Source organism: Olea europaea, chromosome 3, assembly GCF_002742605.1.
Source record: "Olea europaea var. sylvestris chromosome 3, O_europaea_v1, whole genome shotgun sequence".
In the NCBI taxonomy this organism is placed as follows: domain Eukaryota; kingdom Viridiplantae; phylum Streptophyta; class Magnoliopsida; order Lamiales; family Oleaceae; genus Olea; species Olea europaea.
In genome coordinates, this window is record NC_036239.1 from 19473304 (window position 1) to 19540035 (window position 66732).

At 34.7% G+C, this 66732-nt stretch overlaps 8 protein-coding genes across 9 annotated transcripts; all 8 read right to left on the reverse strand.

Annotated features, from left to right (window-relative positions):
* Nucleotides 1-1392: 1392 nt before the first annotated feature.
* LOC111379523 lies at nucleotides 1393-2105 on the reverse strand. The gene is made up of 3 exons (XM_023002918.1): nucleotides 1943-2105; nucleotides 1643-1861; nucleotides 1393-1571 (listed from the first exon to the last, which is right to left on the reverse strand). The coding sequence occupies exons 1-3, from the start codon at nucleotides 2103-2105 to the stop codon at nucleotides 1393-1395; spliced, it is 561 nt and encodes a 186-aa protein (XP_022858686.1).
* Nucleotides 2106-9963: 7858 nt separating this feature from the next.
* On the reverse strand, nucleotides 9964-13843 carry LOC111379533 (uncharacterized protein At3g49720-like). The gene is made up of 3 exons (XM_023002929.1): nucleotides 13708-13843; nucleotides 10689-10744; nucleotides 9964-10367 (listed from the first exon to the last, which is right to left on the reverse strand). Exons 1-3 carry the CDS (start codon nucleotides 13841-13843, stop codon nucleotides 10215-10217), a joined length of 345 nt encoding a protein of 114 aa, XP_022858697.1. The 3' UTR covers nucleotides 9964-10214.
* A 70-nt stretch (nucleotides 13844-13913) lies between these two features.
* On the reverse strand, nucleotides 13914-14835 carry LOC111379543 (uncharacterized protein At3g49720-like). Its single transcript, XM_023002938.1, has 2 exons — nucleotides 14716-14835; nucleotides 13914-14273 (listed from the first exon to the last, which is right to left on the reverse strand). Exons 1-2 carry the CDS (start codon nucleotides 14833-14835, stop codon nucleotides 13914-13916), a joined length of 480 nt encoding a protein of 159 aa, XP_022858706.1.
* A 4367-nt stretch (nucleotides 14836-19202) lies between these two features.
* Nucleotides 19203-21419, reverse strand: LOC111379552 (non-functional pseudokinase ZED1-like). The gene is made up of 2 exons (XM_023002947.1): nucleotides 20344-21419; nucleotides 19203-19269 (listed from the first exon to the last, which is right to left on the reverse strand). The coding sequence occupies exons 1-2, from the start codon at nucleotides 21417-21419 to the stop codon at nucleotides 19203-19205; spliced, it is 1143 nt and encodes a 380-aa protein (XP_022858715.1).
* Nucleotides 21420-24748: 3329 nt separating this feature from the next.
* On the reverse strand, nucleotides 24749-25828 carry LOC111379559 (non-functional pseudokinase ZED1-like). Its single transcript, XM_023002957.1, has one exon. The coding sequence runs from the start codon at nucleotides 25826-25828 to the stop codon at nucleotides 24749-24751; it is 1080 nt and encodes a 359-aa protein (XP_022858725.1).
* Nucleotides 25829-32079: 6251 nt separating this feature from the next.
* Nucleotides 32080-35817, reverse strand: LOC111388905 (uncharacterized protein C11orf57-like). Of its 2 annotated transcripts, XM_023013737.1 has the most exons (5): nucleotides 35668-35817; nucleotides 34628-34821; nucleotides 33120-33390; nucleotides 32675-32994; nucleotides 32080-32542 (listed from the first exon to the last, which is right to left on the reverse strand). In XM_023013737.1, exons 2-4 carry the CDS (start codon nucleotides 34794-34796, stop codon nucleotides 32685-32687), a joined length of 750 nt encoding a protein of 249 aa, XP_022869505.1. In that variant the 5' UTR covers nucleotides 34797-34821; nucleotides 35668-35817; the 3' UTR covers nucleotides 32080-32542; nucleotides 32675-32684. The 2 variants fall into 2 exon arrangements, with proteins under 2 accessions (XP_022869505.1, XP_022869498.1); XM_023013730.1 differs by having other exon boundaries at nucleotides 32396-32994.
* Nucleotides 35818-38423: 2606 nt separating this feature from the next.
* On the reverse strand, nucleotides 38424-43416 carry LOC111388896 (squalene monooxygenase-like). Its single transcript, XM_023013723.1, has 8 exons — nucleotides 43057-43416; nucleotides 41717-41828; nucleotides 41449-41623; nucleotides 40214-40382; nucleotides 39718-39936; nucleotides 39331-39606; nucleotides 38919-39197; nucleotides 38424-38748 (listed from the first exon to the last, which is right to left on the reverse strand). The coding sequence occupies exons 1-8, from the start codon at nucleotides 43297-43299 to the stop codon at nucleotides 38644-38646; spliced, it is 1578 nt and encodes a 525-aa protein (XP_022869491.1). The 5' UTR covers nucleotides 43300-43416; the 3' UTR covers nucleotides 38424-38643.
* Nucleotides 43417-52488: 9072 nt separating this feature from the next.
* LOC111388919 (receptor-like protein kinase HAIKU2) lies at nucleotides 52489-56099 on the reverse strand. The gene is made up of 2 exons (XM_023013749.1): nucleotides 53396-56099; nucleotides 52489-53228 (listed from the first exon to the last, which is right to left on the reverse strand). Exons 1-2 carry the CDS (start codon nucleotides 56001-56003, stop codon nucleotides 52849-52851), a joined length of 2988 nt encoding a protein of 995 aa, XP_022869517.1. The 5' UTR covers nucleotides 56004-56099; the 3' UTR covers nucleotides 52489-52848.
* Between the last annotated feature and the right edge of the window lie 10633 nt (nucleotides 56100-66732).

The window sequence follows — 66732 nt, forward strand, 5'->3', positions numbered from 1 at the left end:
ATTTGTCAAATGCAAACACCACAGCCAACATCTCCTTTTCAGTGGTTGCATAATTTAGTTGTGCATCATTTAGAGTTCTGCTAGCATAGTAGATCACATGAAAAATCTTGTTCCTCCACTGTCCAAATACTGCACTTGCATCACACATCAACTCAAAAGGTAATTCCCAGTCTGGAGCTACAATCACTGGTGTTGCCGTAAGCTTTTCCTTTAAAGTGTTGAAAGCTGTGAGACAATCCTCATTGAACTCAAAAGTTGCATCTTTCATTAGTAAGTTGCATAAAGGTTTAGTGATCTTCGAGAAATATTTTATAAACCTCCGGTAGAACCTAGCGTGCCCCAAAAAACTACCAACTCCTTTAACTGATGTAGGTGGTGGTAATTTCTCAATCACTTGAATTTTTACCTTGTCTACCTCAATTTTTTTGCCGATATCCTATGCCCAAGTACAATGCCTTCTTGCACCATAAAGTGGCATTTTTCCCAATTTAAAACTAAGTTAGTCTCCTTGCATCTCTGTAAGACCAAATTAGAGTGGTTTAGACATTCATCAAATGAAGATCTAAATACTGAGAAGTCATCCATGAAAACCTCGATAAACCTTTCAATCATGTCAGAGAATATTGCCATCATGCACCTCTGAAATGTGGCTGGAGCGATACAAATACCAAAAGGCATCCTACGATAAGCAAAAGTACCGTAGGGACAAGTGAAAGTGGTCTTCTCCTGATCCTCTGGCGCGACAGGTATATGATTATAGCCCGAGTATCCATCAAGAAAGCAGTAGTGTGAATGTCCAGCCAACCTCTCCAACATCTGATCAATGAATTGGAGTGGGAAGTGATCCTTACATATAGCTGTATTGAGTTTGCGATAGTCAATGCAAACTCTCCAACCCGTAACTGTTCTGGTGGGAATTAGTTCATTCTTCTCATTTTTCACCACTGTGATTCCTCCTTTTTTCGGTACCACTTGAACAGGGTTGATCCATGCACTATCTGAAATTGGGTAAATAATTCCTGCATCCAATAACTTCAGTATCTCTGCCCTGACTACTTCCTTCATGTTCGGGTTCAATCTTCTCTGACTTTCCATGCTAGGCTTGCAATTTTCCTCCATTAAAATTTTATGCATGCACAGGGAAGGACTGATTCCTTTAATGTCAGCTATTGTCCAACCAATCGCCATTTTGTTCTCTTTAAGTACCTTGAGCAGTTTTTCCTCCTCCATTTCACTGACTGTATTCGAAATGATTACTGGAAGTGTATCTGATTCTCCTAAATAAGCATATCTGAGATGTGGCGGCAGTTGTTTGAGTTCTAAAACTAGCGGTTGCTGAACTGAAGGTAGTGGCTTTGTGTTTCTCGTCCCCAGTTCCTCGAAGTGCCTCTTTCATGTATATGGCGGGTTGGTCTCCAAAAATCTTGCACATGTTTCAACTTCAACAGACTCTGACTGGATTGATTGGGATTGTGCAATACATGCCTCATAGGCGTCAGATGGACCGTGAAGTAAAAATGTTTCTTGTACTGCCTTGTCAATAATGTCATTTTGATAACAGCTGTCAGATTCTGCTAGTAACTTCATTACTTGAATACATTGAATGATATCTGCTCCTCTCCCAATCTTAAAATCAACTGACCTCTTTGAACATCTATTAATGCTCTCCCTGTTGCCAGAAATGGTCTGCCAAGTATCAAGGGAATGCCCTTGTCCTCTTCCATGTCCAGGATAAGAAAGTCTGCTGGAAATATGAACTTCTCAACCTTGATAAGTGCATCTTCAATTATGCCTCTGGGATGTGTCAGTGACCTGTCAGCCAGTTGAAGTGTCACAGTGGTTGCTTTAGCTTCTCCCAATCCTAGTTTCCTGAAAATAGAGAAAGGCATTAAATTAATACTGGCATCGAGGTTACATAATGCTTTATCGAAATATACTTCACCGATTGTGCAAGGAACAGTAAAACTCCCTGGATCTTTTAGTTTTGATGGAAGCTTATTCTGAATTCTGGCACTACATTCCTCAGTAAACATGACTGTCTCATGATCTTCCAGCTTGCGTTTATTTGATATGATATCCTTCAGAAACTTCACGTAGCTAGGCATTTGGAATAGTGCATCTGCTAGCGGGATGTTGATATGGAGCTTTTTGAAGATTTCTAGAAATTTTTTGTATTGTTACTCCACTTTTTGTTTCTTCAAGCGCTATGGAAAGAGAATCGGAGGTTCGTAGGGGTTGACTGTGACTTTGGCATTATTTTGTGATTCTTGTGAATTTTCCTTTGAACTTGATTCCTTTACAACTGTCTCCTCTTCAGCGGAGGAAGATGTTTCTCCAATCACTCCTGATCTCTTGACATGAATTTCAGGTAATTGAACTCCACTTCGAGTTGTAATGGCCTTTGCTTGCTCTTTAGGATTGGTTTATGTATTACTTGGTAAGTTACCTAGTGTTCTGCCAGTCAATGCGATGGCTAGCTGCCCTATCTGAGTTTCCAAATTTTTGATGGCTGCATTTTGATTTTGAAGTGTAGCTTCGGCCTTCTCCATGAACTTTCCTATCATATCTTCCAATTAAGGCCTCTTCTCCTGTTGTTGAAACTGCCCCTGTGGCTTATTCTGATTTTGGTTGCTCCAGGAGAAGTTGGGATGTTTCTTCGAGCTGGGATTGAAAGTCTCACCATATTGATTATGCTACTGGCGTTGTCCCCACTGTGCGTAGTCTGCTTGCTTAATTCCTTGCATGAGTATAGGACAATCTGATGTTTTGTGTTCGGCTCCACATTCCTTACAATTGCTCTTCTTAGCTTGTGATGCTTGTGATATGCTCTCCACCTTGTGATACAGAGAATCAATTTTTGCAGAGATTGCTGAATAAGCGTCCACCTCATAGGCACCTGGAGTTTTCTTTGGAGTTGCCCTCTCAGAAGACCACATGGCTGATGTGGTAACCATTCGCTCAAATAATTCCAATGCCCCATCAACTGTTCTTGTGGATATTGAGCCATCTGATGCTGAATCTACCATACTCTTATGGTATGAAAGTAATCTTGTGTAGAAGAATCGGATCTGGGTCTTTTTATCGAACCCATGCTGAGGGCATTTTCGGAGCATGTTTTTAAATCTGTTACGGCTTCATCAAATGATTCAGTTTCTCCTTGATTGAATATTGATATATCATGTCTCAGCTTTGCTATCTTGGCTGGGGAGAAGAACTTTGTGCAAAACTTGTGTGCCAGTTCATTCCATGTAGTGATACTTGCAACCAGGAGTGAATCCAACCATTCAAGTGCTCTGTCTCGTAATGTATGTGGAAAGAGCCTCAACCTAATAACATCATCCGAAACCCCTTGGTATCTGAAATGTTGACACATATCCAGAAATCGAGATACGTGTGTGTGTGGGTTCTCCTCAGCCTTGCCATAGAATTGGTGTCCATTTTGAAACAGCTGTATCACATTGGTCTTCAACTGAAAATTAGGTTGCCCAAACGGTGGATACACTATGCTGGACTGGCTTTGAATCACTTGAGGAGTCAAGAAATCCCCCATAATCTTATTCCCTTCGTCCATTGCCTCTCCTTCGTTAGCATGAATCATGGGATTGTTTAACTCGTTGGTCATTTGTACTTGTGCTTCGCGGTGATTTCTTTGTCGTCGATGAAAGGTGCGCTCAATTTCAGGATCAGCTGGAATCAATTCTCCTCCAGCCAATCGTGACATGCAAATCTGAGAATTAAAACCAGTACGAGCACTTCGATTCAAACAATTTAATTAACTAAAATACAAATAGAGAATAATAAACTAAAATAAAAATAAAAATAAAAACAAAATTATGCTAAATAAAAATTAAGTTCGAATTAGTGCCTCGAGAAATAAAATTAAACCAAACTCGATCCCCGGCAACGGCGCCAAAAACTTGTTCGTGAAATATTTCTTTCGATTTAAATTACCGCAAGTGTATGGGTCGTGACAAGTAATAAAATGGACTTTAGAAGTCCGAGTATCGTCCCACAGAGAAAGAGTAGTTCAATTTTTACTTATTTTAGCCTTAACCGAAACTAATTGAGTTAAAATGAATTTTGGAATCAAAAATCCTAATTTTGGGGGAAATCCCCAGATTGAAAAACCCTAATTTCAAATCAAACCCTAAATTGGGGGAAATCCCCAATTGAAAAATCCTAACTTCAAATCAAACCCTAATTACTTAAATTCACTTAACTAATGACTCAATTACGAAGTGTTATGAAAAATAAATGAAATATATTGTCAATTTAAGAAAATCTATGTAAAACGAATGCACTAGGATCACGAATCCCCAAATAATTACCAATTAAACCCTAATTTCACAATTTTGACAATTCAATAAGAATTTGATAAATCAATGCTCATAAATCTATTCAATACTCTCTCTCGAGATGTATTGAACCTATTCTCATAAATCATCAGCCTATATCTCTACGACGGATGCAATTATACAAGAACGCATATAATCTTTTTGTGAGCAATTAAAGATTTACATAAGGTATAGGGGTATATTTCTATCCCCCATCGGACCCTATGATGAATTATATATGTCGAGTTTAATCTAATTTTCTCAAATTCAGAATTAAACCACCAAATTCACACAAATCAAGTGCACATTAATCGTGGAAATAAATAAACCAATATAATCCATTCAAATATCCCATCAAACTAATAATTCAAAATCATGAAATAGTATGTTTAATAATAATTACATGGTTCATCGATCACCTAGTTGCAAAAATCTAGCCTATCATGAAAAAAATAACGAAATCTAACAAAATATGAATAAAATACATCACTGGGTTATCAAAGATTGAATAAAATCTTGTAAATCTCGCATCAATTCTTGTTCTTGCCTTCAATTCCACTCCAAGATGAACGTTTTTGCCTCCAAGTTGTTCGTGCGGCTTCTGGACGTCTTGTTGCTATTTAAACCCATCCAAATTATGTTATCAAAGGAGTTGCAATCATATAGGGAAACTGCGAAATTCGGGAAAAATTATACATATGCGACCGCATAGGCATAACCTATGCGACCGCACGCCATTTTTAATCCCTGGAGGTTCACTCGCGGTCGCATAGGTTTTATACTATGCGACCGCATAGTAGAGCTACTTTCTTGTTTGAGTCATTTTGGTTCTCAAGTTTCATTCCTTCACTCCTTGACCTCCTCTCTTGTTTCTAGTTGCTCCAATGTTCCCTTATAACTTCCAATTGGTGCTTGGCTTGATCAATTGCTTGATGTGTTCATCGGGTCAACTTTCAAATAATTGCAATTTGGTCCCTGAATTTTCATTTTGCTCCGATTTGGTCCTTTTTCGGCTCTTTTATCCTGAATTCCACTATTTCCATTGAATTTCCTACATTGCATGAATTTGACAAAGTTAAGTAATAATTCAATCATTTTACTTGTATTTAAGTCATGTTTGTGATGTAAATAAGTGTGCAAAAACACACTTATCAGGTACATCTAACCGCCACGCAGGACGAAGGGACGCGACCTACCACACGTGCGCCACCTAGAATGCCAACTCACCGAGCCTTGCATTGCCACGTCATCGAACCACGAGTCCATTTTCGAAAACTATAAGGCTCCCCAGCTCCTCAAGACGATGCGTACGTGCCAAGTGCGCCTCTAAAGCCCCCAATGCGTACTTTGCGACGTGTGCGTGCACGTGTCAGGACCTGGTTCGGGTCCGGGGAGCGGCGCGAGTGGTGCGAAGCACCACTCCAGTGGTGACTAGCCTTTGGCTAGCTAAAGTTAGCCCAGTGGTAGGTAACTTATTAAATTATATATTATTCACACAACCTACTATATAAATAAGACTATTTTCTTGTAAACTTTCGATGTGGGATTCCTTCCCATATATAAAATACTTAAAATGGGTTTATCAATATATAGGCCTATATTGGAGACTTTTCCAATTCACCCAAATTAATTGCAATGGCCCACATCATTAAATATTACATTTCATGTTTTAACCCAATTACATTTAATTAATTCCAACAAAAACCAATATTTTTCTGGACCTCAATTTGTCGACAATAAGGCTTATTTGGGTTTTTAGTTCATACAATTTGTCTTCATTCTGTATCATCATCTTGAGGCAGAAAAGAGAACATTGAAAAATATACAAGTAATCATTTTGTCCTTTGCACCAAGATAAGGTATTTTTGTGTTCTAATATTTGTCCATGGCAGCCTATTCATGGCTAACAAAAATTCATCTAGGCATTCTGAAGTACTAAGCATAGTAAGGGGTATCAGGTAATTTTTTGTTTTGAAGCATAATGTTTGAAATACATCGCACTTTTGTTAATCTTTTTGCTTAATTTTAGTGCTTTCTAGGGAAACAACTGATTTTGCTTTATTCTATTATATAGTAGTTATTGAAATTGGACTGGGACATCGAAGAGGAAGAAAGATCAGGGACATGATATGAGAAGCACTTGCCATCATTCGATATATGCACTTTTGTCTTGTGCTCAATTTACTTGCATAATAATTTGTTTAGCCAATCTTGATTGTTATTTTTTGGTTTCTAATCGCCCGCAGGTATATACTGACTTCTCATATGATTCTCATTATGAAAATAACTTCCTTTTCATTTCAAACTACAGACTGGTTTTTTTGTTTAATTGTTTTTTTTTCCCTAGATTTCTTAGTTCTTTATTTAATCGACCAAAATGGTTTGTGTGATAAAAAATAAAGTACCGCATCAAGTTTCTATCCTTCTTACTTCTGCCTTCATATCACTGACCTTGATATGAAAAATTTTCCTTGCCTCTCTTCTTCTGCTTTCAGGGATGATTTCCTCTTTGAGGGATTCAAATTGGTGCTGTGGACAACAATGAAAAAGAAAAAAGGGAGAAACAGAATGGGTGAAAGGGATAGGTCAATCATTCTTCTTAGAACAAATAGACGTCAATAGAAATGCTTGGATTTTGATTCGTCATTCCTTTGATTAGTTTTCTCTCTTCTCAATAGAATTTTATTTATTTATTGTATTTTAGATTCCTTTCCAAAGTTTGAATGTTGGGCATGTTTTTATTTAAAGCTTTGAAATTATAAAATTTAACAACCCGATTTTCGTAGCTTGTCTAACTAGACCTGCATCCTACTATTGTTATCAATTAAATATGCATTACAATCATCTACTAAGTAAGTTGCCAATATAAATGAGCTATTGATATTTAAGTCTTTATTACATAGATTCTGAAACATGATGTTCTACTACCATAGCTGGAAATTTGGCATACTGCCTTTCCATCTGATTTGTCCATATGTTGCATTGGTTAACATGGCATATTATTACCATAGTTGATGAGAATCTTATACGAACTTCTTAAATCATTTGTATATATGAACTTTCATTCTGTATTCGCTCCCTCGTGAATTTCAGCACTTGAGACTACTTAAATTCGTTTCAGCACATCGTAATGATCATTAGCTACCTCATTAAGGTCCCTATCCGATAAACTAAAAGCAAAAGAGCCCCAGTCTGAGAGAGAGAGGAAGAAGACTACAGAATACGAGAAAGGAAGACAAATCTAATGCAGATGTACGCTACATCGCTGATCCATAACTCAAAATCCCAACCGAGCAAGTTTTTACTATTAGCTTTATGTTCGAATAGCTACAAGGTTATGAGCTTAGCCCATGTATGTTTATGTGTATGCCCACAGTCCAACGCACCTCACTCCCAACATCTCTACTTGTCGTACTACATTTTGTTCATTGTACATATTAACATGTTAATACCTCTATTACCAAGTATGGCTTATAACTGCTGCATATTACTACCCCAATGTAAGTACTGTGAACAAATATTTCATATAATTCAATGTAATCATCATTCGAAACAAGTTTCACTCTTCATTCAAATACTACATGACCAAATTCTAGCACTATTACTCACACTATATCGCCCACTAACACGTGCAACGCACGTGTCTTCACTAGTAGTAGTAGTAGTAATAATAATAATAATAATAATAATAATAATAATAATAATAATAATAATAATAATAATAATAATACTCACTGTTACATAGATTGGTAAATGATAATAATTTTTATTAATGATGAATAGCATTAGTCTTATAAAAATAATTGCATGTTTAACTGGAAATTTTTTTTTTCTAGTACTCCCTGTAACTTTCTAATTGACATGTGTATTAAATGCTGGAACATAGAATGAATAGATGACGTGAATTAGATAATGGTAGCCTCCACTATTAATTGGGACCCAAAATGAATAAGCAATATACATATTAATTAGTTATAAAGAGAATCGACATTTTTTATTTGAGGAATATTAATTTTTTTTTCTTCTAATTGAAATATTGTCTTCGTACAATAATGGATATAATAAATCTCGAGTCCAATTTCCCAATAAAATTATTTACATTGTCCTACTATCTATACAGTATATACATGTAACAATAGCAATTAAGCTATATGTAGCCCCTCGGGGCATGGTCCAGTAATGCAAAGGATAGGAGTGAGATTATCTTACGCCTTGCTGGCAGTCGCAGGGTGGAGGTTCGATACCTGAAATATGAAATTGGACTCCTTGTAGGCGCAGTGTACAGGCAGCTCTTGTTCCCTAGGTTGTTGGGGGCACATCTCGCGATTTACCTTCCTCACAAAGCTTTAGAGTCGGGACGATGGGGGCTCTCAAGATTGGGGTTCAACTTTTTTTTTTTTTTTTTTATTAAGCTATATGTACATTGTCCTTGAAAATGTGGTTGAAATTAGTAATGTAAACGAGTCAAATCGAGTTGGCTTGATTTTTTCTATCACACATAGGCAGCAGTGTGCTGCCTTTAAAAAGGCAACAGTGTCACAATTGCCTCTTTACGATTCTTTTTTTTTTTCTTTTTATTTTAAGAGCCGACCCAACGAGCCACAAGGGCCAACCTAGGCTCGACCTAACACCCCAAAATGGGCTTGGCCCACGCCTCGAATCAGGTCAAGTCGACCTTTTTTTGAGCTGAGCCACAAGCAATCTGAGCTGACGAGCCAAATTGTCATCCATAGTTGAAATCATCCCTTCTATGGAAGAAGGATTATTCTTCTTGGCTAGGGTTACATAGGGTTGAGCAGGGCCGGTCCTGTAATTGTCGAGGCCCAAGGCGAATTCCACAAATTAGGTCTCGACGAAATTAACGTAAATGTAAAATTTCAACAATATATTATGAAATAACAAAATCAAAGATTTAATTATAGACTTAAGGAACCTGTGCCAAATGTGGAAGTGCATATTAAGAAATCGGCATAATTGACTAAAGATTTATTATCAACTAAAATTAAATAAAAATATACATATAGATTAAAATACGACTTTCTATCCCTTTTAAAGAGATTTAAAATGAAAGAAATGTAAAATATAGTAATATTTTCGCAAAGTTTTTGTACAAAAATAAGACGATGACATGGATTTAACAAATACAATCACATAAATATCTATCTTCGCAAAGTTTTAGTACAAAAATAAAACAATGACATGAATATTTACAGACACCGATTTATAAAATTTATCAAATTCCACATCATTTTCAAAAAAATAAACCCCAAATTTAACCATTTTAGATCTTGTCTTTAATAAATTTACATCAAATCCCACACCATTGGATCTGGGCTATTTTGTCTTGTTTTGAAAGAGAAAATAATAATAATAATAATATAAAAAATAAAAAATTTTGGGGCTCAAATGAGGCCCCTAAGTCTTGGGCCTCATTTGCCTCGCCTCAGGACCGGCCATGGGACCGAGGTGTCTATTAAGGCCCATGTGACCCTGGCCAAGTAGCACAACCTATGGAAGAAATATATGCAGTGATGGGATGAACATGTTCAAAATCAAGAGTTCAGATTTTATCATATGAAAGAGTGTAAAAGTTCATGTAAAGACAAATGTAAATGTAGCAAGATTATAATGGTAATGTGTACTAACTTTTTCTTCAATTTCACATGTGAATTCCCCACTTTTAAGTGTCTTATTTGAAAAAAATACATTTTGGCGGATGCTAACTTGTACAAACAAAAATTTCAATCAAACAATACTTGTGTCTCGTTAAAATAAATCAAGGAAACAAAAAAGTCCACCTTTATAATTTAAAGCTTGTAAGAACTAAAGATGCTCTTTTGCATCATTTTCACAAAGAGGCTATATATGTTGAGTGGATAATTAATGCAAAGGTTTGAGGTGGAAAACTTGGCAAGTCGACTTGTACGACTTCTTGGCTGCTGCTTGCTCGAACTTTTTAGTAGCAGCTTCGTTCTCTTCTAAGCTGGTTTGAATGAAAAATCTTATCCACCAAGACGAGCTTCGCAGTTTAGCCTACAGAAGACAGAGATCAGTGTTCAATGTTTTGGAAATAAACCTTAGAAAGTTGAGTTATAAGAAGACTACGAGATATCTAACAAGAATTAGTTGTTCACTATTTTTTGGAGTTTAACCTTAGAGCATTGCATTATCAACCATTTTTAACCCAGCATCATAGTGAAAAGCAAAAAATTCGCTATTCACTATAATTTTTCTGTTTGTATCCAATTATTTTATGCAGAAAGAAGGAAGGTAATCAAAAGGTTAAAAATTTCGATCAACGACATAAAATCTGGTCCAGGTATTAACTTAAAATTCTTGTAAACTGACACTTACAGGGCGACCAAACTTCGATAGCTCTGCCACTTTAGCTCTTTGATGACCTGGAAAACCTATATAAAAATTTGAAAATGAGTAGATATAGCTTTATTATAAATTAGATAGCCAGCAAGAGAATGACCATAACACTTCATCCCATATCGGTTGGTTGAAAATTATGAGAATAGTTCGTCAAGAATATGAATAGCAACTTCCTTGCAACACAGCCTTCAGAATTTTCGATTTGTATCGAGCTCCCAAGTATTCAAAAGATTAGGGATTTGGCCAGAGAGTTGCGAGTGGAATAAGAGCCACCCTCATGGGATGTCCATATGGGTGAGATTCAGTTTGTAGTGTATGCCATGAAATTACATGAGGTAAATCCAATATTAAGGAGTTGGGAAGTATATACATGATCTATAAAACTCAAAATATTCGCTACTTAGCAATATGCTTGGTTTCTAACATGTTGCCAATATCAGTGCCTAAATTGGTTGCTTATAAGTTAATAGGGGGAAAAAATCACGGGCTTTCAAGGGTCACCATCCAAGCTGAAGGAAGGGTTTTATTGCCTTCGCCTTATTCCGAGGAGGAAGGTAGAGAAAACTAAAACAAAAGACAGAGAACATTACTATACTCTTATAATTTTAGTTATTTATAAGCGGTATCAAAGTGATGCTCCTGATATGGTACACCTTAGGATGAGTCTGAGCTAAGGGTATAAAGTGGGGTCACAACAGCAGCATGATCCACAATTTGGAGGTTTGTGATAGGTTTCCTTACAGGCTTCACATGAACTAGAATTTGTGTGGCTAGCCAAGCCTGATGCAGTGAAACTTTATATGGCACGGCATAGTCCATGTCAAGCTAACCCACATGGGCCAATAATTTTTCTAATAAAGGATAAAGAAAACAAATCCCCTCCAAGGGCTCCAACTGGAGATTCACCATACTGCCAAAAAGTTTGGTCCATGTGGATCAGAGACCATAGATGTTTGGCACAAAACCAACCTATATGAAACACCATGACGAGCCATGCCAACCCAACCCACTTTACACCTCTAGTACAAATAGAGGTGTAAAGTTGGTTGAGCTAGTATGACTAGACACAAGTTTCATATTGGCGCAAACCGTGGCCTGATGAGGAAGCCAGGTTAGACATCCTAAGCCCACAACTTACATCAACTGTTTTTCAACAAAATGGTGATCGGTTTCCAATTTTGGCTGTCGGGAAAGTGGGGGATTTCAGTTCTTTTTCTAAATTTTGTTATAAAAAAACCCTCAGCACAGGCTGGTGGGGATTTCCATCGTGTGTAGCTTGGTCAGGCACGCAACACAAAATGTTAGGTCATGCAAGGCCTGACACAGGCCCCCTCCAAAATGTAGGTCGTAGCACCAGCAAGAAAAACACTTTACACCCCTAAGCCTACTTTGTAGAATAGGCCATAATTCGGAACGAAGGATATTTCAGTATGTACCTTACAAATTTTTTGAGTGGTTTAGAAATTATGCCCCTGTTTGTTTGCTATTATTTCCTAATTAAAATGAAAAATATGACCGTTATCTATCACATCAAGTCACCAAATTTAAATTTCTATCTCTTATGTGGGGCTTATAACGGCTATATTTTTCATTCTCATTTTTACAAAAATGAGAAACAAACGCCCCCTATAAATACTAAGTGTCACTACCTTGCAATATGCATTCAAGTCAAAATAACATGTTGCCAAGACCATTGGCCTAAACAGATTATTGATACGTGGAAATGTCCTCACAGTACCATTTACTTGGAAAAGCGTGAGGATAGTGCAGTCCAGGGATGATACAACCAGATATGTCGATAAATATGCTGTTAAACTATGACGGCAAGTCAAGCTCTAACATGTTGCCTACACCACTGGCCTAAACTGGTTCCTTATAAGCTAAATGGAAGGTGAAAGAAGATTTTCCAGGTGTCACCATCCCAGTATTCTTCTCACCCAAGCACATTCAAATTCAAAACTCTGATGGCATTTGGGATTGGTGCACTAAGTTCCATATGGGCCCATTTTAACAATAAGCCTCAGGTAATTCTCAAAATCTCCGTCATATATTTGAACCTTGATCACTTGGAACCAAGATGAGCACGTTTGAACCAGCTTATTTGCCACACAAATGTGTGGGATGGTCCTGCACATAAGTATGCCAAATATGTGGGTTGGCAAGTGGGTATGCAAGTCCATACTTGTTGCTTTCAAGAAAGCAAATAAGTGGTGAAGTGTTCAAAGATGGTATTGGTTCTTGAGAATAATACTGTACTTAATAAACCTATATGGTTAAGCGCATTTTATTTTATTTATTTATTTATTTATTTTTGGTTTACAAACAATATCTACTAGTAAGGGTTTTTTGCTTTTAAAATATTTGGTTAAGAGTTGAAACTCAAACCATTTTAATATTAAACTTGACATTTTCCTTACCTGATAATCTAATTAACATAATAAGGACTTCAGTCATTTACAAACTGCCTAGGCAAACATAATTGTGCATAAACCATCACAAAATGCTTTTAAGAACATGTTATCAAGGGTATTGAGTCAACTATTTAGAAACTATTCACATAACTTCCACATAAACAATGTTAGACAAGATATTAAAAATCTCTCACTAGATACAAGAAGTGCTTGTTGAGTCAAAAATATTGCCAGCTGGCCCAGTTCCAAAAATCCAGGTTCACCCAAATGGACATAACCAAGAAGAAGACTCTAACACCAGTAAATAAACTCGAGTAAGGTCACTGGCCTCGAAACAATAATTAGACAATAGCCGAAAATGTTTAAATCCATGTTGGTAAAAGGCACCATTCATGAGTCTCACCTAACTACTATGGCATAGGATGTTTAAGTGAGACCTTCCAAAAGTAAACATGAAAACATAATAAAAGGCCTGTATCAATTCCTAGCTATAAAGAAACAAACATGGTAAGTTTCCACTTGCTATATGTAACATGTGCAGAACTGTTAATAAATATATTATGCCATGGTTTCTAAAGAATTACCAGATAATATAACTAAACCATCAGCCGATACCCTTGCTGGTAACCAATTAATGTAAAGGTTAATGCTTTTATAGCTTGAAAATATACCATCCAGTCTACTTAAAGCCGCGATGTCACCATTCCTTGAACCTATCATGAAAAAATTCAAAAATTATGATTACATCAACTGATATAAACTCTACAACTCACATAAAATAAATAGTAATCTAAATGACAAGCGACAAGTAATCCAATGCATCAGACACTATGACAAGAGAAAATGACTTTGCCCTGTAGGGAAGAGGAAACTTGATATCAGCTACACGCACAATGCTCTTCCGTACAAGATTTTTGCAGGTAGCATCAGCATCATCTAACTCATATGGCTCTACACCCCAAGCTTCAATATCTTCTTCTTTTAATAGTTGAGAGATTACTGAACAGGTATCAGGGCCTACGTGCAACACTTTCCTCATGCTGTCACCATATGTTTTCTTAAGAATAGGAATTAATTTCTGAAGTTCTAGAGTGCATGAAACACCACCTGCACATGCATGGTTAAATTTCTCAAACAAAGATATTCCATCCTATTAGTAGCATTTATTTATTTTTCAACCAATGAAACCAAAAAGAAGTCAGATAGAAGAACTACAGGCACCTATGTTGTAATATCAGCCAATCATCTTCTTCAGCATTTTAGTAATCAAAGGAAGATCATAGCTAGATTAGAATCTAATATATTAGAATTAAGCAAGCAAGCACACTAGTACTTTTCCACCCAAATAAGATTATTTTTCAAACCATAAAAGATTATATAGATTAAAAATCATGCCCTATGCATATGAATTTCTAGTGCACGAATGTATGTATTTCAGAGGGAAAAAAATGATTTCAATAGGGATCACTAACGTAGACACTTGATGATAAAGGAATCCTAGATCATTATTTTCAATATTTATGCATACATGTCTTTATGATTATCTATGTCCTTGTGTGCGAAGAACTTGAAGAGAAGGATATTAGACTTACCACAACAAGAAGCCCTACAGATAATAGTGGAGATGGACGTGATTTGGGGTGCAATGAACCCACAAATGGAATGCTCCCACTGTCTGCAAGGCGACGAGTGGAATTGGGCCTTCTAGACATTGTTTTGCCGTTGTGATGAGCCTGCAAGATATGGAATTGATGCAGTAGAAAATAAGATCACCTTTTCGAAACAAAAATGCTCCATTTATACATATAATAAAAGACACCATTCAAAGAAAAATTACTTCTCAATCACCACTTGCATAGAAAAGTTATTAACATAGATTCAAAACATTATCATGCCATTAAACATTCCAAAAATAGAGTAAGAACAGAGTATTTTAGTTTACTATAAGCCCAGTCATACAGAACACCCCAAGTTGGAAATCCTAATACCAAGAGGGCCTCAGCCCTCAGATCTATTAGTAGCAGTACATTACACTGACTAAAACAATTGAACTAGAAGACATTCCTGATCAGTTAGTGAATGTGAAATACATCATCCTACATGCAAGCCTAGAAAGAAGCCATGAGTTGATTGCTACACACAGACACGCGATAATTCCACAATTTGAATTATTCATTGCCTCAATTGAGGAGATCAAAAAGAAAAGAAATTGTAGGCATGAGAATATTTGGCTATGATATTAAGCTGCTTTTCTCCGTTTCATTTCAGCAGTAAACTAAGCAGCAGCTACTCAAAAGCGGGACCAAACATGCTTATATAATTTCACCAATAGTTTCTTTCTCAATCTGAAACAGCCTAAATCAAGGAACCGAGCTAAACCCACATCACAAAAGATTTAAATCGAATTAATCTGTAGTGAACAGAAAAACTAAACATATTCAAATTATTCCCCGTGAACAACTTCACTGTATAACAGTTGGGACTTCATTAAGTCATCAGAAATCTCACTAAATCATCCGAAATATATCCAACTACAGATCCACACAGTATTTACTACTCAATGAAAAAACCAACAAATGTGGAAAAGTTAACAAATTAAGAAAAAAATCTAACGAACTTAATTACCAGAAATGTACAACCAACGAGAGTAGACAGAGATAAGTGGAAGTGGGATCTAGATCTGCTGGAATTAGTTTACTCCGGGAGCTCCATTCACATAAAAAAGCTATGAGATTCGGTGGATTCTTTCCATTTATTTATTAGCTCTGTCCCAGTCACTTTCTATGAATGAATTAGGACCAATTGGTGGATAATTAATTGATTTATAATTAGTCAGTCAGATTGCTGGATTTATCAGCCGTCTATTATTTAACAGAAAATCAAACGTAGACAAAGGGCTGCTGATGTGATCAGTTAGTATATATCAAAGTGTAAATATAGTAGTCAGGCATAAAATCTTGTCTAGTTTTGTATTTAAAAAATTTTAAATTTTTTTTTCAACTTCATGTTTGTCATTTTTACCATATAATTACATTTTCAACTCACCTCATATGTAGCGATATTGACGATCGACTACGTTTTTTCCCCACCTCAAGACACTCAACCCACGATTTGAACCACAACTAAATTGTAGATTCAACTATTAAATGATATTTTAATTGTGTATAATATTTGATAGTATTACTAACGACGTAATTAAAGTATGAAAAAATTTGTAGTAATGTATTGAATTACTCTCAATAATGTCACGTTACTTGAAAAATAAATAAATTGTACCTTAATTTGATCCTATAATGAAGAATATCGAGCTTTGTCACTTGTTTCTGATAGTTGTGGCCAATGATTTGATCCGTAAGTGCTAGCGAGACAAAGGGAATTAAATCTTATTCCTTAGCAAACCAAACAATTTTGAATTGGAAAATGTCGAGCTGAAAAATCTGTGTACGAATTGGAGGAAAAGCTAACTGATAAGTTGAAAGAATTTTTTGTATTTACTCCATCATCATCAACGCAAAAGACTAGATAAGCATCCGGCCAAATAGGCTAATTATTAAAAATAAGCATCACTGGTGGTCGACAATAAAAGGCAAAAATAAATAAATAAATAAATAAATAATAAAAATGAAAGAAAGAAAGAAAAAAGACCAGGTTATTTGTTCTTGTTAAGCCAGTCAACCCATATAAACAATTTAAACTAAAACCTAGTGCTAAATTTTGTTTTGTTTTGATTTAAAGAAACATCTAATGTAGATTTTTGCTAAGCTTATGAAGTTTCTAAAATATATATAGCCCCTAACCCCCTTTTTTTTCAAGAATACATTTTTTCAAATCTCATTTTCAACAACATATTCTCCCATATACACGTATTTCAAAAACTTTTCTTACTTTTTAACTACATATTCTGTAAAAAATCATAATTCTATAATATATTTAGATAAACGCTACAAAAAAGGGTTCGGGACATGATTTAATTCATTCAGACACATGTCATTCACTGATTGGATAGTTAGGAAAAAAAAAGAAGGATAACGAAACAGGTGCTAACATGTTTCCAAAATTTGTCAGTCAGCTACCCCTGTTAGGATAACTTTACTGATACATTTTACCCCAAAGATGGGGATCAAACTGGAGCAAATACTATAAATTTTATGTAAGTTAAAAATAAATTATTTAATTTTAAAGGGCTCTTTTCATTTTTTAAACGCTATAGAGAAATTGGGTTTGAACTGATCATGATTGATACCTAAAAGATTTTCATGCTTGTAAAAAACTTATATTTAAGACCTCATAATAATTTGTCATCTACGGTCTCAAAATTTTTAAAAATCGACCTTGCATATATCCCTTCCTTACCATCTTAATAGTCTGTTCTTTCACTAATTCTTTTGCCTAAGGTTTGTTTTCTTTCTCCCCCTCTTGACTGTAACCCAATTAGGTCGTTCGGCAGTTAGTGCCCTAGGATAATGTACGACATGCTAAAGTCCTATTTTTCATGTCGACCACAAACTGTCTCTTTATAAATTCCACTTGTTACAGGGAAGAACCACACCAATCAACAGCCAATCTAAAGAACATCCTTCTACTTCTCGAGTTTCTTCTCTATCTTTGGACGGTGCAGAGCTCCCCATAGAGTTTTTTCATCAAATTTCTTCGTTGTTGAAGCCTTTTAATTAATTTACACTGCATTCTTAGAAACAACAAAAAGAATATTACACATTCTAGCATCTAAGATGTAGTTGTTGAAGCATTTGCATAGATTATTCAATAATAAATCACACACTGAAAAAAGTGGAGAAATGTGATTTACTCCATTCAGAAAATTAGTCCTTTTCAGCTAGACAATTGCCATCCAAATTTCCTTTCAAAAGAAACCATCGAAAATAATGAGACTCGTAATTTAGGCTAGAAACCCCTTCTTTAGAGCACTCAAGCATAAGTAGATTGCTTTGAAAACATTGTGCCAATGCATTGAAATTGTAGAACCTGGGTTCATCCTTAGTACCTTAGTCGCATAAGCCCCAAGTTTTCCAAACTCTGCACTCGTCGGACCTCATGTCCCTAAAGCAACTTCTTTGCACGTCTCCTAGTCCTCCATGACACGGTCCTATTACTTTCCACTACTTTTCCAAATAACTCAGCCTTCATATCAATGTTAATCTTAAAGTGATGCAAAAAACTATGTGCTAGACTCCCGTCCTTTATGACATGCTGAACTCCACATATTCAGATAAAAAAGGGGGATCGATTCTGTAAAAGATGGGATCAATAAATGAAAATTCATTGAGATTTCATTTCTGTGAGATCTCCAGTAGTGTACAGAGGGTGACCTTGGAGTATATCGAATCAGTAAAGCTATCCTTCTTCTGACACAGAAACGTAGTTTCAACCAGTATAGAAAAGAAGTAAGACAACAGTTTACTTCGATGAAACATATCTGTAAGATTTTATCATCATAGTAACAGCAAGTCATCTAAGTATAGTTTATTACATTTACCTTGACATCTATGCTTTTTGTTCGGCTTAAACTTAATGTCGTTGCACACTATTTTTTATAGAGTAGTATCAAACTGCCATCCTGAATTCAACTATCGAACGAAAATTTATGCCGACAATAATGTCAAACAGTAATGTACCATTGTTCCTGCGTTCATAGATAATCACAGGCACTTTCAAATCTAAGCAGCGACTAGAGACCTTCGAAACATTTTGAGGCAGCTCAACTTGACAACCATGATAGTATAGGATGGCCCTCTTTTCTCCAGTGGAATATACCAAAAAACTACTTCACCAGAATTGACTGCTGCTGAAAAATGCCGCTGGTGACAATTTGATAAGGAAACAGGACCACGGACTTCAGAAAAATAGTAAAACACAACAATTTGATGCATGATTCCATTCATACCACTCTAAGCGCATCAAATTTTCTTAACAAGACCACACAATCATGAAGATTACTGGGAAAATCGAACTAAACTACGATAAAATAACATATCTTCTTGCTTTCTTTAACCAAAAATGAAAAAAAAATATGAGAGAGAGAGAGAGAGAGAGAGAGAGAGAGAGCGCATATATAACCAACTTATGAATAAATATGATAAATAGCTTCTGTTTCTTGTGCAGTTGCACTTGGATTTGGAAGATTGATTCTGAAACCACACAAAAAGTATAGAAAATCTTGAAGAAGATTGCAATTTTTTGATATGCAAATCTGATAGTTTGACAGTCTTCCATGCTGTTCCAAATAGTTCCCACTAAGACTTTGTTTCAATCATACAGACAAAGTGGAAATATTGTTTTTGGGAAGAATAGACGAATTGTAAAAAAGGATTATAAAAATTTGTAACAAATGAACACAAAACACCACAGTTGAGTTTTTTTGGCAATCCCAGTGAATTTTTTGTTGAGTTGGCTATCTCATTGAATTTTTTCAATAATTTATTGCCACCAGGTAAAGGAGTTCTCAAGACATGAGCTGGCCAACGAGCAAGGTGAATTTTACTCTGTTAAGGCTGATGCCATAAACCCTTGTGAAGGAGGACAGATTGTCATAATTATGGGAGTCGTTTAGTACAGTACATTAGTGTCACCTTAAACTATTTCGTGGTGAGGACTAATCGCAAATTCGAATAGTAAATCAATTAACCCTACAATTTTCAAGTATAAGGTATCAATCCTTATTTATTTTTTGTGTACAAATTATATATAATAATAATAATAAAAACTTGTGTCATACAGTAATTCCTAATGCGAATATCCAACGTATATTATCGCTAATGGTCATAGACACTTACATGCTCCATATATAAATGCAATAAATAAACAAAATCATAAATTTATTATAAAATATTATTATGTCATGAAAAATATAGTATATGAAACAATTGTGCTACATGTACACCGAGCCTTACAGCTCCGTGTACAGTCCCTCACATGGGGGGCAACCCTCGCGTTAATTGGGCGTTCTCCCCTCATATGAGGGGAGTGTGCATGGGGAATTTTCATATATGGATGGACAATCCACACATTTGCTACAACAAACATCAAATTAGCAATTCAATGACGATTATGACTGGAACCTTTCACACAAGCACTTTCATGGTGGCTATGCAACTGTTATTATAAGTTGCAATAATCGGTAGCAAACTTATTACTTAGCGATTCCTACAGGAAGGAACAAACTTTATACAAATTTTTGAATGCGCTAAAATTGATTAACGGACCTCTGAATCCTCACTAGTTCTTTTGCCACTTCGATTATCTCCGGCCTATCTGCTCCTTCGTCACGAGTACATCTCAAAGCAAGTTTCGAGAAAGCTTGCAATTGATGCTCCTGCTCTATTTCACCTTTCTCCCCTAAAATTGTTGGGTCCAATATTTTACTCAACTCATTCTTGTCAATGTGATTTTTTACATATTCCGGTAAAGGAATAGGTTGATCATCTACATGGTAAAGCCTCTGGCCCATAAGACCAGTTAAGAGTTCGAGGAGAATAATTCCAAATGCGTAGACATCACACTTCTCTGTTATAATGCCCGATGTCATGTACTCGGGATCAATATATCCTTTCCTCATAGAAACAATATCTAGTTCCATTTCCACCTGTGATTCTCCGGGAGGCAGTGCTATGCAGAGTGAGAAATCGACAAGCTTAGCAATGCCATGATCGTCTATGACGATGTTTTGTTTGCTTAGATCTCTATGTATGATAGGTGTTGGAAATGCAGTATGAAGATAAACGACGGCATTTGCAACATCTGTTGCAATTTTTAGTCGATTACTCCAAGAAAGTGATCTACCAATATTATTCTTGAAGTTCCATTCGTTCCTTCTAAAAAGAAGGTCGTGCAGAAGTCCATAATTGTTCCCGATTTCATAGATAATAGCAGGTATTTCCAAATCTAAGCAGCAACCCAATACCTTCAAAACATTTTTGTGGCGGTTCATCAACACCGTGATTACTATGTCGTTGACAGCATAGGACGCCCCTTTGTCTCCGGTAGCGTAACCATAGAACTTCTTTACCAGAATTGACCGTTGTTGAAAAATGCCGTTGATGTAATAACCCGTTCCATCCACCATAACCAACCTGGAATCATCACTACTTACACCGGTGAAATCGTAGTTTGCTGCTTTATTAAGTTCGTCAACAGTGAAGACACGATAAGGAATATTATACCTGCCATTTGAGGCAGCAATAAGCCCTTCTAACAACTTGCCTCCATTTTCAATGTACCAAGGCGATAATTTGTCATTCCTCCTTTTTGAGAGCCTAATCTTTCTTTTCACCCACTCCATGAATATTTGCGGATGAGGAAACAAGCCAAGTCTTCAAAAAATTTTAGACTTCTCTTTCCCGGAATCATCCAGTCTTTGGTTTAACACTTCTCTTTCTCGGGTCTACAAAAGAAAATCATTCGGATCTTTGGTTTCACACTTCTCTTTCCCGTGTCATGCACGCAGACCAGGGATTTGTTTTGACGTATTCAAACATAGGAGTTGCTCAGGCTTGATTTGGACATTTGGTACTGCTGTAATTCGAAAAAATCCATTTTTTCCTGTTGCAAGAAGAATTGTTATAAGATTAGCATTATAAAGTTTGGTAAAAAAATGATTTATTGAATATTTATTATAATAATGTATTTTTGTATTATTATTATTGCTGATAGTATTGTAAAATTTATTTTAGCATTTATAACAAGTAATAATATTATCAATATTTTTATAAGATAATAGATTTTCATCCTCTATTCTTATATATCTATCCAATTTTAAATCTATTCCTATAAAAAAATTAAAATTTTATAAAAAAATATTATATCATCCACACATTACATTCTAACGTTATCCTTATTAAATTTATTCATTGTGCCCCTGATTGGTGAGTGTTAAAATCAAAATTAAAATTTTGGTGAAGGTCGATTGCATGACTTGGACATATTCAACGGAGACTAGCATTTACTAGTAAATATAGCAAAGAGATTGACCTAAAATCACATGGATTGAGGTAACACCAAATACACCAGCACACCCAACAAGTCAACGTCTTCTTCATATATAATATGTCTGTATATTTTCTTTAATTTTATATCTTTCATTGTTTGCTTTGGCTTTAGTTGAATAAGATATTTTTTGAATATTAAGAATTTAGGCAAACGCAATGTCTAAAAGAATATAAAAGGTCCCAAAAACATTTAATGGGAATAAATATTAATGGATGAATTTAGAGCAATATATTTTATTTGATTTTATTCTTGTCTATTGAAGTAAAGAATAATTCTATCTACCACTAGTTTATGTGGTTTCACTATATATGTTCAATTAAATGAATCATTTGACTTTGAATTTAAATGAATATATAATTTTAATGTCATGTAATTGTCACCCAAACTGGTATTTAACAATATTGATGATGAATAGCATTACTTGTTAGTAAGTTTACATAAGGTTAAAATGCAATATATATATATTGCATTATTATTATTTTTTTTTTGTTCATTTGTTGTGTGTGCGCGTGCGCGCACGTGTGAATAGATATATAAGAAATTGTTCTCTTACCAACAGTGGATAGAATAAGGCTATGTTTGATTGCACCCCAATTTCAGGGAAAATGGAAATCAAATTCTATCTTTTCAATTTTTTGTTATTTGATTGGCAAAATTTTCTCTAGAATTTGAATTCCACATTTTATGCCACCTGAGTTAATTTCCATGTTTTCCTTAAATTCCAATTCTCACCAAAATGGTGAGAATTGAAATTCTCGGTTACTGTAGTATTTTATTTTTATTTTCTTCGATTTTTTTTGTTGGAAATGGAAACAAATTTTAAGAATTATTGTAAAAAAATATTTCCCTTTAAATGACAATTTTCATGTAAAATAAAGTCAAACGAACGCCAAAAGATAGATAATTTTTTTGAATTTTTTTTTTTTGGCAATGAAAACAAATTTTATCTTCAATACGAGTAAAATCTATCTCTTTAATTGACAATTTTCATATAAAACAATGCGAAATGTAGATAAAAAAACACTTTTATTTCAGCATTTTTCACATGAAAAATTATCCCAATCAAACATAATAATTTACAATTCTCAGGCAAACAATTTCTAGGCGATTCAATTCCCTGAAATTCGTTTTCAACTCAATTCCATCTTTGTAATCAAATGGACCCTAAGATTGCTTATTTGTTGAGGTGGTAAGAGAATTTTACTTACGGTTCTCTCCAAATGAGAATCATAAGTTATCTTCAAAATGGACAAGATAAAACTTTCCACCATGGGTAGAAAAATATGAGTGATATAAGAATACAATATCAGTAATTTTATCATAAAGTTACAAATGTAATATACAAATCTTTGATAATCCTTTTTCAGTAGGACTATTTTAGAATTTGGACTGACGTGCAAGTACAGATTTAACCAAGAAATATAATGTTACACCCTGATGCATTGCACCAGATGATTGGTTCCATGTGCAGAACGCTTGTTTTCGAGTTTACACAAGGTATAAATTATACTATGCATTCTGCCTTTTTTCTTGTATAGTAATTGTACTATGTCAAGGTATTTGATGATCAACAGAATTTTCTTGATCATGATCTCATTTTTAGGCTATTTCCATTCATCAATCAATCCATGATATGTACAAAGTTAAGATTTACTCTGCTGCCCAAAATTAGGCTTTCTATGACATTCAAAACTAAAAATGGTTATTTATTATTAATTCATGTATTGTTCACCCCCCACACTTATTTAACTAGTTGGTTGATGTCAAGAAAATTGCAGTTTTGTGACAATTGACATTCTAATAGTAAATTTGTATATACATCCTATGTTGTTACTGATCATGGATAGCATTTTATAGGAGTTAATTGTTCAAATGATCACTGAACTTAGGTATATATCTTTGGTTGGTCACAGAATTTTAAATTATCGAGTTTTGATCATTGAACTTAGGTCAATGTTTTCAATTTTCTCATTGAAGTTAGGTCCATGTCTTAGATTACTCACTGAAGTTTAAAATGTAGAGTTTTGGTCACCGAATTTTGGAATATGTCGTACGTCACTCACTAGCATAACTGTTGAACTTTGAAAAATATTGAGTTTACAGTGAGTAATATACAGCATTTTTCAAAATTGTGAGTAATGTACAATATTTTTCAAAATTCAATGAAAAATGTACAACATTTTTCAAAGTTCAGTGGTCAAAATTTGACATTTTAAACTTTAGTGAGAAATTGAAAACATGAACCTAATTTCAGTGATCAAAACTCGATATTTTAAACTTTAATGACCAATTAAAAATATGGACCTAAATTCAGTGACCATTGGAACAATTAACTCCATTCTATAGTGGCCTTTAACTGTTTACAAAAAGCTTTAACTCATGTTACAGGCAAAGATCATCATGCAACTTTTCAAAGCTTTCCGGTGAAGTTATGCAAACAATTGGAGACAATGAATGCAGATAAGAAGAATTACACTTGTGGCGTCAAATAGGAAATTTCTCACATAACCACAATGACGATGGCTAAGTTGTAACAAATCAATAGGAAACTTATTACATAACTATGATCCACCAGCAAATGCCTAAACGCAGGAAAAACCTTTATGTTAATTTTTGAGTGCGCTAAACTGGATGAATAGACCTCTGAATCCTTACCAGTTCTTTAGCCACATCGATTATTTCTGGCCTATCCGCCCCTTTGTCACGAGTACATCTCAAAGCAAGTTTTGAGAAAGCCTGCAATTGATGCTCTTGCTCTATTTCGCCGCTTTCCCCTACAATTCTCGGGTCCAAAACCTTACTCAACTCATTCTCGTCAATGTGGTTTTTTACATACTCCTGTAAAGGAATAAATTTATGATCTCCAAAGTCAGGTCTACGACAAGTTAAGAGTTCAAGGAGAATCATTCCAAACGCGTAGACATCACCCTTCTCTGTTATAATGCCTGTTGTGATGCACTCGGGGTCAACATGTCCATTACTCACAAAAATAAAATCTACTTCCAACTGTGATTCTCCGGGAGGCAGTGCTATGCAGAGTGAGAAATCGACAAGCTTAGCAACACCATGATGGTCTATGACAATGTTTTTTGTGTTTAAATCACTATGGATGATAGGTGTGGGAAATGCAGTATGAAGATAAACGACAGCATTTGCAACGTCTGTCGCAATTTTTAGTCGATTACTCCAAGAGAGTGATCTACCAATATTATTCTCAAAATTCCCTTCTTTCCTTTTAAAAAGAAGGTCATACAGAAGTCCATAATTTTTCTCGATTTCATAGATAATAGCGGGTATTTCTATATCTAAGCAGCAACCCAAGATCTTCAAAACATTTTTGTGGTGGTTCATCTGCACCGTGATTACTATGTCTTTGACAGCATAGGGCGCCCCTTTGACTTCGGGAGCATAAACATAAAACTTCTTAACCAGAATTGACCTTTGCTGAAAAATGCCACTGATGTAATAACCCGTTTCATCCACCATAGCCGATCTGGAAATATCATTTCCTATACAAGTGAAATCTATGTCTGTTGCTTTATTAAGTTCTTCGACGGTGAAGACGCGATAAGGAATATTATACTTACCATTAGAAGAAGCGATTAGCCCTTCTAACAATTTGCCTCCATTTTCAATATACCAAGGCGATAATCTGTCGTTCCTCCTTTTCCAGAACCTTATCTTTCTTTTCACCCACTCCATGAGTAATTGCGAACGAGGAAACAAGGCAACAAGCCAAGTCTTCAAAAATCTTCAGAGAAAAACAGTGAAAATATTAATTAGATGTTGGAACTTGAAGAGTATATCAACTTCGAGGGTCCCAATAAAGAGTTCATTCCAAGAATATACAGACAAAGTGACAATAGATTATATCTCCGACAAAATCATCCAGGTGATTGGTTTCAGTCTTCTCTTGACCCGGTCATATACCCAAATTAAAAAAATAGAAAAAAAAAAATGATCTTTGGTTTCACACTTCTCTTTCCTGGGTCATGAACGCAGACCAAGAGCATGTTTGGGAGTGATTTTAAAAATTGATTTTTTGACCTTTAGAAGAAAAGTGGAGTCAATCTATGAGATAAAAAGTCAAATATAATGGCTGAAATAATGAAATAACAATTAAAAAATTAATTTTTTGAGAGGAAAAAACGCTTCCAAACATGCCCTAAAGATTTATTTGATAGTATAAGTTTTGTGAAATTTGATTGAAGTTGATGGAATACGTAATCAAAAAATTAATAAAAATTATATGTTATTATTAAAATTAGTCGTTGGCTATAATCTAAACGTTTTATTAATTATTTTTTTTTTACCTAATTCAGTGTTAGGAAATTTTTATTCAGATTTGCAATAGGATTAGCATTATTCTTTTATATTCCCATTATGATATTATAACCGGTTGTAAAATTTATTTTAGGTTTTATAACAAGAAATAATATTATCAAAACATTTTATTTAAGACAATATTTGCACTATAGTTGTTTTAAAATTAAAAATAATAATAATATTTATCAAATATCAAAGTTTATAATATTCCAAAATAAAAGCATAATTCATATATTACTAAAATAATCAAATAAATTTAATCTGGAAAGATGAGTTACTTTTGGCATATCAATAAAATTTTAAGAGAAAAATTGAATTAATTAGGTCTAAACTTATTATTTCAATTATAGACAATTTGATGGTATAGATTTTTTTATGATCAGTTCTTCTTTAGTTTACCAAACTCCTAAAATAATTTCAAATTGTTTGTCAGAAGTTGAGCTTTAGCCCCCGTTTGGCCCTCATTATTTCAATTTATAATTTTTGAAATAGTATTTTTTTTTTTTTGGAGAATGTATGGCCGAAAAAAAAAAGTTTTCGATTTACGTGTAATATAATTTTATAAAAAATTGTTAGGTTGAAAATAAGAGAGAAAATTATAATTGGAAATAATAGGGGCAAACAGATCCTTAATTATCAATCCCAAACAGGACCTATTTGTAAAATTCTAGGAAAGTATGATTGTGTGAATTACTTTCATGAAGTTATACAAGGGCATCCTGGAAAATTAAGCATGGAATAACCAACCTTTGAAATTGTGTATCACTTGAATCCCAGTAGTATTCCCAACTAATTTTCTTAAAATTTGAAATTGCCAATTTTTATTATTTCAACTAATGTGTAGTTGAAATAATGTCAAAATACTGTTTAAAAATGTATTTTTTTTTCAAAGAATAAGACTCAAATAGGGACTAAATGTATATCAAATTTTCAATTGATCAAACTTAAAACTAGGAAACTTCTCTCACGAGGACGATTCACTAGCAATGCCCATATGCAGGATGATTCTAAAAACTGAATAATTATGAGTTCTTTTGTCAGATGGGTCATGTCCAACCTATCTACTCCATCGTCATGAGTGCATCTCAAAGCAATTCCAGAAAGCCTACAATTGATGCACCTATCTCACACTGAGATGGAAAATTAACAAGCAATAAATCTAGTAAGTAGGATCAAGAAGTTATCGAAAATTTTTCTCTCTCAAAGCAAGTTCGAGAAAGCCTACAATTGATGTTCCTACTCTATTTTGCTTCTCTACCCCAAAATTGTCGAGTCCAATTGTTGACGTGGTCTTCTGCATAGGCCTACGGCCAATAAGACCCGTCAAGAGTTCAAGCAGAATCATTCGGAATATATAGATATCACAATTCTCTGTGATGATGCCCGTTATCATGTAATCATATTCAAGATATCTCGTCGTCCCAATGACTGCATCTTCTCCCTGTGATTCTCCAGGAGGCGACGACTTATAGAGTGAGAAATCTACAATCTTCACAACACCATAATGGTTGATGACAATGGCGTATGTTGTTAAATCTCAATGGATGATAGGTGTGTGAAATGCAGTAGAGAGGTAAGCAAGAGCATTTGCAATTAGTCTATAATTAATAATGCGTTTATCGATACTAGTAAAAGTTGAACGTGCATTGCACATTATTCTAAAATACTTTATAAGTGATATAAAAGTAATATTTGGTACCAATTTATTAAAGAATTTGATGAGTTTGAATGAATTAAAGAAAATAAAATTTAGTATAGAAATTTAAGAGAAGAAAATTGTACTCTCAAAATTAGGGGTGGGCGCGGGTTGATTCGGTTCGGTTCTCTTTAAAACCGAACCAAACCAAACTTTTCGGGTATCTTGTAAATGGAACCGTCGGGTCCAATTATAATTATGGAACCGTTCGGGTTCGGTTCCATTCGGTTCGATTCGGATCGGTTCCGTTCCGTTCGGTTCTGTACTATAATTAAATTTTTTAACATTTATAACAATGTTATATAAATAAGACTAATGATACATTCAATAGTTTTGGAATGTCAGAGATTAGTAAACTATCTTGTTCAAATGATCGCTACGATCAAAGCTTCAGTCGGGGAAAGTCACGGCTTCGATCGGAGGTCAAAGTGTCGGCTGACGATTGTATAGGTTTCGGAATATTAGATAGGCTGCGAGAGTGAGTGCGAGAGTCGAGACAACGTTATGCACTTTATTGTAGGTGTTTAGGGTTATTTAGTGGATTTGATTTGTTTGGCTAAGAAATGAAACAATAAAATGGGTAATTGGGCCAAAAATTAAAAATTAGAAATGAAACAAATTATTGGGCCAAAAATTTGGATTTAGAAATTATTAATTTGTTAATTTGTTTAGAAAAAATTAAAATGAAAATAATTTGATTTACTTAATATAAAAAAAAATTAGAAAGATTCGGTTCTTATTCGGTTCTTCGGTTCTTGGTCTAGAACCGAGAACCGAACCGTACCCGTCGGTTCTCAATTCAGATACCCGTTCGGGTATTTAATTTGACAAGAACCGTCGAGTTCGGATCGGTTCGGTTCGATCGGTTCGGTTCGGTTCGGGAGATTTGCCCAGCCCTACTCAAAATTCAATTTGTATGATTCAAATTCTCTGTAATGATAAAATATTGTAAATGAGCAATTTTTTTATATTATATTTGATACATAAAAATTAATTGTTAATACATAAATTTAAACACCTATTAAAATTTCTAGATACATGAATATGAATAAATTCATTTATAACAACTCTAGATTTATGTAATTCAAGATTTATCAAATGAAAATTCATTGAATCAAAGTTAATGTGAATGAAATTAATTGAGAATTAACAATACAAATTTCATAAATGATAATAATTATGTGGTATTTATTACATTTCGAAAAAGAAAAGTAAGGTATTATTGAAATAATTAAATTTTAAAGAGGTTAGAAGTATCCAAAAAATTATTCTGCCTTAATGTGATATTTTAATATATTATAGATTTGCAGGTATTTTCAAGTATAGAAAGCTACTCAACATCTTCAAAACATTTTTGTAGTGGTTCTGCTGAAACAAGACCACAATGTCATTGACAACATAGGACGACCCTTGTATTAAGTACCATTATAACGAAACATCTTTACCGGAATTGACAGTGAATGTGTTTCAGCTCTTGTTCAAGACCCAGCTTCTATTGAATCAACGTAAAGAGATGTCAATGAGGCATATTGATGTTGACACATCAGTATACCTATCCTAGAATTTTGAATTCAAATAGTTGGTTAGACCGTCTATTAAAGACATTCTTGCAAAAGGGCAAGAATCAGACTAGAATTGAGCATTGCTGAAAAGTGCCGCTGATATAATGTCTCATCCCATCCGACAGAACCCACCTCAAAAAATTACTTGTTGCACCAGTGAGTTCTGAGTTTGTTACTTTATTATGTTCTTCAACAGTGAGACACTAAGGAATATCATACTCACCATTAGACGAAGCAATTAGCAATACCTCCGTTCTGAAGATATAAAGGTGACATTTCATCTTTTCTCCTTTTTGAGATCCTTATGATGCGAACCCGTGAGCAACGAACACTCACGAACCGACAACGAGATTGCAACAGTTTCCAAGAACGCCAATAATCGCCGATTTTGGATTTAATCCCTAAACAATGAACTAGGCAACCGTAGATATATTAAATTTACGACCTCCTAATCACAAGACTTACGAATCTCACCTGCATAATTGTGAACGACACAAGATTTGTTAAATCTTGATAAGTTTTGTAAAGTGAAGCATCACACCTCAAACGAGAGAACTCTCAATTTTCATTCATCATAAAACTTGTTACAATATGAAAAAAAGGAACTATTTATACTAAAACTAAAACCCTAAAAATTAATATAAAAAAAAGGAATAAATTCTAAAATCCTAATTTAATAAGGTAAAACACGTCTCCTAATATGGCAAAAATATCAAAGATAAGTCTTCTAATTAAACTTGGAAACTCGCGAATTTCTGGCTCGGAATTAATTGTGCGACCACATGGGCAAATTCGGTGCAGTCGCATGGTTCAACTGCTTGACGCCCAATTTTTCCCTGTTGGCTTCTGTGCGACCGCATGAAGGTAATGCCTTGCAGTTGCATTGCTATTTAGTGCCTATTTGAGCTACATTGTTTAAAAAAAAAAATGTATTCTTAAACAGTGATTTGACATCATTTCAACCACATTTTTCAATAAAATAATATTACACGCAAATCAAAAACTTTTTCTTATTTTTTAACCACACATTTTCCATCAATACACTATTCAAGAATGCATTATTACCAAAATAATGTGGCTCAAACACCCCCTTAGTTTGGCTCCGACTTCAGCTTCATTCACAAGCTGTTCCACATTGATTTAGACATTGGCCCTAACATCAAACTTGCACTTTGGATCATATCGACTTCGACCTCATGTACTCCATGGCTCAGGCTATTGATTGTATTGCTTGAATCAACCTCATTTGGCTTGCAATTAAGCTTGAATTTTGATTTTAACCCTTTGACCACAATCAACAAATTCTCAATCGATTCAGGCCTTCTCCAGATCATATCACATTAACTTTGTTTTTCCCCCACTCCATGTATTACTGTAAAAGAGGAAACAAGCCAAGTCTTCCACAAACCACAAAAACTGTAAATATAATAAGTTAGATGCATTATTTCGTTTCTTTAGCAAAGCTCGTAGTACAGGTATTTTGCTGGCCAATTGGTATCACAATAATGCTACTCCTACACACTTGGGTTACAAAGTCAGATAACAAAGTGACGTGGACGGCCAGGATTAAAACTCAAGCGACGGCTGGGATTGAATTCTAAAACATTTGCAAACCAATTAGGTGCTATACATAAAAATCCCGTCCGGTCTGATTTCTCTCTCCCCCATTTCTCTCTGTAACCTTCGTTCTCACTCTCCCCCATTATTCTTCATCCATTACTCTCTCCCAGAATGGAACTGTCCCCGAAGCAGTAACATCCGGCATTTACCGCACCTCCCTCTGGCGTCCTTTCTCCATTGTTTTGATTGAGATTGACGGCCGGAAGAAGAGAGATTTTATGACGCCGGAGGGAGGTGAGGTAAATGCCGGTGCCGACTGCCAGATGTTACTGCTTCGGGGATGGCTCCTTTCTGGGATAGAGTAATGGATGAAGAATAATGGAGGAGAGTGAGAACGAAGGTTGCAGAGAGAAATGGGGGGAGAGAAATCAGACCGGACAGGATTTTCATGTATGGCGCCTAATTGGTTTGCAAATGTTTTAGAATTCAATCCCAGCCGTCGCTTGCGTTTTAATCCTGGCCGTCCACGTCACTTTGTTATCTGACTTTGTAACCCAAGTGTGTAGGACTATCATTATTGTTGGTATCAAATATCATTGCCAGTTCTTTTTCTTTCTTAGATCAGTCATTCCCTACTGGCAAGCAAGCAATCAATCATTCCATCGAAGCAAAGGAAAGGGGACAAAGCAGTTTCTTGATACCAATATGAGCACAACAAATTATCTTGACAAGCATACACTCCTAAAGAAACTGAATAAAATGTAAATCCAAAGGAAAAATCTAAAGTAAACTATGATAAAATCATCAAATAAGGCCGCCCGTTTAATTTCTTTGACAAGAAATGAAAGTGATAACCAAGTTACAATTAAATAACTGATAACTTTATTCTGTTTCTTGTGCAGTTGCACTTGAAGTTGGTTGTTTGATTCTGAAACCACCAAAATTACTGAAAGTCTTGATTCTTGAAGAGCATAGCAACTTTAATGGTCCACATAAATACTTCATTTCAAGCATACAAAGTGGGAATAGCTCTGATAGCGAGTTATCCTTCCCATGTCATACATACGGACTAAATCATTATTTCGCAGCAGCCTCTCAAGCTTCAAATCGTTTTATTGCAGCTCATCTTCAATATGATTACTTGTTCATTAATAACACAGGTGGGCCAACATTAGAATTTGACACACAAAATAACAATCGGTGGATAAGCCCATTCATTTCTGGTTCCACATCTCTCTTGTAAAGCCAAAGACAGCCCAACACAAGGTCAAGCTGTTAGAAAGGGGACACGTTCAATAGAATTGTTTAAAACATTCTTTCATACAGTGTACAAACAAGAATTATAATTTGAAATAACACAGCTGATACATGTTAGAACTATCTAGCTGAAAAACAGTAATATACCATAAAACCATCATTTGTCATGCCTGCTCTTTCTTTCATCCCTCCTCTTTCTCTTCTTATGCTTCGACTTTTCTTTGGATTTATGTTTCTTAGAGTGATGTTTGCTTGAGCCTGACATCTTTGCCCTTTTTTTCTTATCTACAGAAGATTCGTCATCTGACTCCAATGAAAAAGACTTTTCAGGGCCTAGCAAAATATGGTTTTTCCTAAGCTCCGCATCGTGGTATTCTGACTCTTTTTGCTTGGAATTTGAACTAGACGGAAGGTATGGACCATTTTCATCCATCCTTGATCCAACAGCACCCCTGCCTCTCTTGATCCTATCATCCAGAAGATAGTCCAATAAGACTTAAATATATAATGGAGTCGAGCAGAGCGAGTGCACAAGTTGACAGGCACAGACGCACACAAGCAGACGACAAGAAAGTGCTTGGGGGAGGGATACCTTGCATGTAGAAATTCCTCTATCTCATCATCCCTTAGACCATCATCCTTGATTGGATGACTCTCCCGTGTAGCTCTTTTCTTTGTTGAACATGAAGCACTTGCATGAGACTCATTGTTATAGCATTCCCTACTTGTACTTCCGGAAGGGTTAGAAACACCCCTGCCACTTCCCCCCTTACTTTCATTTCTTGTTCCTCTAAGCCTATTATCCAGCTCTAGCTCTTTCTGCCTTAATTGCCACATCTCGTTTACCTCAACAGCACGATTTGCTGGGAGAGTGACATTTGGAGAGGCACAATATAAAGAAAAAATAATATCAATTATGACAGAAGAAGATAACATAACAGGAAAAATCCAACAAGAACTTCATTATCAATGAAACCCTACAAAACACAAAAAACTGCTTCTGATGCTAAATGACAAATAGTACCTTCACTTATTTGATATTTCATGCACGCACAAACCCTCACAGTTTTATCAATGTTAAAACTACAGACGAAAAGAGACGTACTTTCAGCTACTGAAAATCCCCAGAATCTCTAATTAACGCAATGGATCTACTCCACAATAAATTTTGGCTTCTCTTCAGTACAGTTATCGCATATGAATTTCCTATCTTCATCATTAATCTATACATTCCTGGTTACACAATATAAAAAATTTAGCCCTTGTTGGACACACATTATTTGAAAAATTAAAGAGTTTTGAATAGTATTTTTTAGAGAATGTGCGGTTAAAAAGTAAAGAAACTTTGTTGGCTTATATGTAGAATATTTTATTGTGTGAATGTGTGATGGATAATGATACTGTAGCAAACAAATTAAAATTTTAAAAGGGGCCAAGCAGGGGCGTAAAGAATCGTGCTAGGTCCAAAAGATAGGGCCACATGTGTCATTACTTCCAGCTACTCTACCCAACAAAATCAACCAAACGATAAATAAAGGGACCAAATACATGCCATGACAGAATGAAACTCAAATGGTTGATCTTCCTCAATCCACTCTAGCAGAACCCTCACATTCTCTCTTAAGAAGCAAAGGAAGATCTAGTCAATGAAATAAAGAAGTGGGAGAAGGGCAGAGGGCGGAGTGTGAGTTTAGCGTTGTTGTTGGTGACTAGTGAATGTTATTAATTCAAGGAGGATGCTTCTTTTTTTTCCCAGATTTGGCTAGCATGTAGAATAACTAATGAATTACAACTCTATTGTACCCAAATAAACGCATTTAATGCTTCGATGACGTAAAATGTGCAGCAAATCGTGGAGAAGAAATCGAAGCCAGAATTTTCACACAGTAGTTTTCAGATTTGGATAAATAGTTAGGTTATAATTGCAAGGTGGGCTGTTTTGCAAAATATGAAATAAAACCACATATTCTAGTACAAATCTAAATTTAAATTTGTTCATGTTTTCCATATAAAAATAAGTTCCCCGATATTTAGGCTAACAAGGTAAAATATTTGAACAAAAACAAAAAAGAAACCATTTTCATAGCAATGGAAACTAACCTTGTTGCACACCAAGAACAGTTGCACTTAAGAAACGTGAATTGGGACGACTCCTAACAGTTGGGTTTTCAACATAAGCATGCACACCCTCCTTCTCAGCTTGTCTACGCAGCTCTGCTGCCTCTTTCAATAGAATAGCAGCTATTCTATTCTCTGTCTCCAAATCCATCTCTAACCTCCTCTAGACCAGGTTCCTGGAGAAAACAAGTAAAGAATTTCCTGATTACAAAATCCATGTTCTGCTCAACGATATCTTGCCAGCCTGAGCCATCTACTAACCCGTGTAAAAAAAAAAAAAATGCAAGCAAACACATTTGGTGTTCAAAAATTTACAAGTCTTAAATCAAGAATTTCCTGAAAAATAATATCCACTTTCCACGTACATTTCAGCCCAAAGAAAAGAAAAATAAGTTCCTTTAGTCAATTGGTATTCAAAATTTTGAAGTTTGCATTCATCATTCCACGCACTTGTTTGGGCTCCACTAAACCAAAAATATATATTTTTCAAAACTAATTTTCAAAAAAATAATATTACACTTGTAAACCAAAAATTTTTCCTTAAAAAAAACGAAGAAAAAACCTATTCCAAAATATTTTTCCCAAAATCTCATTAAAATGGAGCCCAAACTTGCACTTGTAAACTCTAAAAGTACAAACTTTTTTAGTTTCCTTTTCTCCCAAAATCAAATATTTAAATAGAACTCCTTGACTATTATTTCATAAATTATTTTTCATTAAGCCAAAAGATAAATGACTTGGTATGCACAAAAAGAAATCTTTTTCTAAGATTTCCGTATTTTTACACACTAATCAAGTTCATAAACAAAAAAAAAAAAATACAAAATCCATATGCAGAATGATGTTTCGAATTCAGGGATTTAACAACAAAATCTGGAACAAAAATTAAATCACATGGGATTGTGTTCTAATTCTAAAATATAAATAAAGATACCAATTATCTGGTAACATTAAGTAGAACGGATTTAAATTAAACGCTATTCAAATTGAAAGGGTTTTACAAAGGAAGAAAAGAAGGTTACCTTAATGCCTGAATCTATTGCAATAATCAATCTTCAAAACAATCGAATTATAATTTCGATTCTATCAAGAAACTGCAGAATGGAATTTGATTCCTGAGGAACTATAGAAGCGTCCGGAACTTTCAGAGTCCGTAATGGCCGATGGGCTAATTTGAAGTCAATGAATATGTCATATATGGGCTTACCAAAAAAGCCTATGCCAATGTTTTAGAATTAGAGCCTTCGTAATTTTGGCAAGGAAGGAAATTAATACAATATGACATTAAAACCGGGCATATAATAAGTGGAAATTGGATTAAGAGGGTGTTTGGGAGATATTTTTATGTAAAAATATATTTTTAAATAGTAAATTGATGGAAAATGTGTGGTTATAAATAAGAAAAAGTTTTTTATTTACATGAAATATTATTTTAATAAAGAATATGTAGTTGAAAAGAAGAGAGAGAAAAATACATTTTGAAAAAAATAGGTACCGAACGAGACCTAATATTAACCATGGGATCCATAATTTTTTAATTATGCGTTTTATTAATTTTTATCAAAATATACTGAAAATATGATTTTAATCATTATCAAATAAAAGCTTAAAAGTTTGGAAGTTCGAAAACAGGTATTTTGAAAAGGGAAAATGAAAATAATTCTACAAATCAAGTACTACTTAAACTAATTCTAAAATAACACATTTTCTAGGCGCAGTGTATAGACAGCTCTTGTTCTCTGGCCTGTCGGGACACATCCTGCTATTTACCTCCTTCACAAAGTTTTAGGGGCGGGCCGTTGGGACTCTCAAGATTGGGGTTCAACCTTTTTTTTTTTTTTTTTTTAATAACACCTTCCCTCCCTCCCTCTCTCTCATGTTTACATCTATTTGTGTCAAAACCATAAGTAAATTCAACTTTGTATCGTAATCATAGATAGACTTGCAAATATGTAGCCTATTGATGCATGACCTAACTTACGTGTGTCAAAACAAACAACGTACCCAAAAAAACTAAGTTTCATGTATTATCTGAGATACACCATAGAACAACGTTTTGATAATTGAATAATTCAAAAACAAAAAACACTTGGTGCTAACGATACATAACTTATAAATATATTTTAAGATGTTATAACACCGTTACAACATGTTAGCTTGAAAAGAAAAAAAATTCTTGATATCAATGAAACATAAATCATGAATATATTGTAAGTTGTAATAATAACATTAGTAAGCTAAGTTGTAATTATAACATTACTAATCATATGCTTGAAAGACAAAAATTACTTGGTATCAATGAATCATATATCCCAAGTGTATTTTAGGCTAAAAAAATTTAGACATCAAGATACAAAAATTACTTCGGAGTTGGGACCAATGAAACATAAATCATGGACATCAATTAAAAATCTTGAAAAACAAAAATTACTTGGTACCCGCATAAACCATGGACATATTTTAAGGTGTAGCAACATTATAATTATTCAAGAGTTCAAAAAAACAAAAAACAAAATGATATTAATTAAACATAAATCACGCACACATTCTAAGCCGTAAAAATAATGTGAAACTCTGTTTCCATGTCATAGAAATGAACTAACCCAACCCGAACGACTTGACCCAAACCTTTGAATTTTATTGTTAGCTGAGGACCGTTTTTAATCTATTAGTCAAAGTTGAATGTGTATTGTATGTAAAAGTAATATTTTGTACCAATTTGTTGGAGGATTTGAAAAGTCTCAGACGAATTAAAGAAAATAAAATTTAGTATAGAAATTTGAGAGAAGAAAATTGTACTTAAATTATACTTTCAAAATTCAATTTTTATGATTCCAATTTTTTGTAATAATGAAATAATATAAATGAGCAATCTTTTTATATTACATTTGATACATAAAAATTAATTGTTAACACATAAGTTTAAACTCCCATTAAAATTTTTATGTATATAAATATGAATAAATTCATCTATAATAACTTTAAATTCATATAATTCAATATTCATCAAGTGAAACTTCATTGAATTTACATTAATGTGAATGTTACTTAATTGAGAATTAATAACACAAATTTCATAAACGACAATAATTATGTAATACTTATTAAATATCTAAAAACGAAAAGTAATGTATTATTGAAATAATTGAATTGTAGGGGGGTTAAAATCCTCCAGAAAAAATGATTTTTCCTTAATGTCACACTTTAACAGATTATAGATAGGTTGTTAGATGACCCAACCCGGCGCGGATTACTTGACCTGAACCTTTGACTCCATTAAACTACATCCGAATTTGTTTTAATTTCGAACAGTATTTGAAACAAAAACAATAGACACGAAAACTTTGTAAGGATTTTTAATTAAAGATGGACTTGTATGTGTGAATAATTGTGTGTTAAATTATAGGTTATCAAGTTCGGTTGAGCCCAATTAAAGTGATCTAATAAGGCTTCGATTTTGGGTTTTAATGTATCCAGTTAAAGTATGAGTTTACATATGTGTAGAGACCGGGTCCAAGTCCTAATTCTATGATGAGTCGAATTAGGTCAAAGGGCATCCCTATATAAATAGGTTATGGTCCCCAGATCACACGCACGTATTATTCATTCTCTACTGCATCCCATCACAGAGAGGAAAAGGAGACTCCGTGTAGATTTGGAAGTCCATACCGCGAAATTCATATTGCATTAACCATGTCTGATTTAGGTATGCTTCCGCTTTAATTCTTGTATTTCTTGATAATTTAACATGAAAGATCCAGAAATTTAAAACACTAAATTATCCAACAAACTTTACTCTCAAATTTATTATATTATCAAATGCCATATCGTACAAGATGAGATGGAATATTTATTTTCAGAATTAGGCATATATAAAAAATGCTTAAACAGAATTCTCTTTCTCAAGCTAATGGTGACGTCTTGACTCTATTTTGGGGAGAGACCACACTAATACATAAAAAGAAACAACTAATGAGGAAAAGAATTTAACGCCTTGGTTAATTAGCTGGGGGAGATCTGTAGTAGGCTGGAACAGTAGCAGGGAAGAACATTTGCCTAAATCCCTCTGCATTCATAATTGGAAATATAATTCCAGACGCGCCCTGTTAAGAAAAAAAAAAATGTCGTCAGTTATGCACGGGATAAACACATACTGGACCTTATGATGAACATGATTTTTAACCTTTTATCTTCCTTAATATTGTCAAGGATTGCTATAGTCGCAGAAGAATAGAAGAAAATTTTAGTACAATGTTAATTGATGGACACTCACTGAAAGCAATCTAGCCCCTAACCAAATCCGTTTTGGTGTAGGAAATGGAAGAAATAAGCGGCCAATGCCATAGACAGCCACGGCAAAGAAATGGAGCACAAGACTCAAAGGGCGTGGATTCAGACCAGAGAGTAAAGACACGGGACCATTGGAGAAAATGCCTCCAAGGCTCAAGTAGTCAAAACACGCTTCGCGCATTTCTTTCCTTGCCTGATCAGGTGATGCACAAAATACTTTGTAAAGTGCACCTGCCAGTGTATTTATAGTAGATGCTACAGGCTGCAAGCAAAAAGAAAAAAGATTTGAATTCTTAAGTTAAAAGCCCCATAATTTTGTATTTAAGACAAATTCCTTCAGCAATGTCATAATAGGACATTTGAAAGAATGGAAATGTTCAAACTATATGACTCACCTTTCTAAGGGTATAAAAGGACTCAAGATACTTGGACAGGGTAGCAGCATCATTTAGATCATGTATTGGTCGAAGAAGATTTCGGATAACGACTATATCTGATAGAGCCACGGTCATTCCTCCCCCGGTTAAAGGATGTCGCATATTGAATGCATCTCCCATTAGTATGGCACCCGGGGTGGGATGAGGATTTGCTGGCATACTTCTGTTTGGCATTGTTTTTATATTTCCTTTGTCAATTGCTGCTATGAATGCATCATACAGCTGAGAAGGAATCTGAAAAATGGATGTATTGTTCAATCATAATGAGCAATATATGCAACAGAAATAAGTAAATGAAAGTAAGCAGAATAAAAGTTGGTCTTTCTATGGGTAAACTAAAAGTACCTGAGGAGCTACCACCGTCTTCAAATATGTGGCCATTTCACCATTAGCAATGGAAGGCACTTTTTGTCCCGGGACATCAACCAAGCAACGAACTTCACTGCTGCTGATAGGATAAAATAAGATAGGCGATGGGTCCGCAAGAACAACATGCCCGTGATTTGCAAATGGGAGGTCACAATTTTCCAGGACCAAACCAACAAAACAAGAGGGGACGTCCACCTATATTTAATGTAGAATTTTGCTTATAGAGGTAAAGAAGAAAGAGGAATGAATACAGTGCATAAATCCAATAAAACATGCGTGGTAAATGGAAATCAAGTTACCTCCAATTCAAGGAAACTAAGGAAATTTAAATAAATAAATAGAAAAGAAGAGGAACTACATATGACTAACAACTGAAAAAAATTTGGACTGTCTATTTTAACGTCCAACACTGCATACTAAACATGTTCTAAATAGTTATAGTTACTGTAGTGTCATTAGGCATAGTATTCACCTTCGGAGTACAAAGAGAGCGCCTCAAGTTTGAGAAACAGCCATCGCATACAATGGTGAGAGGAGCACTTGCAGTCATTTCTTCACCATTCCTAGTCTTGTATTGCACTCCTTTGATTGTCCCTTCTTCTTCAAGCAAGGATGTCACCGTTCCTTGTTCAAGTCTTACACTAAACCCGAAAACAGTACGGATGACAATTAGTAAAAAAATTTGAATTGAATTTTGCTATTTGTACATAAAAAATCTACATAATGGATTATATAATATGATATAGAGGGAAAATATTGAATAAAAAAATTGATTATATTTTAAAACTACAAATGGTAGATTGTCATGTTCCATTATGTAATACATTATGTAAATCTTAATGTAAATGTAGCTAGATCCTTTCAAATTTTCTTCAAAGAATCAAGAACTTGAAATTATAATAGTTGTTTGATTAATTTCACTAATTAGTCTTTTCCGTTAATTAGTTTTTTTTATTTTTACACCCTTGTTGACATTTGCATGGTTTTCAACAAATAATTGGATGAATTTTTTTTGGATAATTAGCACAAAACGTCCATACCTTTCATGATTTTTGTGGAAAACGTCCATATCTTTCGTTTTTTGGCGCATTTCATCCCTACCTTTACATTTTCTTGTGAGAAACATCCATTTTCTCAATAAAAAGTTATAAAATGACTAATATACCATTCTATTTAAATTAAAAAAAATAAAGAATTAATTGCAACCATAGTTCCAATTTTTAAAAAAATTCAAAAGAGGAGGTGGAGGTGGAGAATTTTTTATATTTTTTTATTTGGAACTACGATTGCGTTTGGTTGTTTATTTAAATAGAAGGGTATATTAGTCATTTTATAGCTTTTTATTGAGAAAAATGATGTTTTGCACAAGAAAAGATAAATGTAGGGATGAAATGCGTCAAAAAATGAAAGGTATGGACGTTTTTCACAAAAATCATTAAAGATAGGGACGTTTTGTGCTGATTACCCTTTTTTTTAACTATCCAATTGGATAATGTCATGTGGCAAAATGTATAAAAGGGTAAAAAGTAAAAAGTTTACTTAATTGACTTTTTCATGCACAAGCAAAAAGTCATATAAGTACAACAATATGAACCATTGTCAACTATACCAACCACATGTAATCATTTTTGATTAAGTAAGCACTTGAACTACAAAATTTATGAAACGTGTGAATGGAATAACTATTTCAAAGTAAAGAAATTTTACTTAGGAAGGGTTGCAGCCTTTTCTCTCATCCTTTGTACAAAACGGCCATTATGAAAACTTCTTCCTGAGACATCCGAATTGAATTTCTCCAGCGGATAAGACAACTTAGTGTTTCTACCATCCATATAAAGGGCATATCCGAAAACTCGTTGAGCATCGATATCTTGTAAACAATCTGCAATCACATGTCAACATCTTGAATGGACGGTGACACTCCTCTAATTCAATGTGCTGAGACAGAAATTAATTGTCAACTGTATTGACCTACCTTCAAGACCTAACTCAATTAATTTCAAATAGCCTCCAGGCTGTAGAAGTTCACCAACAATCCGATCTGGCTCGGTTAAGTCTCTTTCTATAACATGAACTCGTCGTCCCTCCTACAGTTAGCAGTAGAAAGTTATTAAGTTGTTGTGTTGAAGACCACTTAAAATAAATTATTATATTTCCCCTCTAAAAGCTTAAGATGTTAGCTTAGGAGGTTAAACATAGTATCGAGTTCACACAAGAGGTCGTTTAAAATTGTATTACAGTTGGCAAAGATCAGAGTTCAATTCGGCATGAACTATTTAATAAAATTGCGCACGTTAAGTCGATAAGAATAATGAATACACTCAACTCTCAAGGAGTTGAGATCTACTGTCCAACTTGCTGCTCACCCAATGATTAATTGCATATCACTTCAAATTATCATGTCCAATGTTTCTTTCACTGCCACTTGTGCTTTAAAATAGGTATATAATGGTGTGTTAATGAATTATTGATGAAAAGCAAGTTGGACAGTCAATTTTGAATAGTGAATCTCAACTCTACTTCAAGAGAAATGTTGAAGACCGAGTTTATATAAATAAATACGTTATCACTCTAATAGCTTGTGCTATCAGATGGTTGGTTTAACATGTTGAAAGTGCACAATCCACAGAATTACGCTTTCCACGGCTAAAAACCACTATGGAATCAAGTGTCACGGAAAATTTCCTTGACTGTTTGAGCCATGGTAAAAAGATTTTATATATACGTACGGTTTGCACAATCTACAAAAAAACTAATCAAGAAGCCTTTCAGTTTCTTAATCTTCCAAATGCTCTAGTTGATGAGAACTGGCTTACGGTTACACACTTGCAAGCAAATCAACTTTTGGCTTGCTTAAAAGAGAGGGATCTTAACCAGAAGACTTTGAAGGCACAAAATATTAAGAGCCTAAAGCTAGCAATAACAGGACTTATGGTAATTCATGAACTCATCATTATTGTTACTGTCCAAGTATATATTCACAACTAATTGGAAAAATAACAAATAAATAAGTATTTAATTGCATCTTTGAATGAGAAAATGCAGGAAAATTAAGGAAAAAAATGTATGAGTTACGGAATCCATTATTTACACTAATTCACAGAAAATAAATTTTCGTTAATTTTCTATGCGAAACCATTCAAATCACTTTATAACTTCAAGAGAAACACCAAATAACGCCAAAAAGGAAACCCTATGATCAAAGAGAATACGAAATTGAAACATCTTTCTTCAGCAACCAGAAATTGTTATTAAAATCATGAAATGATAAAAAATAGAGATAAAATTGCGAAAAATCAGGATGTATTTCCTTACTTTTCCAAGTGTATAAGCCAACGCCGCCCCAGCGACACCAGCACCGACAATAATTACGTCAGTTCTTCCGACGTCGACCGCAGGCAGGTGAATTCCGTCATTTGAGGTCTTAATGCATTGATCTTTATGTACAAGCTTTGAACCTTCGTTCTTCTTCATCTTTCTTCTCAAGTTATACAACAAAACAAATCCAAATAGAGAAGCAACAAATCCACCCAAAATATATTGATCAATCATCACCATTTTTTAGTATTGATCAAGAATTGTTTGTGATGATGATCAGATTTCAAAATTTTGAACGGATTAAATTTTCTTTCTATATGCAATGTATGCTTGCTTTTATGTGTATTCACGGGATTTTTGAGTAATAGTTGGCGCGTTTTATAGGGAAAAAGACTACGTGCAAGAAAACGTGATCACCTTCCGCCATTTCATTTGAGGTCACCTAGCTTTGAGGTCTGTTCATGTGGGTCACTCAAATTAAATTTGTTCCAATCTGACCGCCGGAATTATACTTTTATTTCAATTTGACCATTCAGTGTACAGTTGGCAGTTGCAATCAAAACTAGTAGTCGTTCCCACCATGGTCGATGTAACATAATATCAATATGTGATTACGTCTTGCCCCAAGGGCACATCTCCAAGTGGTAAAAGAGGAGGGTGGAGAAATCCAACTTTGCTTGAGACTGCTGCGTCAAGGGTTCGAATCCTGAAATATGGATTTGGCTCTTGGGTAAGTGCAAGTGTACAAGCAGCCTTCCACCCTGTACCCTTGGAGGCATAACCTGCGATTTACCTCCCTCACGATGCTTCAGGACAGGGTTGGTGGGGGACCCTTAAAGTTAGGGTTTAACCTTTTTTTTTTTTTTTTAATATGTGATTACGTCTTTTTACATTATATCAATAGTTTGTGCAAACAAATAAAACACGAATGTAATTGGATTGTGCTGGGTATACATAATTTGGATACGTGTCCACACCCTTTACATGGGGTGGGACCCTCGTGAAGTGGGCCCCATCCCCATGTGATATTGGATTTTAATTTCACAAAATTTGGTGAGGTATCGGGCATAGATACGTGGCAGAAACTTAGTGATGCCACAAGTAATTAATTCGAATTATGAAAGCTGGCGTGACTATTTCCATTACTCTGGTTTTTCTTAAATTTTTACTAATTGTTACGCTTTATATTGGCTAATGGTTTTGATGAATAACGGTATTCGTGTTCCGTTGCAATAATACATTCTTATTCATAATTATAATTGGGGAATTTATTTTCAAACCATATTTTTTAAGAAATACATCCCAATTTTTTTAAGGTCTCTGGATTTTATTCATAGTTATATTTATATTTTTATCTTTTTTCTTTATATTTTTATTTTTAATAGTTAATCAATTAACAAATATTATCCTTAATGATAGTTTTGGTACAAAATTTTTGTTAGCGCTCTTTAAAACGAGAGATAAATATTTAGTCCTAATTTTGTATTTATTATTTTTCTTCTTATTCATAAATACGATAAGCAAATAAATCTTTTGACTCTATCTCTATGAAATTTATGGACAAAATATACTAATCAATAAAATGTTGAAAATTAGAATGGGAAGAAAAAAAAGTTAAAGACATAAGTGTAAAAATGACTAAAGAATATGGACCTTTTCATGTAATTACAATGTTATAGAAATTTATTGCATGAATATATTTAGCCTCATTTATATTAATGGTAACTTATAGTAATTATTTTAGAATAATGCTTCTTGTATATTCTTTGAATGACATGAAATTTGACATGTAGTGTAAATTCAAATTGTATTTGGCGAGAAAGTGTGTGGAATTAAAAAATTGTCCAATCATGTGCAGTCATGTGGAACAATGTCAAAAATGGTGTAAAAGACAATGTACAAATAGCACGGTCAATTATTTTATACTAGCATTATTCTTAGACTTTTTCGTGTGTTGCGGATCGTTCATATCTGAGCAAAGTTGTATTTGGAAAATTCATTTACGATTTGAATTTTGTCACTCTAACATACTATATTGATCGAGACATCAAGATTAAGGGGGGTGATTGACGTGTATGTCCACATTGAACAATAATACACATCACCAATGTCAATAAAACATTTTCAAAAGAAAATTTATGAACTGATAATGTTTTTAATTTCGCATATGAGTTTTATCATCAATCTCAACGTATTAAGTTAGTTAATTGATGACAGTAAATAAAGTTATCAGATTTACAGGCAAATCGAAGTCGAATGATCTGATTGCACCAAATTAAAGATGAGTGACCAAATTCTACAAGAAAATATAAGTTGGGTAACCTGATTGCGCAGAATTCAAACAAGAAAACTTACAAAAATCTAAAATTGACGTGGCCAAACCTAATTGGCTTTTTTTTTTCTTTTTTCTTTTTTTGGCCCTTTTGCTTTCTCATTTTTCAATACTGTCATGTCAAGTATTATCTGTCAAAATTTTGTTGTAAAAAAAATCCGTATTTATAGCATGATTATTTTTACAATTGATTTTTCGACCCGATTGTTTCTCTGACTTGAGTAATGTCTCGAGACAATGACTCGTGTGCAAGCAGAAATGAATTTCCCGTCTTTTCTTGACTCTTCATTTGCCTGTATTGTAATTAGTCAACGATAAACTTCCAACCGTGTCCATAAAGTCAAAGCGTTGCCCTAAAAGGATATGTACCATGCTGGCATATTAGAGTAGAAATTCAAATAAAATTAAAATTTAGGGTTGAAAAATTATTGTTATCGATAAAATGTTTGATATAGTATATTAAGAAAAGTAATAATAACAAATAGAAAATCAAAAGCAAATGAAAAAGAAAAAAAGAAAAAAAAAGGCATGATTTGAAGTCGTTCCATTGAATGTAGATGATGTCTACATGTTGCTATGTTTGCTTGGCTATGTTTATGTCTATAAACATTTGGTTTCAAAAAATGTGCTTTTAAAAAGTGGTCGTTAGAGTAGATTTTCGAAAAGGTCAATTTTGGACATGAGTTGATTGATTAAACAATACGTGGTTGAAAATAAGTATGAAAAATAAATTAATGTAAAGGAAATGAAATCAAAGAGGGACTGAAAATAAAAATTACATACTTATAGTTCGTGGATTTCACAAGGATCGAACTGGGGTCGAGGACACGAAGATTGGCAATGTATTTGTACTTCAGCGCATGTGCTAGGATTCTATCCGGGTGATCGTGCACACACCAAAGCACTTGTTTATGGTGGTTCTTCATGTCCAAAACTATTTTGCTCGTTTCTTTTGACATTTTCAGTTGTAAGTTCAGCTCAAACTCTTTTTCTTTTCTTTTTTTCGAATTCATTTTTAAGTACACATTTTCACAATGAAATATTTTACACGTAAACTCAAAACTTTTTCTCACTTTTTACCCATACATTCTCCCAAAAAGAAAATCACTATTTTAAAACTCGGTTTTCCCTAACAAGAACTCATTGTAATGGCTGTCAAAAAGGGTTGAAAACTCACATTTCAATGTTTGTGACCTGTGGAAAGGGTTGTCAATAAATCTATATATAGGATGAATGGTTCTCAGATAAATATTCGTGAAATAGAAATCAGTTCTCTCCCTGCCATATTTTACACTTTCTTGCATCCAAAATACCAACCTTTTTTTGCATCATTTCTTCTTAAACGTTGTTTGTATTTCATTGACAACAGGGATAAAGTACAAATTTCGACGATAGACTTCAAAATCTTCGGTGTTCAAGTTATTTTTGTGGATGCAAAATGCATACAACATTAAAAGATTTCATTATATCTTGGGAAACATATTTTTGTACTTGAGTGCATTACCGAATTGGTGGGAGAAAATAACATTTTTTAGAAAATGTCATCACATGCCTTGAAGTCGGATGTAACGACGCTCGAAATTGTTGCATTTTAAACTTCTTTTTCTACTCCATCTTTCTCTTACGATTATAGAAGACATCCATAACAAGAAGTGTCGAGAGAGGTGAAACAACCTTAAATTTGATTTGTGGATATTTTATTTTAATTACTTTACTTTGTTAAAGCCAATTAATCTCTAACAATTGAAATTATTATTTCGGATGAATTACATATGGGCATTGTTCCTATTTTTAACTACATTTTTTTTTTCATAAAAATTATATTTTTTATGAAATCTATTCCCAAAAATTGGGGCTCAAATCATTGCTAAATCTCTGCTCCCAAGAGAGAGTTCATGGTGACAAGGTTTCACATTATTCATTTTTTTTCCTTTTCTTCTTCTTATATTGATACACTTTACATGAAAAATAGGCTTTTGTCAATAAAAAGCATTCCCTCATAGAATCGGAGCAACGTCGATCACTTATCTATTAAGTCCTTGTTTGATACAAATTCTTTAAAAAAAAAAAAATTAAAATTTGTTTTCAATTATACATTCTCCCAATAAAATAATTTTGCACATCGACTTGTAATTTTTTCAATCTGTTTTGAAAATTTAGATCAAATATGCCCTAAATAATTCCTTTGTGCGACTAACTTCACCATGTGTCGCACGCAGCCTTATGAGGTTGCCTTGCAATGAGGTTAAGGTCCCGTTTGGTAGGGATTTTGAGAATTGATTTTTTGACCGTTAGAAGAAAAGTGGGGTCCACATGTGAGAGAAGAAGTCAAAAATTACGGCTTGAATAGTAAAATAATGGTCAAAAAATCAATTTTTTGGGGCAAAAAATTCCTACCAAACGGGGCCTAAGATACACATCGTGATTGACACGTAATTAATTATTTACCATAGGAGACTATTATGTATTTTGCGTATTGGAAAAGAAATCGAAAATTATTTATTAATGAATTATGGGAGAAAATATCTCGCTATCTTGTCATGCACCTAACATACTGTACATGCAAAACATCTGGCTGAATTTGAAAGAGCTACTCCATATTTATTAATAATTAATATATACGTTACCGAAGACGGAAATCCACTTTATCGGTGGAATTAAATTATTCTGCAATTAATTAATTTGCCGATTATTCTGCTTTCATATCCCCACAGCTTAAAAGTCAAACTTTTTTAATTAAAAAATATTTTTATTAGTGAAAATGTAACTTGGAAATGTTTAACAAAATAAATAATTTAAATATTAATTTTATTTATTTTTAAACATAGATTGTCAAATATGTCGTATTCCATGACAGCTTAGTAAAATAATTTTCACTACTGGTACAATTAAAAATATTATATTTAACTTGAAAAATAATGCATATTATAATAATTGGTTCCTAAACAGGAAATTCTCAAATATCCATTAACATTTTTGCACTGCTCTATGTCAAAATAAATGACGTGTTTAAACTTTAAAGTCTATTTTTAATAATATCATTTACTTGTATTGTTAATTCAGGGTCAATAATTTTCGTATATTTTTTTCTCCTTTCCTTGCCTAATTGGGCACAAGAATTACATGCCCTCAAAGTAATATAGCTAGATTGGCCATTTGGAAACTAGGATTTTACATATCTTTTAGGGTAATATTATTATTTAGCATTAGTGTTTGTTTGGCATAACTTTTAAATGTCGAAAGGAGCTATTGAGAATCAAAAGCTACTTTTTTTTATCTGCTCAACTTATTTTATGAAAGTACTTCTTTTAGTTAGAGGAGATTTTAAAAGAAGTTGGTCAAATGTAATTTCTTTAAAAAATACTTCCAAAATAGGAAGCTTTTTTAACGGGTAAATTGTTTAAAAATAAAATTTTTTCCTTCACGGGACGGAGTAGGCCCCCCGTCTTGCCCCATTTGGGGCGGGCGGATTTTTTTGCTATCACTAGCAAAAGTCATGCAAAATGGATCCTTATTGGTGATATATCATCAATTTAAATATAGAGTTAAGTGACTCATTTAATTGTACAGTTCATTCAGTAAAATGATGTTGTGACATTATTATTGCTAAAACACATTACTCTATCTTTTAACATTGACAAAAATTTTCATCGTGGGATGGAGGTAGAGAGTGATAGAGCAGCGGCGAGACGTGGAAGAAATTAACGAAAATAGGACTAACTTACACGGAATGGAAACACGAAACATAAAATAATGTTTAAAAACATTGCATTTAATCTGTAAAAAAAATTTTATATTATTTTTATAAATTGCATTTACACTTTGGAGCCCCATATTTTACTTCTCAAATAAGCAATATTATTTTAAGTATTTGATAAACTTAAATAGATGCTTAGTGAGGACGTAATCTGATATTAGAACATGAAAAAGCAAAATAGTGGCTTTTTGAATTTTAGTTTTAGCCTATTCAATTAATCTGTCGATTTTAATCCTTCCTTAAAACGTGAAATGTCAATATTTTCCACCCCGCTTAAATTCTCCCTCCGTATTACCTAAAATCCTTGCGCAATGTTTTTCTCTCCTCATTGAGTTAGCTTCTATCTAACGTTGTCAAATTTTATTTTCAATCACATATTTCTATGGATTACTCATTTCTATTTATTTATAAAATGAATTGTTTATAAATTCTTCTGATGCATAAAATTTATTTGATATCCTTTTCTATTATATGAAAAGTGGAGAAATTGAATAACCAAAATGTAGTTTACTATTTTCATATATAGCATCTCCACGAGACATGCTGTAAAAAGAAGATTAAGGATTAAAATCAGTTAATTTTGACTCCGAGTTATTGAACCAATGTCATAGGAATCATGTTAGAACCCTAGTTTAAGTGGCCAAACTTGATAATTCAATCATATGAAGCACATGGTATTGTATTTAAGCGAACATATTATTTAATTACATGCAGTTACCCCCCAGACTAGTCGCATTATTCATGTCATAATCTACCGGATGAGAGAAATAGTCAATTTATTGTGACAATTAAAAGAAAGCGAGCATTTTCAAAGAAACGACCAAATGACACGCTATCTTACATTAATTTGATTACGACTTCATGAACATATGTAAGCTGGTAATAACAAGATGCATGCATCTTTTATACACAATTGCTCGAAGATAAGGAATTGATTGCTCGTTTGAGCTTTTGACAAATTGAATTGTTGATTCGAATTTTGTTTTGAACTCTGATACGAGATTGATTCTTAAACTTTACATTTAAAATGTCAACATTATTAATAGAAATAATTTGTGTGTGTGTGTGTGTGTGTATATATATATATATATATATTGTCACGAATTGTGTGTGTATGTATGTATGCTAGGACATTACCCGTGATGTCACACTTGGGAGAATTTTAACTACACGCAAATGACTTTCGTGTATTTAGTCGCAAAAGGAGGTAGAAGAAAGACAATCGCTTTCAACGTAGTTGGTGGCTGCGTGCCTTCACATTGACCTTAACAATATCAACAAGCCTCAATTTTTCACATGCAACAATATGTGGGTTTTTTACTTGATGTGGAATTCAAAGATGCTGTTCGTGTATATGGCCTTATGTGGCCGAATTAGGCAACCGGGCTGGTGAGATCGACAGAGCACAATAATGATGGGGTCAAGCTATTCTTGCCTTGGCATGGCTCGATGATGCCTGTATTTTTTTGTAACATTTTTTTTTTAAATACAGATCGAGCTTGGCTCGGCATGAATTTAAAGAGGAATGCTTTATATCTTGAAATTAATTCATCAAGTTGATGATAAAATCCATGAACGTTCCAGTGGATATTATGTGTTTGTTACACAACAACCCCTTAGAAGAAGGGCAAAACAAGGGGAGCAATGATTGCTAGAAGTACTAGTTTTAGAACCAGAAATAAATAGGCTTATTCTTTGTCACTTGAATTCGAATTCCAATCAAAACTCAAATACAGATTCTCGGCACAGATTGACATTTCTATGTAAGCTAGAGTTTGGGTGGAGTTCTTAATGAAAAGTGTAATCTAGATAAGTACTAATCAAAACTCTGATGAAAAATCAATTTTCTCAGTAAGTGTACGAGTAATTAAATTAAATAGAGCTATTTTTAGTCGACAACTATAGTATTTGTCTTACGTGATAACTTGTCATTTGATGCATTAAGTGGTGCGCTGGAGTATAGTTAATATTCAATACAACCAAGAACAATTGAATATTTAACATGGATTTAGCAGCCTCGAACAAAGAAAACACAAAAAAGATGCCAAAAAAATGTCCTTTTATTCATACTAAAAGACATAAATAAAGTAACGCCCTTATGTTACTCACGCTGCAATAAAGTAGTTTTGTGCTAATTTTCCTTTGTGTTTTGACAATAAAATTCATGCACTGTCTTATATTCCATGTTTAAGGCTTTAAGCCCCTTAGCGTCCCACTGCACCATGATGGCATGTTAATCAACGGCCAGCCATTTGTCGACTCGGCTCATGCCATGGATGGCTCAACTCCCCTCCTAGGCAACAAGTCACGGGGAAAGCGACTCTACGTGAGTTATTGGCTTGCACTGGTCTACTCGTGAGCCATGCGAGTTTGCTTGCCGTTGATTGGCTCGCCATAGGAGCTGCAAAAGCAGCCTCCTATGTGATACGTAGCTACTTAGCAGCTATTTGATTTAGGGCTTGTTTTTCCACCATTTTTCTATATTCTACTACATTATTTTTTATATAGTACTCATTTTTAATCACACATTCTTTATTAAAATAATATTACACATAAATTAAAAAAATTTCTTCTTTTTTAACCACACGTTTCAATGTTAATCACTATTTCATAATACATTACTCATAAATAATTGGGCACAAACAAGCACCTAATTGCCACGGGCAAGTGCCATCAAATTAAGCCCTTGAGTCTAATTCTTCCAAAAATTCATTTTTTCAAAATTTATTTTCAATCGCACACTTTTCAATAAAATAATAGTAATCATCTTTTGTATAGTGCATTTTCTCATTCTTTATTTGTATTTTTTTCTCGTTTTGAATTTTCATGTAAATCTAGGCATGTCAATGAGCCGAAACTCGAAACTCGAGTAAAAATAGTTCGAGCTTTTTTTTGCCCGATCCGAGCTGAGTTTTTTCTCGAGCAAAAAATTTGGGCTTGACCTAAACTTTCGGCTCAGGTCTTATCAAACTGAACCGGGCCTAGCAGAGCCTGCTCGTGATTTTATTATCATTATTATTATTATTATTATTATTTTGTTGTTGCAACCACTACAGCGAGCAACATGCAATAATAAGCTTTATTTTATTCATTCATTCATTCATGTTTTTTATAAATTTGTCTGGCTCGAGCCTAGGCTCAGTAGAATTGAGCCGCGAGCCGATCAGCTTGGGCTTTTCCCAAGTCGAGTTAAGGGCCGTCCGAGCTGGCAAGCCAAATTAACACCCCTACGTAAATCTTATGTTCTTATTATTTTTATATTGCCAAATCTCACCTTTTCGTACCAATGTTTGTTTGACAATTATAGTACCTTGTTAATTTATCAGAACGGATACAGCAATCAAATGTGTAACCTTTTCTGATCCGTGAGCAGAACTTATTCATACGATACAAATTACAAACAAATATATACAAGTCTTCACTTCCGCCACTATCAATCCTGCAAAATGAAGGATTGTATCTCTACCCCTTCTATATTGTCAAAGCTGTTTATCTAAATCTTAAGAGTCTCACTTCAATAGACTCACCCAAACCACAATTCGGCTCATGATTTCGAGTCAAAATGTGTTTAACATTCAGTAACATTGATAGCTAGTTTGGTACTGTAGACTCTACACTACTGGATAGTACTAAAGGAGAAAAAAAAGAAGAAGAAGCTAAAATCTTATTTGTTGTACTATCTAGTCGTATCATGTACTGCCTATTGAACATGTCCTTGGTTCTTACCATTGTCAGCCTCTATGTCGACAACTATGCCGGTTAATTTACAAGGTTCGACCTCTTCCAGCATTTGCACTACCATTCTCATGTTAGGTCTCAGTGACGGAACTCTAGAAGTGCAATGAATTGCAATTCTCAGTACCTGTAGAGCTTCTTCTCTCAATGCCTCAGAAATGCTTGAGTCCACTATATTAATTGGGCTATCTTTGTTCCTCATCGCGCTGTATACCCATTGGACGATGTCTTTATTCTCTCCATATCCAGGCTCAACTGGCTTCTTTCCGGTTACCAACTCCATCAGAACCACGCCAAAACTGTAGACATCACTCTTTTCATTCACCTTAGATGTATACGCATACTCTGCAATACAAAACACGTTTAAATATTTAATTGAAGAGCTTTAACTTATTTCCTAACAATACTTGATTCAATTAAGTTTTTGGACAATGTTCTAATTATGGTACACTTCCAATGATTTAGAACTTGGGAGCAAACTGTTTAGAAATACCAGTACTAAAATAGTTTACCAGGCGCAATGTAGCCAAGTGTTCCTGCTATGACATTAGTCGAGTATCTTGCAGCATCAACCTGTAAAATCCTAGCGAGCCCAAAATCAGCAATTCTTGGCTTCATTTGCTCATCCAACAAAATGTTGCTGGACTTCACATCACGGTGTATAACCGGTCTATCATAGCCATGGTGGAGATACTCGAGTCCCCTGGCTGCACCCAGCGCAATTTGATACCGCACCATCCAGTCCATCTTGATTCTCTGGCTCCCATGCAATCTGTCCCATAAGCTCCCATTAGGCAAGAATTCATAAACTAGCAGATACGAATCCTCACTCATGATGCTGCAGTATAATTTCACCACATTCACGTGCCTAACTGAGCTTAATGTGGTCACTTCCGCTTCATACTCTGGTGAATAGACCTTGCCTTTTGCCAGCATCACTGAGCTGCTCCTGAAGCTCGTCCCATCACCATATGCAGACTTCCAAATGTGTTTTACGGCTAATTGTTTCCCGTTATGGAGGACAACCTTGTACACATTCCCGCATCCACCTTTGCCAATCAAATTTTCTGTCTTGAGTTCCCTTAGTATTTCCTCTTCACTAAAACTCAACGCACAATAATGTTTCATATCCCAAGAGTCACGTCGATTCAGTGAAGTATCTTGATTATTGTACCAAAACTTCATGTATATGAAACATGCAAGTGACAAAATTATGATACTTGCACCTGCTGTGAAGCAATAGATAAACGTTCTGGACCCTGTAGACGTGCCAGAATTTGGCGAACACGGCCTGAAATTTTTTATATTCTGACTACAAAGTCCTGGATTTCCATCAAAACTACTACTAAAAACGCTTATTGCTAATGAGTCGGGAATGTGACCAACCAAATTATTGTTTGATAAATCTAGAAGGCTTAGCTTTAATGATGATAGACGGGCTGGGATTTCACCAGAAAGTTTGTTATCAGATACGTTTAGGGAGTTCAAACTAGGGAGTGATCCAAGGCTTGCTGGAATTTCCCCGGTAAGTGAATTGCTCGCTAAATTAATTTCATTTAAAGAAACACACGACCCTATTGAATCTGGTATAATCCCAGAAAACAAATTATACTCACAATGAAGACTGCTAAGTTTCTGCAATTCCCCGAGATTTGCTGGAAGATTACCACGAAACTGATTCGAACTGAGATTAATCGCCACCAATGAAGAAGCTTCTGATATTGAATCAGGCAGTTCACCAGAGAATTTATTGTTGGCCAAATATAGCTGTGCAAGAGACTTTGCTTCACCAATATTTGATGTCACTGGACCTTCAAATTGATTGAAAGTGAGATCAATTATACTCAAACTCGGCAAACTCCAAATTCCTCTTGGGACTATACCTGAAAAAGAATTGTTGTTCATCCGTAAACGAGTCAAGGACAAACAATTAGCATAGTTTTCAGGTATTAGACCAGAGAAATTGTTTTGGAGCACTAGAAGTTCTTTCAATTTTCCTTGCTTGCACATATCAGGTGGGATAGGGCCACTTAAAAAATTCTCAGAAACGTCCACATATTTGAACTCTGCCCACGAACCGATCTTCGATGGAAGAGGGCCAGTGAATCTGTTGTTGTATAGTGAGAGTTCTTCGAGGAACCTGAAATCGCCAAATTCAACAGGAATTTCACCAGAAAATTGGTTTTCGAAAAGCTGCAGGGATTTGAGTTGAGGTAACAATTTGAGCTCTGAAACGTCACCTTCGAGTTTATTAGTTGAAAGATCTAAGTTAACAAGGCTGGTTAGATTTCTGAATCCCTCTGGAATTTTCCCTGTCAAGCCATTGGTGTAAAGTTCAAGCTGGTAAAGCTTCGTTAATTTAGTGATTCCATCTGGGATTCTGCCAAACAAAAGATTATAAGAAAGCTCAAGATTTTCAAGCAGTGTGAGATTTCCAATTCCTTCTGGAATTTGCCCTTCAATACTGCAATTTGTGAGGTAAAGCCATTGCAATTTCTCGAGTTTCAGTACCTCCAATGGAAATGGACTTGTATAAAAAAGATTGTCGCCTAAACTCAAGGAAGTTAATCCCGTGAGATTTTCCAGTGATTTCCATGGAAATAGACCAGAAAGTCCACTCCCGCTCAAATTCAACTTATTCAACTGGGATAGAGAAGAAAAATCTGGAGCTTCGCCGGAAAAATAATTGTTACCCAAGTCCAAAAACTGCAAGCTGGTGCAATTAGACAAATGATCATTGATTCTACCATACAAGAAATTTGATCCAAGAGAGAGACTTTGAAGTGATTTCAGGGAGCAAATTGAATCAAAAGCGACAGGTCCGGCCAAATTCTGTCCCGCCAGATTGATTTCTTTCACGTTTTGATTAGAATCACATACTATGCCTGTGAAGTTGCATATGGCGTACTCCTTTGTCCATGTATCCAAAGCATTTGAATTGGATTTTTGCAGGGTGGCTTTGAATTGCAAAAGAGCTTCAAGTTCATTGGCTTTGGAGAAAGAAAGGCACAAGAACAAGAAAGAAAAAGTGAGCAGGTTGAGGAAATCCCGGCTCCGGAAAGTTGAACAGTTTGACATTCCGGTCGGCGTAGGAAAGGAGAGAATGTTTGGTTTGTGCATGGGATTCTGACAGTGTGAAAATAAGAACTAAAGGGATTATAAACATGTAACATGAGGGTGGCTATTAGACATTTCAAATACGAATGTTCACATTTCGATAAAAATTTGCCAACCCAAAATTTTGTACACTTTCTAACCTCTTAGCGAACGTTTCACACGTTATGCAGGATCCATAACTTATTATTAATTCATTTTCTAGTCTAGTATTTGATGAAATTAAGAATAAAATCGATGTTATGCATTTTTTGCAAGATATATCAAACGTATATGAGCGGACAAATTTCTTTTTATCTTTTCTTTCATTTATCTTGTGGCCGGTTGAGGTACAATTGCTTGTGACCACAGAGAAATTCTATATGGAAAAGGTATTCGATGAAAAAAGTATTAGACAATACTTTAAGTAAATAAATTATTTCCTTAGATGAGATAGGTTCAAGACAATCCAATTACTTTATGTGTAATTTAGTGCAATAAAATCAATAATTAGCTATAAAACTGTTAGTATTTGAAAATCCTTCTTAAATCATGTGACATTTTAGGTATGTAGATTATTAAAATTTAGAATCTTATCATGATTTGGCTGGCTGGATGTTTTGGCTACATAACGTATCAAGTTGCTTTAAGTAGGATTGTCCAAACTTGAAGAATCTCCAATTGTCTTCCTTTTTTTCATTAATCTACACATTTTTTATTTTATTTTATTTATTATTATTAATTTTTTTTTGCATCATAAGAAACGAAAACGTCATATCGTTTTTTGGATCCATTCAACAAAACCTTTGAAAAGTCAAAAATTACTTCTCATGTTAGGAAGCTATTTTTGAACAGTTTTGAACTTTATCTAATTAGAGAGTTTTTAGAATAATATGACTTAAGGTAACTTCATTATTAAGCCCCCATTTGGTACCCATTCTTTGGCCACATCAAGTTATCATATTTGACTTTCTATCTCTTACGTGAGACTCGTAACGACTCTATTTTTCATTTTCATTCTTACAAAAATAGGTATCAAACGAGGCCTAAATTTAGAATTAAAAGTGGAAACCCAGTCAAGCGAGTCTTTCGTTGTTCCACAAATTATTGTAAGAATAATCTTCGTTGCATGATGAATGCCAATCAAGTCGAATTCTTAGCCCCAGTCTGGCTGTGCTTTTTCACTAGATTTTCAACCAAAATAGAGTCGTTGGTCCAAGCTGCGGGTTCCACCTCACACGCAAGCAGTCAAAAATTGTGAGCTGCAATGGTAGGAAAATTGTTGCCAACAGTCACTTTTTTGCTTTTAATTTCTCCCAGACAGACCTTAATAGTTCTAACATAATTTTTCTTTTAAATATGTATTAAAATTTGAAAATACAAAATATCTCGTAAGTCCTTGCTAGCCATCAGTGATAGTCAAAAGGGAGAATGTCGTGTAGTGAAGAAACGCAGAAATAAATGGCCGCCTAATCAGACTCGAAAAAGTCCAACTTTGCAAACTGCATACGACACTTGTAGCCACCCCTCAACTACTTTATTCCTTCATTATTGAGTTTTCAAAGATGAATAAAATATTTTCTATAGTTTGATTAGTGAAAACAGACAATTAAGGTATCCAGCAAGAAGTTTTATGACCCTAGAGGTTGATCATTGCTATACAACTTCTCATCAATATTGAATATGTAATTTGATTATAATATTTGTTCATTCAATGAAAAACTTGGTAAAATAGACAATGATTCGTGTGCTGATTATCGAAGATCAATAGGATAGTCAGTTGAACTCTGTCAAACAAGTTAAATCGTGTTATTGAAATAGTGTGCAGATAATCGAAGATCAAGGATAGTCGATTGTGTTCGGGTTTTTTTTTTTTGTTTGTTTGTTTTTAAATCCTAAATTAGGTTGAATTTTTTGGGAAAATATTAATTCTTTATTCCACGTGTTTTTTTATACTATTTTCATCTCTAAAAATATTGTTAGGGTTTTCACATGCACTTCTATAACACACTAGACTATTTTCATGAGTTTTGTATTACTGAAATATAGAATAATTGTGCTGGCACGGTTATTATATTTGTTTTCTCCATATTAGTCATTTGAATAAAATATTCCGTTTCTCTATCAATTAATTCTTTGTTTTTCATCTTGTTGATGTTTGTTTGCGATCATATAATTCTTATCGTGTCATATATATTACATCGATCTGTGTTATTTTCCAACAGGTTAAACTCTGACGAACAAGTTAAATTGTGTTGTGAAACTTAATATTCGAAATTATTATGTAATAATCTAATAAATTGTATTAATTACGTCATTGTAATATAAAAATTGGAATCATTCGTGTATCATGAGAGGGATGGTGGAGGCAAATGGCCCCTAACTTTTGAAAAATTGCATCTTTTTTCTTACAAAATTAATTATGATTTTGAAAAAAAAAAAAAATTTAATATAACGTCTTCAAATATGTTGGTCTACATGCATCCTTTGACCGGGTTGTCCACTAGAAAAGTAAATTTTGACTAAGGAGTGGACATTGTTGATTATTATTGACTGAATGATTAAGACTTTTTTTGCTTGATTGGCAATGTAATTCCGTGCCATAAAAAATTAATTAATAATTGCATACCTGAAAAATGTACACCGTGTCCTTTTTAATTAAAAAGAATGATATAATTTGTGCTTCACAATGATCTCAGACTATAAAAAAAATATTGTAACATTAAGTGATAATATAAACAGTGAAAACTACATGATTCTTTCACAGCGTGAAAAATGAAAAAAATAAAATAAAATGTACAAGTGTAGTTGTGTGTACTGTTCGTGCAAAACCTGCAAGCCTACGAAATTGTTGACAAGTAATAGATTTACTGAATTGAGAATATCGTTTTACAGAGAATAAACTTCGAATCAAGTTTACTAATTATGTATGAAATTTAAATTATGTAAAACAAAAGGGAGATTTTGATTTGATTTTTACTAAATTAATCAAGAAAGAAATAAAACTTTGATTTTTATCAAATTGTGGATGATTGTATTGGATTTTGATTTGTAATTTAAATTCGTTTATGCGTTCTTGATAATTGATAAAGTTAATATATTTAATTTTCTTTTTCAAGACAAAATAATTCTATCCCGGCCTGAATTTATTCCTAGCCAGAATTCAAATGGTTATAACATATTAAATTTTAGATTATCTATATTATTGTATAAGCGATAAATATTATTCCTAATATCTATTGTGCATATGTTAATTTTATTGCATTTTAAATTTATTGTGGGTATCCAACACTGTAACAAGTAATCAATTATTTAATTTGTGACCAATCAATTAAATAATGCAATGAATATGTAAAATTAATTAAAAAATGCAGTATTTAAACTACTATTCTTGAATTTAAAACAAACAAACAAACAATATGTTATATATTTATGTTCCGATGGTTTTGATGGTAAAAAACGAAAGCCAAGATTTTAATATTTCAGATCACGACAACCTTCGATAGTCAATTTAGTCAGGTTTTCATTTTCCAAATGAACATTTAAAAACAATTTGTTACACATCCTTCTTTCTTATCCATATCTGTTTGTTTCTTTTCAGCTGTTTTCAAGTTATTATGGCTTGTTTGAACCACATTATTTTGAAAAAAATACATTTTTCAACAGTGATTAGACATTATTTTAATCACACATTTTTCAATAAAATAATATTATACGTAAATTTAAATTTTTTTTTAATTTTTTAACCAGACATTTCTCATTGATTTGACATGAATAATGCATTTTTCTTAAAATGTGGCTCAAACATGGGCTATGTAAACTGGAAATCTGAACCGGAATTCAAAATAAAATGAAAGAGATCAAAGCAACCGTAATTATGGGCCTTGCTATTCAAACAAGGGCCGTGACAGGCGCCAATCCTGTCACAGGGGCCTGTCATGGCCCTATTTGAATAGATTTATTCCCGTAATTATTGAACAAATAGAGTTTCAAATAACTGTTAAGAAGCAGAATAATGCTATTTGTAGTGAAAATTATCGACAGTCGTTCGATGTGCCATACACTTGTCAATTTTTTATTTAATGTATAATTTGAAAAATAACTATCATATCTATGTATCAAATACCAAATTTTCAAGTGTATACTACATAGGGCGACTATCGACAATTTTCACTACGAATAGCATTACTCAAGAAGCCGCACAAGAATAATAACTAATAAATATCTGAACTGCAAAAAATCAAATGACTTCAGTCGAACAAAAGTTCAAAAATAAACAGAGCTGTAGCTTTTCGATGATGAATAATCATTCGGCATTAAAAATGGCTCGAGTTCTGAATTGTCACTAAGAAAATGAAAATTTAAAAGTTTCTCCCTCACGATACAGAATCGAGACAGATCCTTCACAGACTAATTTCTCAAAACACAATTTCACTTTTGAATCCCTAAGCCGTGTTACAAGAATCATAACTGCATTAAATGCACTTCCATTGACTTGAAATTTTTTTAGTTTTTCTGGGATTAATTTTGATGGGGGGTTTTTAGAAAAGATTTAGGGTTTTCAAGTGCTAAGTTTAGATTGTTTTCTTTTGGCTAATGGTTTGAATTGTTCAACTTGTCTTGGGTAGATCAGGCTTGAGTTTCAATTAGTTTTATAAAAAAAATTTGGGCTGTTGTTCATGTGTTATGTTCTTTACTAAGAGCCTTTTTCTAATAATTTTGTTTCGTGTGGGGTCGTCGTTAACAATTAAAAATGGATCAGACGATTGTGTAAGGGACAAACCTCTTGAGACAAAGTCCCAAAAAGGGGTGTTCTTTATTGGCGATGACTTTACAATCGGAAAGTAAAAACAGAATGCCTCCAAGGGACGCAAGCACACGAGTTATTGAAAGAAGTGTTTAAATCTAAACTAAGAAATTTAAAGTTACATGTTCTCTGTTCGAGAGTTTTTGATTCGGGGTTCTTTTTGCTCTATGTCTTTTCTTCCTTTTATACTCCCTGGATAATCTCTTTGTGATCAACCGGCTAAAAACTGCTTGATCGTTCTATAACTGCTCACTTTCCTCGTAATGGCCAACTTGTCATGGAACTGTCTTTTCTAACTGCTGCCATTACTCTTTGTCGTTCAACCGTCTTCAATTGAATTCCTTGAATCGTGGAACGTGATTGGACTGTTTAATAACTGCTTTGATAACTGCATTTCTTGATAACCATAACACTTCATGTTTGCTAAGACCTTGGGTGACTCGAAAGTTTGGGCGAGAATAGAGTAGCAGCTCTGGGCGATTGCATGGCACTCCATTCGCTCAGATCCTGGGCGACTTGCAAGCTTGGGCGATGGTGTTACCGCGTTCATGGGCCTCCCTATTTGGGCCTTCATCCTGAATTGTCTGATTGTGCTTCGTTCTTTGGGCTATCTGATTTGGGGATCCTCCAATTGGGCTTCATTCCTTAGGCCGTTCGATTTGGGTTAAATTTTTATGTGTCAACAATTACCCCCCAATATGGCAGAATTAATACCAATTATTAGATTTTGCCATATTCACTTTGTGTTTTCTGCAACATTCGAAATTCCCAAGAATTTCAATCATTGTTTTATTCCATAGCGTGAAAAGGTGCGACGTTTTGCAACCCTTATAACCCCCAAATACGTCATTTCACTGCACTATTAAATCACACCTCACTTTTTTCGCGCTTCTCTCTCACAATTTTACTATTCATCTCTTTGCTTCCCTGCTACGTAACTTTGAAAAACTCCATTTCGTCCCTAATGGCTACTTCACAATCTCAATTTGGTGACTCCTTTAGTTTTGAAGACTTTCAGAAACTCCTTAATCGTCCATACATAACTCCGAACTTTCTCGCACCGCCCAATGTCGAACTCAATTAGTTCTATCTAGATCCTTTCTTTAACAATGCAGAGGCAGTCGAACAAGCAGTGGTGGGCCAGCTGTTTCCTTGTACTCAAAGCCCTCCATTTCTAAACTCTCTGCCGCTGGGGCCACTTCCCGAAAGAGGTATTCGCACTTGGCCTAAATCTGATGTAGTTTTCCGTAGGTGACATGCTCGCCTTGTGGACCATGGTCCTACTAAGACACTTTTTGATAATGTTAGGATTTCTGATTTGTTAGAAATTTCTCTTCAACCCTCTATTTTTGATTCAGCACTTTTTTCGATCGCTTTAAGTTTTTGGTCTTCTGAGTATAATACCTTTGTTTTCCCTCTTGACCCCATGTCTATTACTTTAAGGGATGTTGTGGCCCTAGTGAATCTGCCACCTTTGGGCGATACCCCTTTTCCTAGTATCTTGGTTTCTGGTGACGCCCCAAAGTTTGGTAAAAACCTCACCAAGTCTTATTCAAGCCTGCAAACCCTTCATAACCACTCGAGCGCTGAACCTTCCCATACTGAGGGAGTGACCTTTCTTCTGATTTGGTTTTGTAAATATGTTTTGTGTGTGCCAAGCATAAAGCCCTCCCTGAGCTATTTACCCATAGCGCACGAATTGGCACGTGGTAGGCCTCTAAATTTATGTTCTTTCTTTTTGGCTGCCCTCTATAGAGGCATGGCTTCTCTTCAATCTCAATTGAAGAATGGTGCATCTCCCACTGGCAGTGGACCTCTTTGGTTCACTCAAATGTGGTTGAGATCTTATTTTCCATCGCTTGGTGCTCCATCATTTTCTCGTCCTTCTGCTAACTGCTATGGGCTAGTCATTGAGCTCCTGGCTCCTGTAAATATGTCTAGAAGGGACATTTTTTCATTTTTTTATTCTTTGGATTCAATCACTTCCTTCTTTCCTTTTCCTTCCTTTTTGACTCCAGACTATGTGCATCCTCCCTCCACTATAGACAGCGCGAGCACCTCTCTAATCATTTGGATCTAGTTTTTAACCGGAAGGGAGTTATTTCATGATATTTTGACTGGGACCAATGCCAAGGCTGGGGTAGAAATATATGCTCCCCAATTTTTTGTTCGCCAACTTGGTTTCGGCCAAACCTAACCTGTTCCTCCTTGCTATTCAAGGAACTTGATAAACCGCTTCCATATCATTAATAAGGCGGAGGCAGAGGCTATAAATGCTCGCAAGCTTCTTTTGACGAGCCATTTTTCATTAGCCCCCTTCAATTCTAGCCGTACCATCCATCCCATTTTTGAACAACTCTGGCCGTCAGTGAAGCGCAGATTGTTTGCGACTGATGCCAATCGTGCCTTTTATTCACTGGACCAGCCAAACATTTCTTCCCCTCCTCCTGTTTTAGTCACCCCTTTGTTCATCCGGAGTCCTTCTCCTTCTCGTCGCACTAAACAGTCTGCTCGTCCATCTTCTTCTCTCCCTGCCAAGCCTACTGCAGCCAAAAGTGCCATGAGCTGCAAACGGCTAGCCTCAGCATCTTCCATTTTGGAGGATGATGTTGATGATGATGATGATACCCCTCTTATCATCAGGAGGAAGGTAATTAAATTGGTTTACTCACAAGAATACTTTTCCATACTTGAAACTTTTCTGTGTGCTGATGGTTTATTTGGACTTCTCAGAAAAGTTCAGGCTCTCATTTGAAGGCCTTGGTGTCGGCAGCTCCTGCTCCATCATCCTCCGCTGAAGCTGCTTCATCCAAACCAGCTGATGAAGGGACTACGCTTAAAGAGACATCTTTAGTCCCAGAATCCTCATCACAACCAATGGATGAGCTACCTTCTTCCCAGGGCGTCAACCCCCAAACATCGAAGCAAAAGGTAATTCAATTTTTTAATGCTTTACCTTTGCTTGTGCTATTGGTTTCTGATTTGTTGCATCTGAGTTCTGCAGATGCTCCTATGAGTCTGCCCGTTGTGGCAACATCTTCTCGCTTAGACAAGGGAAAGTCCTCACGAATGGTGAAGCCACAGGTGGCATACTTGGCTGGGGATATGCCATCTTCTAAGATTATTGATGAGGTAATCTTTGCTTCACTTTTACTTCCATCTTGTTCGTTGTAGTGAGAATCTTCAATATTGGCAATTTTCTTTACAAGATGCTGATAAGATTGTGCGTTTCATCCAAGACTTGTTCGCTTCCTGGGGGTAAATCAAGACATCTCGCCCTGCTCCAGCTGGTCATCCTGCTACTTCTTCAGAGGAAGATATGAAGTTCCTTAAGCAGTCAATATTTGAGTACGTGTCCTTTATGGATATGGACATTGGCAAGGCTAGTGCTGCCAGACATAAGGATAAGTTTGAGCATTTGAATGGGAAGTTGGAGCAAGCACTGACACTTCCGTCGCTCAATCTTTCTGCTGATTTTAAAGCGACGTTGAAAGTTATTCATTCCAAGGTCCTCTCCTTGCTGGCCAAGAATGTTGAACTGAAGGCCAAAAGTACTCAATATCTTCGCGCCGTATCTGAAAAAGAGTCTTTGCTTCTGGAGATCAACAAAGCTGAGGACGAGTTGAAAGAAATCTCTTCCGAAGTCATGATTGAAGACTCTTTGATGGCTAGTTTGGCTGCTCAGATGAAGGAACTTCAAGCCAAAATAGACGACTGCAAGGCGAGAATGGCTGCTAAAAAGCGTAACGCCTCCCAAGGAATTGAGCGAACTAAGTCTTTGGTCAAGCAGTACAAGAAGTTGGAAGTTGACGATGATGTTGTGGTCGAATTGAACATCACTTCCTCTCGGCAGAACGAGGACTGGGGAAAACTTAGGGAAAGAATTCGTTCGGTATGGGGCGGATTGTAATTAAGACATATAATGCCTTAACTTTTTTCTTTTTTGTAATTTCGCATTTGACTTTCCCTTTGTAACCTTGTACATCATTAATGAACATCTACGTTAACTTCTTGTGCATTTATTTGACGTTTGTCTTTTAATCGCCAATCCTTCAAGCATTTAACTGCTTTGTGCTAAAAATCTTGCACATTTTCTTTTGATATTTTCACCTCTTTTCCCAAGACTTTGAGCTACTTAATTCCATTTATTAGGCAGAATGTGGCTGCTCATCTTCTGTCTCTTCATCTCCACCCTCTTATAAATGCACGTATGTTTCGCACTTTCCATCTTCCATCTTCATTTTCATTCTCTTCTTTGAAACCAATTTGCTGTCATTGTTTGACATTCTGACAATCAATCCAAAACCTTCGTCTTCTATAAAAATGGATTGTTTGGTCCGCCCATTTTACTACTTGTCTTGATGTCACCTTTGGTATGGGAGATATAGGAAATATTTTTTGGCCAGCAGCGAAATTTTTCCCATCAAAGTTCTTCTCATCGTCTCTTTGTTCATTACAAGGGGTTCGATGATGGAAGGCAATTTTTGGGATGCTAGCGAGCCACCTTGCTTGCTGAGAGTGCTTCTCAGCCTCTTTGCCCTCCATTGCAGCGATGCATTTAGAAAGGCGGTGCGAGGCCAGTCTACCCTCTTACTCGGCGATCGACCGGGAGATTAGCTTACTTTTAATTGTAGCTTGTAGAGCATCTATTATTTGTATCTTGCAACTTTGTAATGAACGTTTGATAATAAAGGAATTTATTTGAACATATTTCACTCTGACCTTTTATCCTTAATCGTTCAACATGTTTTGATTACACTTTTATCTGTTCACTTTCCTATAAAGAAGGAACATATTTTTTCAAATATTTACCGTTGATGAATCTCACGTGCTTGGTGCCATCTAAATCTTCCAAATGATATGCTCCATTGGGCAACACACTGTTTACTTTGTATGGTCTTTCCCAATTGGGCGACCACTTCCCGTACTTTGGATTCTTTGCTATCCAAAGGGAGTATCGTCTTCCAAACTAATTCGCCTAGGCTGAACGACTTGGTTATGACTTTTTTATTATAAAACTTAGCAATTCTTTGTTTTTGAACTTGCAATCTATCTAGGATGTCCAACTTTAATTCGTCCAACCCCAATAAATTTTGAACTAGTGATTCGGTATACTCATCATCATTTAACTTATGTTGCAAGCACATTCTAATCGATTGCACGTTGATTTTCATAGGCAAAACGGCCTCCTGTCCATAAGTAAGTTGGAAAGGAGTAATTTTGGTACTTGACCGAGGTGATGTTCTATAAGCCCATAAGGCCTTATTCAGACATTCGTGCCAATTTCTGGCATTTTCATCTATCATCTTTCTGATGATATTTTTTAGAATCTTATTAGAAGATTCTACTTGTCCGTTGAATTGAGCGTAATATGGTGTGGAGTTTACTAATTTAACCCCAAACTCGCTCAAAAATTTGTTCACTTGATCCCCATTCAAAGATGTTCCGTGATCTACCATCAACATTTGTGGAATTCCAAACCTATAAATGATGTGATCACGGATAAACTTTATGACATTCTTTTGGGTAATCTCTTTCAAAGGTACCGCCTCTACCCACTTGGTGAAATAGTCGGTTGCAACTATAACAAAAGTATGTTGCTTGGACAATGGGGGATAAATCTTCCCTATCAGGTCTATTGCCCAACCCTTGAATGGCCAAGGTTTAATAATAGGTGCCATCTCTCATACTGACGCCCTTTGTATTGGACCATGCTTTGGGCATGCTAAACAACTCTTTGCATACTGAACGCATAATTCTCCCATCTTTGGCCAAAAATATCCACTCCTAATAATTAAGCATCTCATCCTTTGGCCAGCTTGATGAGCTTCACATATCCCTTCGTGCACCTCAGCCATGATCGTCCTGACTTCTTGCAAACTTACACACTTTAGTAATACACCATCAGAGCGTTTCTTAAACAACTCTTCATCTATTAGTGTATAGTTC

Coding starts and splice junctions, on each gene's coding strand:
- LOC111379552 (XM_023002947.1), bottom strand. CDS start 21,419: ATGGAGTGGGTGAAAAGAAAGATTAGGCTCTCAAAAAGGAGGAATGAC. Junction 19,270..20,343: donor GAACTAGTGAGGATTCAGAG/GTCCGTTAATCA, acceptor GTGTGGTTTCAG/AATCAATCTTCCAAATCCAA.
- LOC111379559 (XM_023002957.1), bottom strand. CDS start 25,828: ATGGAGTGGGTGAAAAGAAAGATAAGGTTCTGGAAAAGGAGGAACGAC.
- LOC111379543 (XM_023002938.1), bottom strand. CDS start 14,835: ATGTCTAGAAGGCCCAATTCCACTCGTCGCCTTGCAGACAGTGGGAGC. Junction 14,274..14,715: donor CTGTAGGGCTTCTTGTTGTG/GTAAGTCTAATA, acceptor TGCTACTAATAG/GATGGAATATCTTTGTTTGA.
- LOC111379533 (XM_023002929.1), bottom strand. CDS start 13,843: ATGATAGGTTCAAGGAATGGTGACATCGCGGCTTTAAGTAGACTGGAT. Junction 10,745..13,707: donor TGGTTTAGTTATATTATCTG/GTAATTCTTTAG, acceptor ATTTTTATATAG/GTTTTCCAGGTCATCAAAGA. Junction 10,368..10,688: donor TATCGAAGTTTGGTCGCCCT/GTAAGTGTCAGT, acceptor TGTCTTCTGTAG/GCTAAACTGCGAAGCTCGTC.
- LOC111388905 (XM_023013737.1), bottom strand. CDS start 34,796: ATGGATTTGGAGACAGAGAATAGAATAGCTGCTATTCTATTGAAAGAG. Junction 33,391..34,627: donor TGTTCTTGGTGTGCAACAAG/GTTAGTTTCCAT, acceptor TCACTCTCCCAG/CAAATCGTGCTGTTGAGGTA. Junction 32,995..33,119: donor GAGGAATTTCTACATGCAAG/GTATCCCTCCCC, acceptor TCTGGATGATAG/GATCAAGAGAGGCAGGGGTG.
- LOC111388896 (XM_023013723.1), bottom strand. CDS start 43,299: ATGGTGATGATTGATCAATATATTTTGGGTGGATTTGTTGCTTCTCTA. Junction 39,937..40,213: donor GCTCTCTTTGTACTCCGAAG/GTGAATACTATG, acceptor CATTAAATATAG/GTGGACGTCCCCTCTTGTTT. Junction 38,749..38,918: donor TAGGGGCTAGATTGCTTTCA/GTGAGTGTCCAT, acceptor TTTTCTTAACAG/GGCGCGTCTGGAATTATATT.
- LOC111379523 (XM_023002918.1), bottom strand. CDS start 2,105: ATGCCTAGCTACGTGAAGTTTCTGAAGGATATCATATCAAATAAACGC. Junction 1,862..1,942: donor TACTGTTCCTTGCACAATCG/GTGAAGTATATT, acceptor TCAGGAAACTAG/GATTGGGAGAAGCTAAAGCA. Junction 1,572..1,642: donor ATTAATAGATGTTCAAAGAG/GTCAGTTGATTT, acceptor AGTTACTAGCAG/AATCTGACAGCTGTTATCAA.
- LOC111388919 (XM_023013749.1), bottom strand. CDS start 56,003: ATGCACAAACCAAACATTCTCTCCTTTCCTACGCCGACCGGAATGTCA. Junction 53,229..53,395: donor ACTTGGCTACATTGCGCCTG/GTAAACTATTTT, acceptor TTTGTATTGCAG/AGTATGCGTATACATCTAAG.